Genomic DNA, 72,089 nt, shown 5'->3' with positions numbered 1-72,089 from the left:
ACTCCATCAAGGTTAAGAAGGTAATCTAGAGCGGGGTGTGACATATTCAATCTAATGAATTATCATGTGATGCTTGCTCGTAAAGAAAATTAATCATTAGACCATCACTAATCAAAGTGGAGACTCAATCACTTGCATTTTTAGAACAAATTCATAGTGATATATGTGGACCTATTAACCCATTAAGTGGATCATTTAGATATTTTATGGTATTAATACGCATCCAGCAAATGATTACACGTGTACTTATTACCAAGTCGAAATCTTGCATTTGCAAGATTATTTACTTAAATAATTAAGTTAAAAGCACAATTTCCTTATTATACAATTAAGACCATTCGTCTTGATAACACTGGTGAATTTATATCTCAAGCTTTTGAAATTATTGTATGTCAACTGGGATAAGTGTTGAACATCTTCTAGCTCATGTTTATACACAAAATGGTTTAGCATAATCATTTTAAAAACGTATGCATTTAATTGTTGGACCATTACTTACGAGAGCTAAGCTTCTTACATCTGTATGAGGACATACTATTTTGTATGCAACGTCATTTATACGCATTATGTCAGTATCATATCATAAGTACTTGCCATTACAATTAGCTTATGGCTATGAGCCAAATATTTCCCATCTGAAAATTTTTGGATGTGCGGTATATGTTCCAATTGCTCCACCACAATGTACTAAGATGAGTCATCAAAGGAGGTTAGGAATATATATTGGATATGATTCCCCATCAATTATTAAATATCTTGAACCCCTGACAAGTAATGTATTTACTGAACGATTTGTTGATTGTCATTTTAATGAGACAAATTTTCCAACATTAGGGGAGTACAAGTGTAAATGGGTTGGGTTAGATAGGGTTTAGGGTATTTTTTAGACCAACCCAAAAATTCAGCTTGGTTGAATTGACAACCCAAATGACCCAAATAAAGTTTCCAACCCAACCCTTAAAATTCGGGTTGGGTTGAGTTGGGTTGTCGGGTTATAACTTATTTTTTATTTTTAATGAAAGATATGTAAATTTATTATACAACATATGACTAATAACTAAAATCTCATAAAATTCAAATGTTAAATATCAAATATCAATTATATTTATTGCAAACTTTAAATAAAGATAAATATCATAACAATTTTAAAAGACAAATATTAAAAATTCACAAATTAACCAATACAAAGTAATCAAACTTTAAACAAAGAGGAATACATTCTTTTAGCCAACCCACAACCCAACCTAACCCAATAAAAATAGAAAAATTCAATCCAACCCAACCCTTACATTTTAGGTTGGGTAGTTCGGGTTGTCAGGTTTTTTGAACACCCCTAAGGGGGAGGAATTAAGAAATTGAAAAAAGAAATTACATGGAATGCATCGTTATTGTCTCATTTAGATCCTCGTACAGATCAATATGAGCTTGAAGTTTAGAAGATAATTCATTTGTAAAATATAGCAAATCAGTTACCAAATGCATTTATAGATACAAAGAAAGTAACTAAATCACATATACCGGCTGCAAATGTCCTATCGAAAATTGTTATCTCAACGCAGCAAGTTGTCACTAATGAGTCTGGAACGCACTAGAAACGTGATAGACCAGTGAGTTCTAAAGATAAAAAAATCTTGAAAAAGAAGAATAATTAATAGTCAAGAAGACTTGGCTAAGGATGTAAATACTCACAATGAAATTCATGACATGACTAATGAAGAAGGTGGAATACATAAAGATAATAATAAGATTTCAATAAATTATGTCATGACAGGACAAAGATGAAACCAAACTCACATAGTTATTGACAACATTTTTGCATATAATGTTGCTCTTGATATTATATCTGAAAATGAGGATTTTGAACCAAAATCTGTCGAAGAATGTTAACATAGAAAAGATTGGCTTCAGTGGGAAGAAGCAATCAAGCAATCGAGGCAGAATTAAACTCACTTTCAGAACGTCAAGTTTTTTAACCAATAGTCTGAACACCAGAAGGTGTCAAACCTGTGGGACACAAATGGGTATTTATGAGGAAATGAAATGAAAATAATAAGATTGCAAGATATAAAGCAGGACTAGTTGCATAAGGTTTTTCACAAATATCTGGTATTGATTATGAAGAGACGTATTCTCTGTTGGTGGTACACTAAGATATTTAATTAGTCTGGATGTGTATGAGAGTTTGGATATGCATCCTATAGATATAGTCACGACATATTTATATGGATCTATTGATAATGATATTTATATGAAAATCTTAGAAGGATTTAAGGTACTTGAAACATATAAATCAAATTCCCAATAATTGTATTCAATAAAGTCACAGAGATCGCTATATGGATTGAAACAATCAAAACGAATGTGGTACAATCGCCTGAGAGGGTATTTATTGAAATAAGGATAGACAAACAATCCAATATGTATATGTGTTTTTATAAAGAAATCACAATCAAGATTTACTATTATACCTGTATATGTTGATGACTTAAATATAATTTGGACTCTTGAAGAACTTTCAAAGACAATAGAATATCTCAAGAAAGAATTTGAGATGAAAGTTCTCAAAAAAATAAAATTGTGCCTTGGCTTGTAAATTGAGCATTTAGCAAATGAGATATTTGTTTCCTTATACTACTAACTTATCTAGGTTATCACTTAATGCATGATCCACTTGTATATCACATATACATATTTAAGTTCACATAAGATAACCAAGGAGCTTTGTTTATTAGATATGAGTAAATGCCATAATTAAATAACACTTATTTTATTTATTAAACAATGTGTATTTTTACAAAAAAAAAAAACGAGACTCCAGAAGAATTAGAACACTAATTCCAACAATCTCCCACTTGTTCTAATGACTCGGGAGACTAATGTACTATACAATAAAAAAATGTACAGCTAGGGGCAAGTAGATAGATAGCTCCCTTAAGGGCTAATTCCGGGGCTTGAACAATATGGCGCCACACACCTTCTCTTAGCTCGAGAGGTGTTCACACATAGTTGGATTATGTTGTATTGTTCATTAGAGGAATCAGTGGTACTTAAGGAGTGAGATGTAACTACAGGGAAAAAACGGTAATTTGGCCCAACCATACTTACGAGCATCTGCGAAGGGTTATCGTACTCATGATTGGTTATATCTGATGGACACAGAAATAAATCTATGGTAAGAAGAGTTCAGCTGTTGGTCTTTAGTGGAATGTCTGACAGTTAACGGGTGGTGGATCTCGTGGCTAAAGAGTTTAGTGAGCTATTCACAAACCGTTGGAGCTCCGAGCCACAGGTCCATTAAGTCCCCTGGGTAGCTTGGATAAAGTCGAGAACTAGTGTTTGGTTAATTTGAAATGTTCAAATTGACAAGAGGAAGTTTGATTATATATGATATAATTGGCTAAATGTATGAGATACATTATTTTGGAGGAAATTAGATAGAAATATGGTTTATATCAAGTAGAGGAGAAAATACTATAGTAAATATGTGATATCAAACTATAAGATAAAAATATAATATGATTATATTTATTTATTAATTAATTGGTTAATTATATGATAATTAATCCAAAATTCACGTTCAGACATGGGTTAGTGGGATAGAGTCGATTATTAACTTATATAGGAGAAGTTTTGAAAAGATTTTTTGTGGACAAAACACATCTATTGAACATTCTAATGGAAGTTCGTTCACGAAATGGAAAAGAAGATATATTTCGACCTCAAGATGATAATGAAGAACTTCTTGGTCCTGAAGTACCATATCTTAGTGTAATTGGTGCACTTATGTATCTAGCTAATAATACAAGACCAAATATTGCATTTTCAGTAAATTTATTAGCAAAATACAGTTCTTCTCCAACAAAAAGACATTGAGACAAAATTAAGCATATATACTGTTATCTCCTATGAACGATCGCCATGAGTTTGTTTTATTCAAATAAATCAAATTTTGATCTAGTTAGTTATGAATATTCTAGATATTTATCTGATCCACACAAAGCTATATCTCAAACAGGTTATTTGTTCACATGTGGAGGAACTTCTATATCATGGTGATCGGTGAAACAGACCATAACAATCACTTTCTCAAATCATGCTGAAATTATTGAAGTTCACGAGGCTAGTATAGAATATGTATGGCTAAGATCAATGACTCAACACATTCGTGGAACATGTGATTTGTCTTCTAGTAAAAATCTTTCAACGATATTATACGAAGACAACACAACATGCATATCCGAAATCAAATGAGAATATATTAAAGAAGATAAAATAAAACATATTTCACCAAAGTTTTTCTGCGCTCGCGATCTTTAAGAAAATGACAACATCACTGTACAACAAATTTGTTTGAAAGATAACCTGGCAGCTTATTTACAAAAACATTACCTACCTCAACCTTTAAAAAACTGTGTATAATATTGGAATGTGGTGACTTGGAAATCTCAAGTGATGTTTCCATGAGGGTGAGTAAATATGCTTTTTAAGAGTATCAGATTATATGAAATATGTACTATTTTTCCTTCACTGAGATTTTTTTCCCCAGTGGATTTTTTCTTAATAAGATTTTCACGAGACATATTTCATATAAAATGGACATATAAAGGGTAGTATTATAAATATGTTAAATTAGATGTAATGTAGATGCTCATTATTAGTGTCCATTGATCATGTGTTACTTATCCATTACCCCTTGTGTTGTCCATGTATCTCAAGATTACACGTTATTATTGTCCATGTAATTCACCTCCTACTTGCCAAATTGCCAATAAATAATGGCATTTGGTGGATTTTGAAAGATACACGCATATTATGGTGATCAATCCAAAAAGATTGGAGAAAATAGAGAACTTCATTCTTTGTTATTTTATTTACTTTCTGTTATTTATTTATTTTATTATATATTCTCCGTATTCTTGTTCTCGTTGTATTTGTACTTCTCAAGATCACAATAGATATAATATATGTATAAATCATATAACCAAATGCGTAATTACTAGTTAATATTATGTTAAAAGTAAACTATTATTAATTAATTTATGAACACGATGTAGGTTAAAACATTTGCATAATTATTATTTTACAATATCATATAACTTACAATGTATTATATTATACATATTTTAATTTAACAAAAATGAATTAAATGTATAACAAGAAATGTTATATTTATTGATTTTTTTAAAAAATATAATTACGTATTTTAAATTTTAAAATTTAAAATTGAAATGAAAACAAAATATATAGATGTTGTTCTAAAATTTTCACTATTTAAACATAGAATTCGAAAATAGTTCATATACGCCCTTAAATTCTTCAATCACATTCCTTCTTAGTTATCTTTTCTATTTAGCACAATAACTATTAGGTTGAGAATTGAACTTCCAACCTCTTGGGACGAGGATCATATCAATACCAAGTCAAGCTCACTTTGGTTATTTATTTTTAAAAAAAGTATCCTAATATACTCTCAAAAGGGGACACATCAAAGTAATACTTCTATTACTATAATAAAATCTAGGGGTGAGCACTAGTCGGTCGGATTCGGTTTTTCATTCAAACTGCCACTAAATCGACTATGATCGGTTTAGTAAATATTCAAACCGACCTCGACCATCGAGGAGTAAAAGTCAGTCAGTTTTGGTCGTTTATTCTTTAAACTTTTATTTTTTTTAAAAAAAAAAATTGATTTGGAATTTTTCCAAATTGACATCGACCAACCAACTTTGGTTCAGTCGATTGGCTCGATTTTTCAATCTATCATACCCAGCAGTCACCCCTAATAAAATATTTTAAAATAATAAATATCCAATTCAAACTGTAAGTACTATAACAGTAATTACATTTAGTATAGTTTAGACTAGTAGAAGGATCAATGTTTTGATTAAATCTCTCACAAGATCTCTTTGTCTAGAATTTTGGATTTCTTAAAAAAAAATATATATATATATTTAATAAGTTATAACAAAAATAGTGAGAAAAATTTAACAAAATAGGTGGCATAATCATGGACTCATTACACAATTTTTAAATACCGTAGACTAGGTCTACGCCTACATAAGTGAAATCGTGGACTCGATCCATGGTTTTGGGATAAATCTGGACTAAGTCAATGATTTCCATCCACATGGCACCACGTCCCACTCGCTTCCGCCTTGCTTGCCAAGTAGGATAAAATTCATGGACCCTAGATAGGGGTAATCATTGAAACTGCTAAAATCGAACTAAAACTAAACTAAAATTGAATTAATGTAATTCGGTTCGATTTGATATATTTTCAAATCGAATTAGTGCAGTTCAATTTGGTTTCAAATCTGAAAACAAATTTGAAACCAAACCGAACTACTTTCAGTTTCAAAAAATATACTCTTTAAAATTTACAGTTTGGTTTGGTTTGAGCCTCAAATCGAACTAAACCGAACTGTGAATACCCTTACAACCAGATCTGATTTTCTCTCTTAAGGGCATTGCCAATCGTTGTCGCCATCTTCCGTCGTCCACTACTACCGTTTGCCACCATCGTCTGTTGTTGCCCCCAATACTAACCACTGTTAAAGGTGTTTTCTTTAAGCACATTATAGTATAATATTTTAGATCTAGATTTTTTTTTCATATGGGTGAATACATCTAGTTTTCAGGAATCAAGGCATACCACTAACACTTAAAACCATTCATTTATAAACCCTTTTTCCCCTCTGAACTTCTAATTCTTCTTGTATGTGTGCCATTAGCTCAGTGTAAATATCCAACATTTCTCAAGTTAATTAGGAAACATCTGTATTAGATCCAAAAACAAGGTCTGCATTAGAAGCATTCTAGAGTCCCTGCATTCGACCCTAGATTTACCAGGAAACTTGAGTTAGATTTATACTTGGGTCTGACTTAAGAGAACTTGTACGCATCTACAAGGTGTACACACATGCACTACAAACACATCCCCTGATTCTCTTACCTAGAGAGAAATCGTTCTTTCATCCATCTCCATTCATCACCATTCTTCTCCATCATTTTAAGCACGTTTGAAATCAAAATCATGAGGTGAACACTAGTGAAATGTATCAAAATATAATAAAAGACGAGTGGGAAAGTAAAGTATCAATATACAATGTAAAGTAAAGTAACAATATACAATACAATAAACTAAGGCATACAATATACCCAATAAAATCTATCACTTTCCTAGATTAGACGACTCATATATCGTAGACCCAGACCCTCCAAGTGACCCTAAAAAACTTTAGCGTGAGAGCCTTTATAAATGGACCAGCAATATTGTGCTTCGAGGCAATCTTTGTGACGATCACATCTTCTCGTTGCACAATCTCTCTAATAAGTTGATACTTGCGCTCTATATGCTTTCCACGTTTGTAGCTATGAGGCTCCTTGGAGTTTGCCACAACACCACTGTTATCATAATAAAGCGTGATGGGCAAGGACATGTTTGAAACAACTTCCAAATCTGAGAAATTTTCTAAGCCAAACGCCTTCTTTAGCAGCTTCATAGGCAACTACATACTCAGCCTCCATGGTAGAACAACCTTGCGTAATGTTGTGGCATACTATAACTCCTTCATTTAGAGTGAACACTGATCTTGATGTGGATTTCCTTGAATCACTATCAATCTGAAAATCAGAGTCAGTGTATCCTATAAGGATCAAATCCTTATCACCATACACAAGCATATAGTTTCTCATTCTCCTATGATACATAAGAATAGCTTTAACTGTTGTCTGGTGACCAAATCCTAGATGGATTGATATCGGTTGACTACTCTCACTGCATGACAGATGTCGGGTCTAGTGTCACACCCCCTTCCGAGCCTACCTCTCGAACTAAGAAAAAGGCGTGAGGACGACAGATACCACCCTTTTGTGATACCTACTACCCATCTGAACCTTGTTTTTTTTTACTTACAAAACTTTAAGTCAAGTAAATAAGCAACAACTGTTTGGCTAAACTTAGTTTATTACAAACAGTATAATGCTTATACAACTTCCAAACTTAACTACAAATATTTACAATAACAACTTAAATCCGGAAGTGTGGTTGTGGTGTGATAGACCTTGACCTTAGAAGCACCCTGGAACTTCTCTCTTTTCGCTAACTGGGAAAGAAAACATGAAAGAAAAGAATGAGCTTCAAAAAGCCCAGTGAGTGACTAAATTTTAAAACATTTATATAAAATTTGATAATAGAACTGAAATCATTAACTGGAAACATAAACTTAGCAACCAACATTCACATAAACATTAACGTACCCAATCATATATGTACTTAGCTGGACTATTTCTCAGTTGACAGTGGCCCTCTTGCTCAACTCCCAATACTTATACTTAGCCTCTTATCTGAGAGTGAACACTCTTGTCCGTTCTCTACCTTACTTAACTGCATTACTACTTAGCTGAGAGAATGAGCCCTTTTGTCCAACTTTCCATATTATTCTAGGTTAAGGTGTGTCGCCTTTTTCAATCACCTTACCCCATACTAACCTAGGTTAAGGTGTATCACTTTTATCCATCACCTTTCCTAGTCTCTCTCATGGTTTCCTAGGATAAGGTGTGTCGCCTTTGTCCATCACCTCTCTCCTAGTATTACCTGTCCTACGTGCACATAGTCTGGATCCTGTCATCCTAATTCATACCTATAACTTAACTTCAGTACCTTCACATCTTAGTCCTTTAGCACTGAGCTACTCATACATTCTAAGTAATATTATCACCTTTACTAAGATTTAGTTCCTTGAGGCAGTCAATCCTAACGCATACTTAGGATTATTGAAGTTCATAACTTAAACATACTTAGTAGAATTCTAGATCAACGCATAACATTACATTCAAGAGATGCGTTATTTCAGAAAACTATTGGAAACTAGTTATCATAAATAGCTTTTAGTAAACATAGATTACTAAATCTTTCGTAAAACATTTAAAGCATTTAAACTCACTCACAGTTTTCCCTTAGTTACTTTCTCAGGAATTTCCTCAATCAGCTCCTGGCCCTGTTTTCCTGAAATTCTCCTCTTTCCAAAGTAACCCAAATTAATCTATAACTCTTCCAATAACTCTAAGTTATTCTCTAAATAACCTTAAAATTTGGAATAACCAGCTTACCCCCCTTAAAATAACTAAAATACGTTTAACTCTTTGAAACAACCCCTTTTGAGGTTATTTTGGCAAGCTAATGGACATTCTGCTATAGGATGGGCGTGTTTATGCACGCAGATGGGCAAGGACGCATGCATATGGGCGAAATACCTCGCACAGGGCAACGTTGGGCGTCCGGGTGTACGCTTGGTAATCGCGTGCGAGGCTGGGCAGTGAGATGCACGCAGACGTGCGCTAGGATACGTTAGTGTGCACTGTCGTGCGTCCTTCCGGATGCGCGTCTTGCAAGGGCACGCACGATTGTTTGTGTTGGCGAGGACGCGCGACAGTTATCGGTGATAGGCATATGCAATCAATTGTGCCACCTGACTTTCAACGCAAATTCCTCATTCTTCATAACTCTATTACAACGACAGCCCGAGGACTCTCACTACACTCTTTTATGAGTACTTTCACACTAATTTCACTCAAATGGCACGAGTTGATTGTGAGAGCTGATTGCCTCAATATGGCCTATTTATAGGCGCCCAAAAATCTTCCCAACTTAACACCTCCAGCTTGGTTGCATGTCAATGTGCCCTCTTTTCGTGTTGCGAATGCCAACCCCTTACCATATTGGCCCTGAAATTTCCTCTTCTCCCTTAGCCAATGCATATGCTTCACCTTGCATATCCTCACATGCGTCCACCTCACCTTGCATGAAGACAAGACATCCCTTAGCAAGCCACATGTCCGGATGAGTTAGCAACTCAGCCTTGCTCTCCAAGTTCCCCTTGTCATCGTATCCTTCCAACTACATGGTTGCATGCTTACTTGATCGTATGTCTTGGCCATCGTATCACCCTCATTGCGCTAATCTAATCTCCACGCCTAACTAACCTTGTCCTATGCGCCTGTGAAGCCCATTTTAATCTCAAATGGACTAGTGAATGCATAGCCTAGTCGCATGGCCTCCTAATGCAACCAACTAACCACAAATAACTTTGGCACATGGCTTTACCCTTAACATCAACGCATATCAAGGTTACTCAATGCATATCAAAGCTACCCAATGCATGACTAAGGCTCTTCAACGTATAGCTAGGCTTGACCACCATACTTAACCTCGAACGGTCTTGGCAACTACTCCATGCGTCCAACATGTCTCTCATGCTCTACCTAGTCATTTCCCTCACACCATGCGTTCAACATGGGCCTTGCCAAGCACTACACTTAACCTCAAATGGTTTTGGCCACATGCTTCTTCCCACGCTTAGCCTAATGGTTGGCGCAAACTTTATAGGTGTATGCATAGCATCCTCATCGCATGGTCTTACAGGCCTTGGCATCACATGACCATCGGACGATCTTACCAACGTACATCACATGCCTCATTGCACGCCCAGCACCTTGCATTCATCGCCTTGCGTGCAACCGAGCTCTTTCTTGCTCACATATGACCCTTACTCGATGCACGATGGCCTTTACTCAATGCATGATGGTCTTTCCTCGATCATGCATAGCCTTTCCTTGATGCACGATGGCCACGTAGAAAATTTAACGGGAGAGAATCTTGAGCGGAAGTGGATTGACCAAATTCTATTTTCATTGAATACAAAGTTTACAGTAAACAATTAAACAAGATTTACATTTGTTTCTAAATTACAACATGCTTTAGAAAGAATTAAAAGGTTTCTCAATAAACTTCACCTTTGAAGAACGTTTCTTCACATTTTCCTTCGAACAAACCACGAACTCCTTGAAGACCTTCTTCAAGATTAACCTCGAACAAAATTGGACACTATCACGAAAGTTACCTTGGTATTCTTAGGGTGAAAACCCAGGAGTGGTGGGTTTTTAACTATTTTGGTTAAGAGGGAAAACTTAATGTAAAGGAGGAAGATTGAGAATTTTCACAAACCCAAGACAAAACACACAATACACTTTTGTATTTTTCTTTCTCAGCCGTCTAACCAACCTTAGAAGAAGAAGAAGAAAAATATATATTTTTCTTTTATTATCCTTGCCATAAATAACCACCACCCACTTACGTGGGTGGAGAGAAAAGAATGGACTCCCTTCCTTATTATTAAAATAATAATAATAATAAAAATATAAATATGATAACTAACTTATCATACTATATATATATATATTAAATTATATATTATATCAAATATAACATATAACATATAATTTTATTATTGTATCACATACAATATAAACTATGGTTTCTTTTCTCTATTATATGACATTTAATATAAATCATAATTAAATCCCTCTATTAATTTGAACAATTCAAATTAATCTAAAAACTGATTCTCAACTAAATCCTATTGAGCTACCAAGAGGACCTCATGGACCTGTAGCTTGAAACTCCAACATAATTAATTAAACTCTTTAATTACATTATTCACCATCTGTTAACTGTCGGGCACTCCATTAAAGACCAACAGCTGCACTCTTCGCACTACAGATATATTTCTATGTCCATTGGATATAACCAATCAACAGTACGATGACCCTTCAAAAATTGCTCGTAAGTACAGTTAGGCCAAATTATCGTTTTGCTTCTGTAGATACATCTAACTCCTTAAGTACCATTGATCCCTCTAATGAACAATAGATCATAATCCAACTATGACTAAACCCCTATCGGGCCAGAAAAGGGTGTGACGCCACATTGTTCAAGACCCAAAATCAGCCCTTAAGGGAGCAATTTATCTACTTACCCCTGCCTCGGGGAAGAAGTGAATTCAATCTTGTGTAGCCGTGTTCCCAACTCCTCAATTAGACGAATTCCTAAAATGATAGGCTTGTTGAGTCGGCGATCTAGTGACTCTCACTCATAAAATCAAAGGACCACCTTCATAGGCAAAAGTTCACAACTCACTCAGGATTCAGGTCTTGTTACCTATGGTCATCCTGGTGAAATGTAAGTCTCTACTGTAAACGATGTTATATAATGAGACTAAACATTTCATGGTCCGATCTTATACAAAATTCTTTGTATAGAATATCCTCGCTCATATGTCTATACATGAATGATCAAGATCAGAGCATTTATAGCATTTTACAACTATTGTAACACCTACATAGCGGGTCATACTCGTAGTGTCACAAGGATAAGGTACCTAGTTTTATCCATCTACTATAGACCATTTAGGTTATCACTTAATCATGATCCACCCGTATGTCTTTACATACATGTTTAAGTTAAAAAGATAATCTTGGATGTTAGTTTATTGGTTTGTGATTAATGCAACTAAAATATCATATATTTTATAGACAATGAATGAATTATCAAATATTTTATTAAATACATAATTAGTTTGATAAACAATGTTTACAAACTATAGGACCCTACGAGATTTAGGGCATTAACCCCAATGGGCCTTTCCTCGATGCATGATGGCCTTTACTCGATCACGTATACTCGATGCTTACCTAATGCTTACTCGATGCTTACTTAGTGTTTAGTCGATGCTTGGCCACCCTTTTCACGACCCATACTTAGCCAAAATTGCTTCCCACACTTAGCCAAACTTTCTTCTTGCTAGGTTAACTTACAAACACTTGAGAGTCAAGTTTCCAATGCTTAATGATAAGCGCCCACGATGCTTGTTGGATGCAAAGCTAAAGGTCCTTCAAGGATCCTTGCAAACCCTCATAAAGAAAGCTACATAGATCGAACTTATAATCTATGATGGTCACTCTTAGATCCTAAGACAACTCACTCCAAAATTAGCTTGATCAAGACTAATCCAATGAATTGATTTAAATATCAAATCTAAAAGCAAGATTTGAAAGAAAAAGACAATACCAAAGGGTTGAATAAGCACAATATTTTTACTATCAATAATCTGAGTTTTGAAGAACATTACAAGCTATTTTATAGGTCAAATGGTCGTAGATGCAAGAAACTCAAAAGTCATTCAAATACAATGAATTGCAAATTGTAGAAAATAACATATAGAAACTTGAAACTTAATTGTATACTAAATTATAAGTCCAAATGCAAAACTAGGAATGTAGAAAGTCTTCAAATTGTCTTAAATATCTTCTCTAGAAGGTGGCAAAGTAGATATGTATGTTTGACAAGGTTTGACATCACATTTCCCCATGCAGTGCACACTTGATAGCATTTTCTTCACAAAAAATCTGCACACTTTTTTTTTTTACCACCATGTCATCTTCCAAATTATAGGAATTTTCCCATGCCATCTTCATGCCATTCTCTTCTTGACTCATTTAACTAACATTATATAAATCTTTGGTCTCAAAATTATTTGTTGGTTCTTGTGAATTTGTTAGTTTTTGAAGATGTAGTGTGAATGCCTCTTGAATTTTCTTTGCCTTGCTTCTTGTAATTGGTCTTTTAGGTACATGCAATGGTTCAATGGTTGAATTCATATCACCCCCCCCCCCCTTTCGAAAAAGGAATTTGTCCTCAAATCAAGGTCTTCATTCCCTACATCAAAAGGAGTCAAATCAGCCACATTGAAAGTAGAACTTACGTTGTACTCACCTCGAAGATCCAATTTGTAGGCATTATCATTGATCCGCTCTATCACTTGAAATGGACCATCTCCTCTTGGTTGAAGTTTAGACATCCTTTGATCTGGAAACCTTTCCTTTTGTAGATGTACCCAAACTCAATCACCGGGTTTAAAAATCATTTTCTTTCTCCTTTGGTTCTTGCTATTGACAAGCTTTTGATTCTTCTTTTCAATCATTTCTTTGACTTCTTTATGCAAATTTTTGATGTATTCTGCTCTTGAAACAGCTGCATCACTAGTAAACATATCAGGTGGCAAAGGTGACAAATCTAATGGAGTTGATGGATTAAAGCCATACACAAACTCAAAAGGTGAATAATGAATGGTGTTATATATTGCTCTATTGTAAGCAAACTCTACAAAAGGTAGAGTATCCTCCCAAGACTTGAGATTTTTAGACATTAATGACTTAAGCAAAGTTCCCAATGTTCTATTAACCACCTCAGCTTACCCATCGGTTTGTGGGTGACAAGTTGTTGAAAACAAAAGCTTAGTTCCCAATTTACCCTACAAAACTTTCCAAAAATGACTTAAAAATTTTGCATCTCTATCACTAACAATGGTCTTAGGAATTCTATGCAATCTAACCACTTCCCTAAAGAAAAGATTAGCTATGTTAGTAGCATCATCTGTTTTATTACATGGTATGAAATGTGCCATTTTACTAAACCTAACAACTACCACAAAAATGCTATCATGATGTCTCCTAGTCTTTGGTAGTCCTAAAACAAAACCCATGCTAATGTCAACCCAAGGTTCATTAGAAACATCTAAAGGTGTGTAAAGACCATGTGGTTGTGTCTTAGACTTAGCCTCCTTACATTTGAAACATTGTTTGCACACTTTATTCACATCATTTCTCATTTTCAACCAATAAAAATGTTCAGCCAACATGTTATATGTTTTAAATTCCCCAAAATACCCCATTAATCCTCCTCCACGAGCTTCCTTCACAAGCAACTCTCGAATGGAATACTTAGGAATATAAAGTTTTCCTTTCCTAAAAAGCATTTCATCAAACATAATATAATAATGCACGTTTTCCTTTCTAAACATTGAATATACACATCATGAAGTTCAGGTGTCTCTACTTTGTACAAATCAATCATGTGTTTAAAACCAAGAATTTTTGCACTAAGGGAAGAAAACAATGCATACCTTCTTGATAATGCATCAACCACCACATTATCCTTACATTTCTTGTAATGAATGACATATGGAAATGTCTCAATAAACTCTACCCATTTAGCATGCCTCTTGTTCAACTTTATTTGGATTTTGAGGTGCTTCAAGCTTTCATGATCCGTGTGGATGACAAACTATTTTGGCCACAAGTAATGTTGCCAAACTTGCAAAGCCCTTACAAGTGCATGTAATTCCTTATCATATGTGGGGTAACTAAGTTGTGCTCCATTTAGCTTCTCACTAAAGAACAAGATTGGCCTCTTTTCTTGCATAAAAATAGCTCTAATCCCTATTCCACTTGCATCACATTCAACTTCAAAAGATTGGTCAAAGTTAAGTAAAGCAAGACAAGGTGCATTAGTCAATTTATCTTTCAATTCATTGAATGCATTTTCTTGCTTTTCTTTCCATTCAAATTTCACATTCTTTTTAATAAGTACATTCAATGGTGAGGCTATGCTACTGAAATCCTTAATAAACCTTCTATAAAAACTAGCCAAACCATGAAAAGATCATACCTCGGTTGCATTGGTGGGTGTTGGCCACTCTCGAATAGCCTTGACCTTTCCTTCATCAACTTTCACCCCATCCTTTCCAACAACGAATCCTAAGAAATTGACTTGGTCTAGACAAAAGCTACACTTTTTGAAATTGGTATACAACTTTTCTTCTCTGAGTTTAAGCAAAATTGTCTTACATGAAACATACGTTCATTCAAATTTTTAGAGTAAACAAGAATATCATCAAAGTATACCATAACAAAATTTCCAATGTATTCTCTCAAAACATGATTCATTAGCCTCATAAAAGTACTTGGTGCATTGGTAAGATCAAATGGCATAACAAGCCACTCATAAAGACCAAATTTTGTTTTAAAAGTCGTTTTCCACTCATCTCCCACATGCATTCGAATTTGATGGTAACCACTTTTAAGATCAATTTTTTAAAACAATTTTGCACCATGTAATTCATCTAGCATGTCATCCAATCTAGGAATAGGATGTCGATACTTTACCGTTATTTTGTTGATGGCTCGACAATCAACACACATCCTCCATGTTCCATCTTTCTTGGGCACTAAAATGACTGGAACCGAACAAGGACTCATGCTTTCTCGAACATAACCTTTATCCATGTAACGTCCTAAAGATATTTAGTTTGAAAAAAAATGAAAAAGGGGGGAAATATTGGTTATTTTTAGAAGAAGTATAGGGTTTTAAGTGGTCTAGGGGTGCGTGCCGAAGGATAAAAAAAAAAAGAGAAAGGGTTTTTTTTTTTTTTTTTTCCTTTTCTCCTCTTTTTCTCATTCTTCTTCTTCTTCCTCTAGCAGCCCCCCTCCTTTTATTTTTTTATCTTCCCTTCAGTCACCGTGTGCCAGCCCTCACTGTTCGCCTCCTCTTCTATCTTCCGACGCCTGACCCATCGCAGGCCATCAGGTCATTCCACACAAGGCTCTGCCACGTAGCACGGGTCTTTGTTCGCGCCGTCTTCCCGTTCCGCGCGGGGTCCAGCCACGGTCACTTTAGCCGCGCATCCCTACCGCAATCTGTTCCGCGCCAGCCATCGCTGGTCGTCCCTCCGTGCACCATCGACTGTGGGTTTCAGCTGCATTGGAGTTTTCTTTTGTTTCCAGCGTTATTCGTCTTCAGCATTGTTAGCAGTGGATTCGCGACAGTCCGGCCGAGCGTTCTGTTGGGGGTGAGTTATTTTCTTTGTCTTGTTGGCAGCTCACTGCTTTTTTGGGGTTCTTGGGCCTAATTTGTTATTGGTTTTAGGAAAACGTGTGTCAGTGAAGGGACTTCTCAAGCGGAGTAAGATCATGTTTTGGACAGTGAGTTATCCTGAGGTAAGGGGTTTATTGCTGGTCCTAGGATGTTGTTAGGCCTACTGTGAAATATTTTATTTCATATATGAAACTGTGATTTGTGTTGAGTTCGATAAGTTGGTTTTGAATTATGCCTGCTTGGTTTTGAATTATGCCTGCTGTGATGAATTTGGGTGTAAGAATTAAAGGCTACAGGCTGAAGCGTGGAAATAATGTGTTAAGGTCTGACTTTGGGTACTGATGTATGAGCTGTGTAATGTGTTATGTATAATTTGTTAAGGCCTGATGTTGAGTTGGTGTATGAGTTATGAGTGGACTGAAACAGTTGATGGAAATATGGGGAACGGTGTTAAAGTTTAACGTTGAGTCATGGCCTTGATTGCATTTTTATGTTTGATGTGTACTGATGTTTGTAAGCTTATGCCCATATGAGCTTTTAGTGACGGTTAATATACCATTGGGCCATGCACATCGCATGTGTGAGCCTTCGGGCTACACCCTACGTTACTTATGGTGTCCTTTTTGGGATCACCACTTGTAATTATGTTATGACCTTTGAGTCACTACCTATGAAAGTGTGCCTTCGGGTTCGCCCCTTATGCCTATGCCTATGCCTATATTTATGATGTCGTTGTGCATTTTTGGTCCAATGGATACACTAATAGGTCACTGAGTGGGCCCAGTAGTGGACCACTTACTAAGTATATTTTTATACTCACCCTTTTCTCTCCCTATTTTTCAGATAAGAGTAACGACAGACTGGCGAATGACAAGAGATATCCGTGACCTGGCCATTAGAACGTTTGACAACTTCTGTATATAGTATTATGTTTAAAACTCTGGTTTAGAAGTTAGGCGTCTTTCAATATTATGCAAAAATATATTAACTTTATTATTTGATTATTTAATTTTATTTTTTTTTACATTTGTTTTGGTAGAAATTAGGGGTACCCCGACTGGTAAATTATTTTATTTTATCTTGCTTTAGTTATTTATTTTTATTTACTTATGTTTTCCCATCCTTTCTCGTTTGAGCATTATTAAATAAATTTTTTGGCTCTTTAATTTGATGATTTAAAAGACATTGTACTATGCATGCATGAAGTAGCGTCCTAGAATACTATAGGAAACTAGGGTCGTTACAATCCATGAGTTCTTCCACTTGCCTTTGAATTTCCTTGGCCTCGATTGGATTGGTTCTGTATGCCGCCATATTTGGAAGCGTTGCCCCGGGTATGAAGTCAAATTCCTCTTAACGAAGTTAGACCCGTAGGTGCATCTTCATGTGGAAACATATCATTAAATTCCTGCAAAAGAGATTTAAAAGCACTAGGCAAACCATCATTAGAGTTAGGTTCAGTTACTAAACACATTCTTTTGCACATAAGTACAAAGTTTAGTGCTTCATTCATTTCTCTCTTCCCCCTTTTCATAACCAAACTCACACTCTTTCCCCCTCCTCAAAATCACTCTTTTTTCTCTCTTGGTTTTCACTCACCTTTTGCCCCTCACTTTTCTCTTCTTTTTTTTTTTCCGCTCTTCTCCTTTAACTTACTTTCTTCTCTCCTCTCTTGATCCTCAAATTCTTTTCTTTTCTTTTCTAATTTCACTTGATCGCATTGCACTTCTTATGGAGATAATGGAAGTAAAGTAAACTTCTTCCCAATCAAGGTAAATGTGTACTTGTTCAACAAACCATCATATGTGACTTCTCTATCATATTGCCAAGGTTGGCCCAATAACATATCACTCACATGCATAGGTACTACATCACAAAGAACCTCATCCTTATATCTTTCCAAAGTAAAAGAAATAAGAACTTGGGAGTTTACCTTCAATTCTCCTTTGTTTGTTAACCATTGAAGTTTATATGGTTTTGGATGTGGATGAGTAGTGAGCTAGAGTCTTTTTACAAGAAAACTACTTACTGCATTTGTGCAACTTCCACTATCAATCACCAAGCTACATGGGGTTCATTCAATCAAGCAACTTGTGTGAAATAAGTTCTCCCTTTGATCTTCAACTTTCTCCTCCTTGATTTGCACATTAAGTACTCTTCTTGCAACTAAGAATATGGAGTTACCTTCTTCAATGTACTCATCATCAAAGGCTTCAGATTCTTCCTTCAGGCTACCACCTTGTTCATCACATTCATCTTCTGAATCAATAATTCCATTTCTTATGACCATGACTTTTTTATTGACACAATCTTTGCTCATGTGCCCAAATCCTTTGCACTTCCAACATTGAATGGAACTAGACTTCTCTCTTTCCTCCTTTGAAGCTTCATTCTTTTTAGTATAGGTGCTCCCGACTTCCACTCTTTTAGGAGCCACAAACTTCCCTTTTACTTCACCCCTATTCACAAAACCATCCTTGTTCCAAACATTAGAATTTGAAAATGTATTAGCTTTAGAATTATACCTCTTGGAATGTTCTTTTTCTTCTCTCAATTGTTCTTCAATTTTGATTGCATAATGATACATATCTTCCAAGTATAGTTGTAGATATCTATCAACGATATGAGCAATTTATCGATTTAAACATCCAAGGAATCTAGACATGGTGTCTTCTTCTTCTTCTTGAATATTTGCTCTTTCTATCAAAGTTTCCATCTCTTGATAATATTCAGCTACACTTTTTGTTCCCTGCCTCAAAACTTGCAATTTAGTTCTCAAATCTCTTTCATAATGTTTTGGAACATACCTCTCTCTCATGACTTCTTTAAGTTCTTCCCATATTTCAATGGGATCTTCCTCTTTCCTCATTCTCTCGGATTTGAGATGTTGATACCAATTTCCCACATGGTTAGTGAACTCGGCAATGACAAGTCTCATCTTCTTATTCTCACTGAATGTGTTGCAATCAAACATATGTTCTATCTTCCTTTCCCATTCCAAGTATGCCTCCACATCCGACGTTTCACAAAATAGTGGAATTTTGAGCTTGACTCCACTATCTCTATCTTCATGGATTCTTTCTTCTCGTCTAGGGCGTATATTATTTCTTCCTCTTCCTCTCATATTTCCTCTTCCTCTAATTTGTCTTTCTTGTTCAACTAAGTCAATTACTCCTCCGTCTTCTTGTAAGACTCTTTGTTGTTGTACCCTTCTTTCTTGCCTATCTTCCCTCATCATTTCCATCATGTCTTGAATGACTTAAAGAATGACCATATTAGTATCTTGTACTTGTGGTATTCATTCATCCTATGACATTTTAAAGTTAGTAATAAAAGGACCTCACCACACTTCTCACCAATTTCACTCAAGAACACTCGTGTTTATCACTCAAGGGTAGGCTTTTGGTACTAGGTCAAGGATGTAAGGGTTGGCTTATATCTTTTGTGCAATCTCACTAAAAGTTTAATAAAAACCAATTCAAAATGATCAACTCTCACAAACTAAGACTAGAGTAACTAAGCTTAGGCTAAAAAATTAAACAAAACTGAATTTTTTTTTTCAAGAGAATGACAAGAAACTTTCATGTGCTTTGGATCTTTGATTTCTTTTCTTTTTCTTTTTTTTTTACTACTATTTTTTTTGCTCACTTTTTTTTCTTTCCTTACTGATTTTTTTTTCTTTATGATCCAAGAGCTGATTTGAAGAAGTTTTCAAGACAAGTTGTAGTATGTCTTGTTACAAGATGTACAATTGCTATGGAGAAAAAAAATTGAAATAAAGTAAAGATAACACCTCTAAAGTCGGCCAAGAACGATGAACAAATGCTCTGATACCAAATGATAAGCGCCCGCGATGCTTGTTGGATGCAAAGCTAGAGGTCCTTCTAGGATCCTTGTAAACACTCACAAAGAAATCTACTTAGATCGAACTTAGAATCTATGATGGTCACTCTTAGATCCTAAGACAACTCACTCCAAAATTAGCTTGATCAAGACTAATCCAATGAATTGATTTAAATATCAAATCTAAAAGCAAGATTTGAAAGAAAAAGACAACACCAAAAAGTTGAATAAGCACAAGCTTTTTACTATCAATAATCTGAGTTTTGAAGAACATTACAAGCTATTTTATAGGTCAAATGGTCGTAGATGCAAGAAACTCAAAAGTCATTCAAATACAATTAATTGCAAATTGTAGAAAATAACATATAGAAACTTGAAACTTAATTGTATACTAAATTATAAGTCCAAATGCAAAACTAGGAATGTAGAAAGTCTTCAAATTGTCTTAAATATCTCCTCTAGAAGGTGGCAAAGTAGATATGTACGTTTGACAAGGTTTGACATCACATTTTCCCATGCAGTGCACACTTGACAGCATTTTCTTCACAAAAAATCTGCACACTTTTTTTTTTTACCACCATGTCATCTTCCAAATTATAGGACTTTTCCCATGCCATCTTCATGCCATTCTCTTCTTGACTCATTTAACTAACATTATATAAATCTTTGGTCTTAAAATTATTTGTCGGTTCTTGTGAATTTGCTAGTTTTTGAAGATGTAGTGTGAATGCCTCTTGAATCTTCTTTGCCTTGTTTCTTGTAATTGGTCCTTTAGGTACATGCAATGGTTCAATGGTTGAATTCATATCACTTAAGCATTTTTCTTCTTCATTTCCTTATTCTTTACCAATTTCCCTACAATTCCACATTAACTTAAACATTAAACCCCACACTTTACTAATCTCAACAATAAACATATTTAAGTAGGGAAAGTAGGGTTCGGGTTTCACATCTAGTACACTACATGGCATACATAAGGCTACCTATTGCAGATGCATAGGGAATCCGTCTCATCTTCTCAACCTCTTGTGGTATCTTAATGTAGGATTGTATCAACAGTAGCAGAAACATAAAGATCATCTAAGCATTCAAATTCACTAATTTTGGCAAAATATAAAGCATGCTTTTGCAGAAAAAGTGAGTTTCAAGACATACCTCTTGTAGAACTTCTTCAAAGCTCCTTCACCAGCTGCAATCTTCTCCAAATCTTCTTGTAGAACACCTCAAGATCTTCCCCACTATTCTCTTAGTGCTTTAGATTGAGTTGTGGGACTCAACCCAAGCTTGAATCAAGGGATGAAGAAGAAAAGCTCACTACTGCAACCTTGTTGAAGAACCTTTCTTCAAACCAATTTCTCTCTCAAAAACTCTACAGATTGCATGCCCGATTTTCACTCCAATCTCTTCATTATATTGCAGATCAACATGCAAAGAGAAGAGTTGCATGAGTTGCAGCTTATGCTTGGAGAAGACAAGACAATGTTAATGCTTCATGTGTGAGCTACTTAGGTGATGGATAATGGAAAAATCTATTTTTCCATTTTGTGTTTTTGTTTTCTAATTTTTTCAATTTTATCTAAACATCAAAATTTGATTTTATAAATCTGTTTTGATTTTAAAAATGAAAAATTAATTAATTTCATAAATTAATTATTAAATAAAATTTAATTAATTTAATATCAAATATTAAATTAATTTTAACACATATCCAATATCTGTTTTACCCCCGAGATTACGTCTTATTCCTCAAGTCTCTACCGATCCTCTAATGAACAACTAGTTTGTGATCCAATCACCAAACCAAACTCTCTCAGCCCAGTGAGAGGGTGGGGCTCCTTGTTCAAGACCTGGATTCAGTACTTGAGAGAACAACCTTTCTCCTATCCCTAAATCGAGTAGGCGTGAACTCTGTCTTGCACCCTATGTCCTCAGCTATCTATCCGGTCTTACCCCTAAAATGGGAGTCTTATTGAGTTGGTGTTGTTGACCCAACCCTCAACTATGCAAATCTAAGGGCAATCCCGAATAAATAGGAGTTCATAGTTAGCTCAGGTTTAAGATCGAGTTACCTAGGTCATCTAGGTGAAATAGTCAGTCTTAAACAGTAAACAACGTTATAAAGTAAGTGACTTATTTTTTGGTCCTGATCTTATGCAAACTCATTGCATAGGACGTCTCCACTCCTCATGTCATAACATGTACAAATTAGTATCACATCGTATGTAGCACTTTACAACTTTTTGTAACAACTATAGAGTAGGTCGCATCCAATGGTGTTACCAGAATAAGGTACCCAACCTCATTCATGTACCATAGATCATTTTGACTATTTACTCGAACCCGATCCACTCTTATATCTCCATATAAAGTTCAAGTACTCATACAATAGTCATGGGTCTTAGTTTATTGGATTTAGACTTTCGTACAATTTATGAAATCAATAACAAGTATATTGATTATAGAAAATGTTTATCATTTTACAAACTACGAGTTTTTAGGACATAAAATCCAACACTTAAGATATTGTTCCTTAGACAAGACAATTTCATACTTGAAAGGTAACAAACCCTTCTTAGAATTTTGCATCGAATATCTGACAAACACTTTATCAATATATGAGGCTAGTGATTTTTTCTTTCAATCCCTTATAATTTGGATCCCTAGAATAAATTATGCTTCACCCAAAACTTTCATTTAGAATTGAGTAGTTAGCCATTCTTTAATGGTAGTCAGGTAACCTACATCATTCCCAACTAGTAGGATATCATCCATATACAACACAAGAAAAGTTACTGAACTATTGATGATCTTCTTGTAAACATAAGGCTCATCATATTTTGATCACTGCCATAAGATTTGACTGCAGAATCAAACCTTATATTCCAAGATCGAGATGCTTGTTTCAATCCATAAATGGATCAATTAAGTTTGAAAACCTTTTGACCTTGTTCAATGAATCCCTTTGGTTAGGTCATGTAGATGGTTTCTCAAGATTACCATTCAAAAAGGCAGTCTAGACATCTATTTTTCATATCTCATAGTCATATTATGTGACAATAGATAAGAGAATCTGGATATACTTAATTATAGCAACGGGTGAGAAAGTTTCTTCATAGCCCATTCCGTCAACTTGAGTATAACTGTTTGCTAATAGTCTAGCCTTAAAGGTTTGCACCTTTCCATCTACACCCAGTTTTCTCTTGTAGATCCATTTGCAACCTATGAGTTTAATTTTATCAGGTTGATCTACAAATTCCCAGGCAAAATTGGAGTGCATAGACTCCATTTTTTTTCCTATGGTTTTGATCCATTCATCTTTGTCAACATCAACCATTGCTTTCTTGTAAAATGATGGATCCTTAACCTTATCATCTAATATGACAGTTTGAGTTTTTGTTAAACCCAAATAGCGAATAGGTTGGGTTACAATCCTCCCACTACTTCGAGGCTCTCTCAACACTTGAGAAGGATATGTTTAATTAGATGAAGCAACATCAACAACTCTTGTTGAAGTACTCTCCTATTCAATAACTCTTGTTAAAGTTTTAGTAGTTTCTCTGGAAGTTTCATTTAATATGATTTGACTCATTGGCTTATGTTCTCTAATGTGGTTTTCTTATAAGAAAGTAACATTTGTCGATACAAATACTTTGTTTTCTTTTGGATCGAAGAACAAACTGAAGGAAAATCGACGGAAGTCCCTGTGCGGAAGCAAGGATTATTCCCCATTTTAATTTTTCACATTACTTTAAATTACATAATAAAAAAACAAATTATGCATTATCAAACAAAAACTTACAACATACTATTAAAAAGAGAATTAAGAGAACTTTTTTTTTCTGTGTAATTTGGAGTAAAACCAGAGAGAGATCTCCTTTTTTTTAGATCCTCAAAAAATGAAAGAAGACGACTTCCACTTCTCCAACTCCCCACACTGCACATATTTTGCTGAAAGAATTAGAGGGAGGGAGTTAATTAAATTTTAAAAAAATAAATTTAATTTAATTTAATTTAAATTATATATATATATATATATATATATATATATATATATATATATATATATATATATATAATAACCACCTTATTTTATATATATACATACACACACTAGATGCATGACATTTAATACACATATTTATTCTATTCGAGATATGGGGGAGCTTTCGATCAAATATAATACATTACCTATAGTTTTATATTGTATCAAATATAATATAACCTATAATTTTATTTTCTCTCAACAATGCATGACATTTAATACACATATTTATATTAAATTCAATTATATGAATTTCATCCATATAATTAATATTTGAGTCACATTCAAATATTTTAATTCCTCTCAATTATTTATGATATTTAACATAAATCATATTTATATTAAATTTAATTATATGAATCTCATTCATATAATTAGTATTTGAATCATATTCAAATTCCTCTCAAAATACTTTATATTATAATGTATCCAATACATTATATTAATTATATCACATATAATTAATTTAAATAATTATATCATATATAATTAATTTCCCTTAATTAATTGGAACAATTCAAATTAACCAAAAATTAATTCTCAATTAAATCCCCGTTGAGCTACAGAGAGGACCTTATGGACCTATAGATTGAAGCTCCAATGGTATTTGGATAAATAATTAAACTCTTTAATTAAATTACCTAACAACTATTAACTATCAATTACTCCACTAAAGACTGACATCTACATTCTTCGTACTACAAATATGTTTCTATATCTATTGGATATAACCAGTCAACAGTGCGATGACCCTTCACAAATTGCTCGTAAGTACTGTTGGGCCAAAATTATCACTTTGCCCCTTTAGTTACATCTAACTCCTTAAGTACCACTAATTCCTCTAATGAACAATAAGTCATAGTCCAACTATGACCAAGTCCCTCTTAAGCCAAGAGAGGGTGTGGTCACATTGTTCAAGCCCTAAAATCAGCCCTCAAGGGAGCAATTTATCTACTTACCCCGACATTAGGGAATGAGTGAATTTTGTCTTGTGTAGCTGTATTCCCAGCTCTCCAATAAGAAGAATCTCTAAAATGGTAGGCATATTGAGTTGACAATCTGGCCACTCTCACCCATACAAATCAAAGGACCTCCTTTATGAGTAAGAGTTCACAACTCATTCAGGATTCAGGTCATGTCACCTATGGTCATCCTGGTGAAATGTAAGTCTATATTATTAACGGTGTTATATAATGAGACTAACCATTTTGTGGTCCAGTATTATACAAACTCTTTGTATAGGATACCCCCATTCACATATTTTCACATGAATGATCATGATCAAATCATTTGTAACAGTTTACAACACTTGTAACATCTATAAAGCGAGTCATATCCATAGTATCACCAGGATAAGGTATCCAGCCTTATCCATCTACTACAGACCGTTTAGATTATTATTTAAACAAGATCCACCTGTATGTCTCTACATACTTGTTTAAATTACATAAAATAACTTAGAATCTTAGTTTATTTGATTGAGTGTATGCTCGTAAAATAACAATTATTTTATTCAGAACAATTTGTTTATACAATGTTTACAAACTATGAGAACACAAGAGAGATTTAGGACACCAATCCCAACACAAATCGCCTCTCGTTTCTTTAAAATAACCTACAAATAGGCATAATCTTGAACGTGGTTCCAATTTCTTTGAATTTGTCACAAGCATATGTGCTGGACATCTCCAAATCTTGAGATGTCGTAAACTACTTTTACGACCTCTCCATAATTTAAAAGGTGTTCCAGTAACATTCTTTGATGGAATCTGGTTTAAAAGGTAAGTTGCAGCCTCCACGACATAACTCCAAAGAAGTATAGCTCATCATAGAGCGAACCATGTCCAACAGGGTTCTATTTCTCTTTTCTGATACACTGTTTTGTTGAGGTGTACCAGGTGCTGAGAGTTAAGATGTGATTCTATGTTCTATCATATAGTTCTGGAATTCAATATCCTTGTGCTCTCATCTCGATCTGATCAAGTTTTTTAATCTTTTTACCTAACAAATTTTCAACTTCAACCCTATACTCCTTGAACTTTTCAAATGTATCAAACTTATGTTGCGTTAGGTAAACATGCCCATATCTTGAATAATCATCTGTAAAAGTAACAAAATATTCAAACTCTCCTCTGGCTTTTACACTCATCGGACTATATAGGTCTGAGTGAATAAGCTCTAAGGGCTTTTTTTTTTTTTTTTTTTTTTTGCTCTATAACCTTTTTCAGTAAAAGGTCGTTTTGTTATTTTTCCTTCTAGACAAGATTCACATACAGGTAAAGATTTTTCTTCTAACTCGTTTAGAAGTCCATTCTTAACCAACCTCTCAAATCTATTGAGATTAATGTGACCTAGTTTAGATGCCAAGATGAGCATTATTTTAAAGAAATTTTTTTATTTTCTTAGTTTTAGTGGTTACAGTGTTGAACATTTTAATATTGAGGAGCATTTTAGATACTAATGGCCTTAGTATATATAAGTTACTTTTGTTTAAGCATAACAAATATCAATACCATTTTTCAAGACAAACACTTTTTCTCAAATAAAAGATAATTAAAAGAGTATTCTAACAAACATGAAACTGAAATCAATTTCCTTTTAAAATTAGAAACATAGTAAATATTGTCTAACAACATAAACTTTGATTAAAAAAAAACAACTTCAAACACCTAACTGCAACCATCGAGACAACCTTTCCTGTTCCAACCTGTAGAGTCATCTCTCCCGTTTTCAGCTGTTTCTAGGAACTAGTTTTCTGTAAAAAAGTATAAATATGGTTAGTGGCTCCTAAATCAAGTATCCAGGTATGGTTATCATTTTCCACCAAACACGTTTCCGGAACCAGTAAATCATATTTACCTTTTTTTCTTCTTCTTTTTCTCAGTCAAATATTTTGGGTAATTCCTTTTCCAATGCCCATCTTTGTTGCAATGATGACATGTTGTAACTTTGACCTTTTTGTCCTTGGGGATAGCAGCAGCAGTGGTGGCTTTATTCCCCTTTCCATCCTTCTTCTTTTTCCACTTCTTCACACCAGATGAAGAGGGGGGCATGGATTTAGTTCTAAAGGTCAGACCTTTGATGAACTCTTTCTTGTTGGAGAAGGCAACATTTGCCTCCCCATTATTTCTTTTGGAGTGAGATGCTCTCAATCAAATATTATCCCATAATGACTCTTTATTTACATAATATTTAATTACCATTCATTTGACCAATAAATCATTAACTGCCTTAATGTTTTATCGTAAGTATAAGCCTTCATTTTCAACCCTATAACTCTGCTCCAACCAGTCTACCTCAGGGAAGAACATAATTGGTGCAATTGGTTATAGCGGTCTTACCCATTTTTGGAGTTTGTAATGCTCTTCCCCCATGTAAATACCTTCCAAAGGGAAGGTGCACCCAGGGCACCACGAGGTCGAGCATGAAGGAAATATTCCAAACTAACGAAGAAGACCACAGGATATGTTGTCACACGTCCTTCTCCCACTTACTATAAACACTTTCTCTATTCTCCTTGATATTTAACTATGCAAATATATTCCTAAGGGAAGGTGTGCCTAGGGCACCACGGGGCCGAGCATGAATCTCACCCTGTGAACTCTTTAGGAGAACATGAGTAAAAAAACGACATATCATATATATCTTTTTCCTTCTACTAAGTGTTCTACCTTTTAGGTTTATTAACCTAGAAAAAAAAGCTAAATTATTTTAACTAAGTTATTGTTAAATTTGCTCAATATAATGCTTATATTGAATAGTTTAATAATACGTGTTTTTGTTCATTAAACTCTTTTAATGAAAAAAATCACTTATTGCATGCTTATAAAATATTTGCCCAATTCACTTTCCAGATCCGTTCTCAGGTAAAGGTGTTCCTTTTCCGTCAACTTAAAAACCTCAGCCTAGACAAAACATTCCTTAGACAAAGGTCCTTTATGGACAATTATTTTATAAATTTAATCTTTTAACCAAGTTCATTTTAATCCTATTAAAACGAATTAAAAGATTAACCTATTTTTAATCTCATTAGAAATGCATTTAACATAAGTCTAGGTGAATCAATTTCAAACCATTTAAAAAACATTGAACTTATGTTTACATGCAACTCTTGATTATCGACTTTAATCTGATTCATTGAACTTATAACTTTTATAAAATAATGAATTTGTCAAAATCCTTTTTCATTTGCATTATGACGGCTTTGATTAAATATAACGTTTATATTAATTTAAGTAATGTCATGCTTAATGGAAAGTTCATTTTTTATCTAATTATAACGCTTATAATTATCATACATGATAAATAAACATATATATTCATTTCTCTACTCATACATTATTACATTTATGATGCATGAATATGTTTACTCAAAACATGCATTCAAATAATATAACAATTATATTATAATGCATGAGCATGCTTATATTAATCATGTGACCATATAACATTTATATGATGCATGATCATGTTTATTCTAAGGTGGGATTTTAAAACTATATGGCATACATTATGTAAGATATGAAACACACAATTAAATAATACATCACATGTATATAAAACTATATAAAAGCTATGATAGATCAAATATTGGCACACTAATTTTAACAAAATTAAAATTACAAAGGAAATGTGTCATCCTTGCGTTGGAAGAGACTCTTGCAATCAGCTATCTGCCAGGTACCTTCCATGATGCACAAATCGAGACGGACAAGGGATTTTCGCTGAACTCCACGCATGGTAGACAAAGTGCTCGACGTATGGTGCCTTATTCAATGCATGGGTTTCGAGTACCGCATGCATTGGATAATGAAGTTCAACGCATGGGCATCGTCCCTCCGCATGCGACTGTGAGCATTACATCCACCACGCCTAAGTCCCTTCACCGCATGGGTATCGGCTCGTCATGGGTATGCTACCTACTGCATGGGTTTGCGTTCTGCCTTGTGAGTGTCAACGCACAGTATGTGTTGGCACGCTTACCTTTAAGCTCCTTTGTTTTGCAAGGTCATCACCTCATCGCATGGAATGCGTCTCGCCACAAGCCATCACCATATGCCATGTTGCTATCAATGATCTCAAACTTCTCCAATGAAGAAGGACACCACCAACAAAGTTACTTTGTTATTCTATAGGATTCCAAAGAACTTGGAATAGTGGTCTCCAAGAACTTTTGAAGAGGAAATGGTAGAGAATTTTTAGAGAAAAATTAGAGAGAAGGTGGAGGCTTGGAGCCTAGGTTTTTTTTTTTTTTTTTTTTTTTTAATAAAAAACTCTTGCCTTAAATAGGCTATAAGATATATTTATATGGAGAAGTGTTAACCTCTTCTCAAAATATTTCCCTTTATACCCTTAGTGTCAATTAATTAAATAATTTTTATTTAATTAATTGACACATTAATTAAATGAACATGGATTTTAAATACATTTAATTAATTATCATAAATATCATACATTTATATGACCTCAATCTCCATTATTTCTTATTCAATTAATTAATTAAATAAATCATATTTAATATGGAGTTAACTAACATGTAAATATGTAATATCATTTCAATTCATATAAAAACAGAAGAAATTCACGATTCGACCAAATTATTTTCCCAAACACAATAGCAAATATATCATTTCATCATCACATACTTCATTACAAGACAACATATAAAATTCCCAAATTCTTGAAATCAAACAAAGAAACCAGTCCAAAGATCGAGTACTCAGTTTATTCAATGGAAGAAAATCCCTCGATTATTATTAAAGAATCGGAAGGAATCGGAACGCTACCGGAATGAAGTTGGTGACATTGAAGAGTCCAAGGAAGGTATTTCCGACGAGCTGCAGCGGCGAGACGAGGGCGCCGAACGACGGCAGGGCGGTGTTACAGTCGACGAGCGGCGTGGTGACGACGAGACTGCAATTGGTGAGTAAAAAAGAGAGCAACAATTGAGGAGCATCGAGGAGAATGGAGAAAGTGCCAGTCGCATCGGTTTTGACGGACGATACTACGATTCCGGCTCCGCATTGCATTTGCACCGCAGCATCTTCATCATGTCATATATATACACAAACAAACATTTCATATTGATTCCAAAATCTTCCAGCTTCTAATCATTTTAATAATTTAGAATATGTTTGGAAGTCCTTTTAAAATTATTAGAATTACATTTTTTATATAACTGTTTTTAAATATTAAAAAATGAATCAAAATATTTATAAATGTAGTAAAATTTTACTATTTATCAATGATAGATTACGATAGACTATTATTTGTATCTATTTGTGTCAGATATAGATAGAATAGTAGTCTATCTTTGTATCTATTTGAGTCCGATATAGATAGGATAGTAGTCTATCCTAGTCTACCATCTATATCTATGACTATTTTCTAACCCGACGACCCAAATAATCCAGACTACCCAACCCAAAATATAAAGTTCATTTTGTTTTTGGGTTGGATTGGGTTAAAATTTTTCTATTTTTATTGGGTTGGGTTGGGTTGAGTCGTGGGTTGACCCAACCCAACCCGAGTTTTATATATATAAATAAAATATACTATACATATTTCTCTTTGTTTAAAATTTCATTACTTTTTATTGATTAATTTGTGAATCTTAAATATTTTTTTTTTAAATTGTTATGATATTTTTCTTTATTTGAAATTTGCAATAAATATCTTAGATATTTGGTATTTAACATTTGAATTTTATGAGATTTTAGTTATTATTCATGTGTTGTATATAAATTTACATATTTTTTATTTTTTAAAAAAAAGTTATAACTCGACAATCCAACCAAACCCAACCCAAATTTTAAGAGCTGGGTTAAAGACTTTATTTGGGTTCTTTGAGTTATTTGGATTGCCAACTCAACCAACCCGAAAATTCTAATTGGTTAAAAAAATACCGTTAACTCAACCTAACCCAATCCATGTACACCCCTAATAATTTTTCTTTTTCATATCGAAAATTGATTTAATGTTTAATTTTAAACTTTGATATAAATTTTTATATCATCCAAATTGATTTTAAAGGATTATAAATGTTCTCACAATTTTATGTCTACCCTTTGTTGACATAATTCCTTAAAAAAGAAAAAGAAAAAAATCAAATGTTTCATATTCTCCGAGATCAAATTGAGCATCAACCAACTGACACAACCAAACAAAATAATTGACTATATTTGACTATATTGTAAGGGTCTGCTTGATAGCTTTTTGAAATTTATAATTAGTATAACTTACAATACTTAAAAAAATGAAAAATATTTAGGTAAATCTCATCGAAAATTGAAATTTGTAATTAATATAACTTACGATGCTTAAAAAATAAAAAAATATTTAGATTCATCTCATAAAAAGTATCTAGTCATTATTTGTCACATGGCAAGGTCACTTTACGTATTTTAAAAAAATATTTTACGTACTTTTTGTTCGTGTATGATAAGATTCACCCAAGTATTACTTTAAAAAAAACATCGTTGAAAAATATTTAGGTGTAGATAAATATTCTTTTTATTATGTAACAGAAGAGGATTGCATGGTTAAGCTAATCATTTTTATTGTTTTAAAATTTTGGATTAATGGTGTTCTTTCTATGAAGATATAGAAATATTTCTAATTCTTTATCTAAATTTCTAATATTGAGTAGAAATTATGAGTTCCTTTTTCTCTTATTCACATTTTCTTTTGCTCCAACTCTATTTCCATTGTTATGCATCAACTGAATTTAACACACATCGAACATTAAAAAAAATAAATTGAAACTAGTTATTTGGATAATACAACTAAATTGGAAAAAAAAAAAAAAGTATATGCAGACATTATAGACTAGTTATACCATTATTTTAGTGATTTGTTTATTATTGTTGTTCTTTTCAAACCAATCATAGAGAACTTTATTTATTTTGTAAGTAATTGTAGAAGAAATCTAATTAAATACTTCATCTAATTAAGATGGATTAGAAGTCTATAAGCCTCTCTATATATCATTAAATTAGGTGTGTTTGGTCTGTAGGTTTAATATTTCTCAAGCCTTTTTTTATTATTGAAAAATTACTTTTTGAAATTATAGCCAAATCAATACTATTTATCTTTAAAAAGAAAAAAAAAACATTTTTAGTGGTTCACAATCTAAGAAAGGCAAAAAAAAACATACAAATAATATCAATAATGGCATAGAACTACTTTGAATATGATAGGATAAATAAATTATAGTATAAAAGATAAGAAAAACAATGTGTAACATGAAAGTAAATTGCACGAGAATTTTAAACTCACTTGGAAATGTTGGGGTCATTAATCCATAGATCATACTCCCATCGATAGAGCAAAAGAGCGTTCCTTGGATGTGTGTGATTCCAAGAAGACTTCGAATCAAATCAAACTGACATACACTCATTGATGCCATCCTCAAGACTAACAGAGAAATGAAAAGAGATTTTAAAAACATTATTGTTGTTGTATAGTAATGGAAGCAAAATTTAAAAGAGATTTGGATAGAGGAAGAGCTCTTCTTAAATATAAATTTAAATTTAGTTTGGGATATCAAGTTCATAACAAACTTTGCTACAAAACCTCCACATGAAATTGGTGTGTGGAAGAAATGAGCCTTTTTATGAGCGAGACTTTTGGTTCATTCATAATGGTTTTCAATTGTTAGATATTTTTCTTTCATTATTATTGTTTCAATCGAAGATAATAGTGTTAAAATCAATTGAATTCTTTATTAATTTTGTTATTAAATTGGATTGTCATCGTGTAGACAAACAAAAGCTATCGCTATTGAATCTTCTTTACAAAATTAAGATAACAAAAACAAAACAATGGTGCAAGACTCGAATATTTAACCTATTGATCAAGAATATGTTGTTAAAGTAGTTGAGTTAGGGTTAGATTGACACTTGAAGAAATAATCACTTTGATGAACGAGTCATTTTTCCACGTTCACCTACTATCAAGGATAGATATACTTCAAAGTTTCTTTTTTTTAAAAAAAAAAAAAAACAAAACTAAATGAAATCTAACTCATTATTAATGATATCAAGAGCATTTGAAAGAAAGATGAGAATTTTTTTTTTTCTAAAATCCCAGAACGACAACTTGATAGTTTTTTTTTTAATGTAACAAATAGAGATATGTGGACTTGAATTTCTGACTAAAAATACATATAGTTATTATTGATAAACTATATATACTCATATATTGGTGGCATGTGATTAACTAATTAACTAATGATAACCTAAACAATCACAACTAACTAGTCACACCCTCGTCGACACAAAATTAAAATCTTGGAAACTTCAACAACCTATTAGATACACCTTTACTTATATATTCATTGGAAAAGAAGTATTGTATATTTATTAAACATATAACTACAAAACTCCACATTTGTACTTTTTGAAAAAAAAAAAAAGAAGATATATATATATATATATGTGTGTGTGTATATATATACATATATGTGTATATATATACATAATATATGTATGTATGAGAAGAAGTAAAGGGGAAAAAAAAAAGGAGAATTTCATAAATATAGCGCAAAGATATACAAAAGAGGAGAGGGAGAGAGAGGTAAATTAGGCCCTTAGAATAAAAAATGTGAAAATTGGCAGAGAAAAGAAGAAAAGGTTTGAGGGATGGGATGATCCCCTCTTCTTTTTTCTCTCTTCAAACTGCCAAATATTATTCTTTGGGGGGAAGTGATTGAGAGATTCTCTTATTCTAAAACGGTATGAGAAGAGAGAAAAAGAGGACTAGACCGAGGAGGTGGTGGTGGAGAGAAGGGCCGTGGCGGCGGAGGAACCGTCATCTTTGGGGTCGCCGAAGATGCGTTGACGAAAGTCAGAGACCATAAGGGGAAGGCCCTTCCGAAGAGACACAGTAGGCTCCCAGCCAAGAAGATCCTTAGCTTTAGAAATGTCGGGCTTTCTTTTGTGTGGATCGTCTTCTGTGTTCGGCCTGAACTCTATCTTTGCATTTGGATCTATTGTCTCTTGCACTACCTGCACATAACTCAACTATTACTATATTGGCTAAAAAAGAAAGTGATCATAGACATATGAGTTAGAACCATTAGAAAAACATTTGTGGATGCACAACTATCCAAATACTCAATCACAAATTTTCATGTGAAAAACCATTTTATTTCTAAAAACTTGTATGTTTTTAATATTTTTTTTCTTTTATGATTGAAGAGAACTTATAAATATAAGTGTAGTCTAGATTGGATTTAAGTATTATTAGGATAATTATCTCGTTGATATGAGGCGATTTGGATAGTTTTAAAAATAAAGTCATGAAAATTTATATTGAAGTGAACAATATCATACCATTATAGAAATAAATATTTTGTTATTTTTATTATAATTTGAGTCTATAACTTACCACATTTAAGAACTTTCTTTAGTGATTAGATATTTTAATTCATATGGTTAAATGGTTTGAGTTTCTAGTCATATCCCTTGTTCACACACAAAATGAAGAATAATGCTAGCCTACACATTCATTTTTACATAGCTAGTCCTGTAGCAATGAGTCTTCTAGCTATGTGTCAATTTTGAGCATAGTTTGACGTGTTAGAGTATTAATAACTTTTTTTAATGGTTAGAAATTTGAATTCCGGTAGTCAAAAAGTTTTGGTTCTTAGTCATATATGTGTGTGTGTGTGGTCTGAACTCACAAAAAATAAACAATAATACTTGCCTAAACTTTTGCACACTTCGCTCTTTAGGATATCTTAAAATCCTCTTTTTTTTTTTCTTTTTTTTTTTATGTGTTTGTATTTTCATTGGCCTATTTCTATTGCATTTTATAGATTCATAGATACGAGAACATCAAAATGTTCCATCACTAAAGAATGCAATAAATGAAAGAGTATAGGTAAATAATTTAAGTTACATCTATCTTTGTATAACCATTCAATAGTTTAATTATAGTTTATTGTGTAGTGAATTTTTCTTTTTTATTTTTTTAAATATTTTGAATTTCTTTAGTGTGATTAGTGGGGACTGCATAAGAAAAAGTAATGGGGATTGCATAAGAATAAGTAATGCATCTAACTGTGATTAGTGTGATTTAGTGTGATTAGTGGATACTGCAAAAAGATAAATAATGCATCTAAGTGTATGTTTGAGAGTAATTCTGAGATGATTAAAATCACTTTTGTCATCTTAGAATTACTATTAAATAGCTTTTTAATCATTAAAAACCAATCTTGATGATATGAAAATTACATTTAAAAGTATAAAAATAAATATTAAATTAATTTTAAAAGATCAAGAGTGTGTTTGAAATGATCTTAAATATCACAAAAATGATTTTAACAACTTAAAAACCAATCTATACTCTCGAATATTCACTAAAAATTATTGCTTTTTCAAAGCAACCTAAAGTGTTTTGATCTTTATAAGTCAACTCTATAGTATTCTTAAATTTAGTTTTGTTTTTCCATGAATTCAGCTCTCAATGTACAAAATATTTATTTTATTGAAGAAACCTATAAGACAAGTGATGAACACAATTATCGGAAGATAACAGTAATTTATTATTTCCCAAACAAATCATTAACATTTTATAATATTTATATATTGTTCTAGTGTTAAAAAAAGGATTTATAGTATCTTTAATCCTTATACACTCTATCTAGGTGTTCAAATTTTACATAAAATTTCATTTTTATGCGTTAGGATTAAATTTTATAGTATATTTAACAAATATCTGATCTCTTATCACCTCAATATGGATTCTAAAAAGGATCAAACTTAAATATTTTAAAACATAAATACCAAACAAAAGTCTCAATCCTAAAATTAGAATAATTTAGCAATATAAATGTGAAATTGGGAGTAGAGAGGTGACCTGGGCAAGTTCGAGCATAGTGAATTCGCCGGGGTTGCCGAGATTAAAAGGGCCCACGTGCTCACCTTCCATGAGTTTCATTAACCCCTCCACCTGTCAGTTTATTAAGCAGATCCAATAAAAACTTTAATTAAAAAAAATATTAATAAATAAATTAAAATTTTGACTTCTTAGATTTTTAATTTTTAAAAATTAAATTTATTTCCTCTCATTTACCATGACTTGTCTCAATTTCGAGTAAAAAAAATTGAATTTTGAACTAAATTTCAAAAATAAAAAATAAATTTGTTAAAAACTATCATTTTTTAGTTTTCAAATTTTGACTTGATTTTTAAAAGATGGATAAAAAGTAGATATCAAAACAAAAAAAAAAAATAGAGATGGAAGAGATGTTTATATACTTAATTTTCGAAAACTAAAAACGAGATGATTACCAAATGAGATCTTAATTCTTATGATTTATAATTAAAATTTAATTTCTATAATTTGATAAACACTTCATAAATAATTTCTATAGTAGGGATTACTTATGAAAATTTTATCAAACTATAACAACTATTTACAAGGTCTTATCGAACTATAGACATCAGATTTATACTTTTAAAATTGTAAGAATTAAATTTTATTTTATTTTTTTTCAAAGTATAGCGATTTTTTTTTTAATTTAACCAAAAAAATGTATATATTATATTAAATTTCTTCCATGGATTATTCAAATTCCAATTCCCAATTATGATAATGTTGACTTACATCCACACATTTGGATGAAATAGTCATTTTGCGATAATAAAGAAATGAATTAAATATATATAATTAAAAAGGCATTACCAGATCAGAAACGTATTGAAAACTCCGGGTTTGCTTGCCATCCCCATAAACTGTCAACGGCTCCTTTCTCAATGCCTGTGGGGAGTTTTGACGGAGTAATTTATTAGATTTAAAAAATAAAAAATAAAAACTTTAATCTATCCTAACGTCTGGACAATCTATTAATTATTATGCAAATTTATAACGAGCAAGGTACTTAATGCCATCACTAATCATGATTTATGAACGTTATTTTAGGGGTAGATTTTATCATCTCACTTGATCCTATGAGATTGAATGATAAAACTCAAGGTACCATCATGATCGAAAGTAACCAGATCAATTGGTGTGATGATTGATTTTTTCTTAAATCATAAAATCAGACCCTTAAGACTTTTTTATTATTATTATTATGAAAATTACTTTTTGATTAAAATGAGATGATGTTATAAAAGAAAAATAAACAAATCTAATATAAATGAGCTCAACTAGCTAGCCTTTTCCGTTTAGGTATAAAAATGTCAACTAGCCCAAACATGTACACTAAATCAGAAGATCCCTTACTATTATCATTACTATTGTTATTAAAGAAATTTATACATCCTCTTCTCTAGTTTTTATGGTTATGTCTTTTCTTTAACACACAAATTATAGGTTGAGTACGAAATTTGGTGATTTCTCTATCTCAAATAATATCATTCCTTCAAATTTTTAGTTTAACAATTCTAATCAAGAATGAGAATTCAAATCTTGATTTTTAAAATATAAATTTACTTCACCAAAAGATTAGAAATTTGAATTTTATATATATATAAAAATTATAGTCCCATATCCTAATCTTCTCTTAAGCTCTACCTTATCTTTATGATATTTTTCATGGTCTCAACTCTTCTTGAACAAATTGATAATAGGCTGAATTTAAAGATTGAAGATATCTTTATCTCCGTTAATTTCGCTCTTTTTTCAACTACTTAAGAGTAAGAATTCAAATCACTTAACTTTTAGAGCAACATGCCTCACTTCACTAAAAGATTAGAGGTTCGAATCGCAAACTTACATTCTCCTATCTCAACTCTAGTCTCTACTATATAAAGTTACAACAATTTTTATGATCTCGGCTCTATTTTCACTCATTTTGTAATTCAACAACTTAAAATTTTCTCTTATCTCAACCCTACTATATAAAGTTATAACAATATTTATGGTCTCGACTCTATTTCTACTCATTTTGTAGTTGAACAACTTAAAACTGAGAATTAAAAACTTGCTTTTACGATTGCTTATCAGAATTTTATGGCTTGGGATTAGAAGCACATGGCTATTTTTTTGCATAGAATTAAAAATTCTAACAGAATATACAATTGGGACCACATGCCATGAACTCTTTTGTGCCTGCCGAATTCAAGTACATTAACAAAAAGCGCACCTGTGCTACAAAATTGCTCACAACTCGACCGTCATCGATGCACATCCGTGGTCCATAAGTGTTGAAGATCCGAGCAATCCTCACCTGTAAGAAAATGGCAGATTCCAATTCACAACTGCAAATTCTGATTCCGAACTAACATTTGGCTAAACAGAATTTTCAGTGAAAATTGAATTTGCTACCTCAATGCCAAGGCCTCTGTGATAATCCATTGTCAAAGTCTCCGCCGTGCGCTTTCCTTCATCGTAGCAGCTTCGTACACCTGCGAAGAGAGAGCCGATCGGCGGCCAGAAGCACACAATCAGTAACGAAAATGGAGGAAATGGAAAAACAGCGCATTGGCAGCCATGGCAGGGGGTTACCGATGGGATTGACGTTTCCCCAGTAGGTTTCAGCCTGCGGGTGTTGGAGCGGATCGCCGTAGACTTCGCTGGTGCTGGTGAGCAAAAAGCGAGCGCCGACTCTCTTCGCAAGCCCTAGCATGTTCAATGTGCCGACGACATTTGTCTTGTGATCTCAATCAGGTTAAAGAAATCAAATCTCATAATCAGAAGAAAAGTTTCCAGAAATACAAAGAATAAAGAAAAACAAAAAGAAAACAGAGATTCAGAGAAGAAAATTCCAGCTTAATATTGATAAACGAGAATTGAAGTTGAACTGCTTCATTAGAATCATGCTGTGCGCTATTTCTGTAGCCCTAAGATTAAGATATTACGATTTCAAAGAAATTTTGTTTCGAAAAGTGAAATTACAAAAAAGAGAGAGAGAGAGAGAGAGAGAGAGAGAGGAAATCGAGGAAGAAGAACAAGAAGGATATGATTGTCTTGACCGGATTGAATTTATAATGAACAGGAGAAGCAGGGCAAGCCAAGTGGTAGATCTGATCAACTTCCAATAGAAGCGACTCAACGACATCGTGTCGAATCAGTTCAAATCTCGGGTTTCCAAAATGATGAACCAGATTATCCTTCCGTCCAGTAAAGAAATTATCAACGACGATCACGCTATCGCCTCTCTCAATCAAACGGTCCACAAGATGGCTTCCAACGAATCCAGCGCCACCAGTAACAACAATCCTCAGGTTCCTCTTCTTCAATCCCGGAGGGACTTTACCCGCGAAATTCACCCGCCCTAGCGATCCTTCTCGTCGAGTTTCATACAAAACTCTCCGCATCGGGATCGTCGAATCCAATTGAATGAACGGATTCAACGCCGATTGATAGCGATGATCATCACGGAGCTCCAGCGGAAAAGCGAAACGGCCGAAACTGAAGAACAGAGTTGCAATGGCGATACCAACAAAAACAAAGAGAAGACGCTGCTCGCGAAGCATGTAACGGATCGGACTCCTGGATTTGCAGGAAGAACCTGCCGGAGTTCTTGGTGAATCAATCACCGGATTTTGAGTTTGTGGAGTCGGATTCGGTTGATTTCTTCGAAGCAGCTCAGAATTCATCTTCTGAAAAAAAAAAATATTCAATCTCAATTTCCCGAGAAAAAAAATTGCAGAGATTTGAATAAAGAGAGTTTGTGGAATGGGATTGAAAGTTTCAAGAGAACTCAGAGAGAGAAAGAGAGAGCAATGCGGAGAGTGAAAGATTAGAGCATTTGTGTAGGAAAGAAGGGTACTGTGACTTTCATGCATGAAATTTCGCCTTATAAACCCTTTTTATAAGGGAATCAATTGGATAGGTCTTTTGGGGGCATTTAAGTAAATACACTTATTTAGAAGCCCCATTTGATTTGATTATTTATTAAATAAAAATTAAAATAACATTTTGATATACTTGAATATGGGAAATTGTAAAAAATAGTACGGTTAAATTTTCACTTTACAAAACTAACACTTTTTTTGAAAAATCGTAAAAATAGTTTATGTACTCTCAAATATTCAATTTTAGTTTATATATTCTCCATAAACTTAAATTTTGATCTTTTGAAGTTAATTTCTATTGAATTTTGAAATTAAACAAATCTCGAATTACAATAACCAAAATGATATTTTAACTTAAAATTTTTCATGAATGAAAATAAACTATGTGAATATTTTTTCAAAATTTAGAGTGAAAAAGCTAATAGATAATAATTCTTTTTGGAAATATCAATAGTAAACTAGCAATAGAGACTAAATTTCAAAATTTATTGAAGATACATGGGCTAAAACTGAACCAGTCCCAAAATAGAAGGATTAAAATGATATTTTTAACCTTTTTATTTATGTATGTATTTTTGTAAAATAACATTAGTTTGTCTCTCAAATTTTGTTATCAATCCAAACATATTTAATAAATAAAAATACGCATTATCAATTTTTAGAGTCCAAACACAACTTATTTTTTAGGGGAAAAGATATAAATTATCACTCACATTTATTGAAATTGACAAAAAAAAAATCCCATTCATGCATTATATTTTAAGTATAATAGATGTGGAAAAATTCAAATCACAAACATTTTGGTTGTTAATAGAAACTGTATGCGAGTTAAGTATATTTGTATTAGCTTATTTATTATTATGAATATTCCTCAATATTCATGATTGAATCGTTATTCAAATTTCTTATTGATTTGGTTTTAAGGCGAACACATGCATTTTCTCTCATTAATTGTTTTAAATTGCATATCGACAGATGTCTCGTTTTCATCTATGAGGAGATGGAACCTATTTTTTATTTTTATTTATTTATTTACTGTAAATAAAAGATGGAGGTGAAGAAGAAACTTCTATATCAATGATGAAATGAGTTTCATATGAGACACGATATAGGAATCAACCAAAATAATCTCATCTCATCCAATCCTCTAAAACGTTGGCAAACAAAAATATATATATTTGAAAACCACTTAATAATAATAATAATAATAAAATAAAATAAAATAAAATTGCAAGTTTGGTCCAAGTTTGTGTATATTTATAGAATAAGTCTTTATATTTTTTTTTTTTATTTGTAATTTTTTTAAACTTTAAAATTTTCTAATAGGTTTTTCACCTTTTAATTTCGTATCCAATAGGTATATGAAATATTTGAGTTTTTTTTAAAAATTATAAATCTATTAGATATAAAATTGAATTTTAACTTTTAAGTCTAGTTGAACCTTAAACTTTCAATTTTATGTTAAGTGGGTATATGCATTTTAAAAGAAATCTTGAATGGTCAATGACCTAATTGACACGAAATTGAAAATTCAGAGACCTATTTGATGCATAATTGAAAGTTTAGACATATTTTATATTAAAGGTTCGATTTCTCATCCTCGCAATTGTTGTATTAAAAAGAACAAAGACATTATTTAAGGGGTATTTGGGCCCCATCTTCAAGTGGGTGGAGTGTGCTATTATAGCTCACTCTATGTTTGAGGCTACATCATCAACAAGAGATCAAGTCCATTGTAGAAATTATAAATGAACTAGGGCCGAGTAATTAAAATTGCTCATGCCCAACCAAATTCAAGCAGTGGTAAAAATTTGGGAGAAATAAAAGATTTGGCTCAAGCCCATATAAGGCCCATGAGAAATCTCTATAAATAGAGGTCTTGCCCCTTTATCTGGGGGAGGTTGGAAGAACGAAAGATCAAAGCTCTCTAAAGATTTGAAGTTTCAAATAAAGACTTGAAGAATATAACTAGAGGTGTACATGGGTTGGTTGGGTTGGGCCGTGGTGTCTTTTTTGACCAACCCGAAAATTCTGGTTGGTTAAGATGGCAACCCGAATGACTCAAATATGGTCTCTAACCCAACTCAACCCTACCCATGGGTTGGGTTGCTGGTTATTATTTTTTTTTATTCAACCCTATACCAACTCAACCCAAGAAAAGTATAAAAAATTCAATCTAACCCAACCAAAAAACAAAACTAACCCAACCCAATCTTTATAGTTTAGGTTGGGTAATCCAGGTTGTCGGGTCATTTAAATATAACTCCTTTTGTGCTCTGAAGATCTAAAGAATATAACTTCTCTCAAGCTCCAAAGACTAAAGCCACGAAGCTCTCAAATTCTGACGACCGGAGCTCTCAAGCTCTCAATCTTAAAGACTAGAAGATTGAAGCACCAAAGGCCAATCCAAGCCGATCAACAAACTAAAGACGACCCAAACTTATGAACAAGCAGATCCAAGCTGATCAAAAAGCCAGAGGAAGACTCAAGCAGATCAACCAGCCTAAAGGTCGAACTTTTAAAAAGATCATTAATCCCAAAGGCTGATCATCCAAGAAGATCAACAAGCTTAAGAATTAAAATCCAAAGGCTGCTCGAAACTAATCAGCAAGTTTAAAGGTCGATCCTCCAAGAAAATTAACAGACTTAAAGATTAAAGTTTACTTTTCGAGAGAAAAAATCAAACGATCAAATATTAAAGATTATACTCACTATAGTATACTAAAACTAATACAAATGCAAAATTGAAAACTCTACGAATTAAATTCCTCCAGAAACCTCGTCAAACAGCTCCCATTATAATAGTTGGCGTTCCTAACTATTATAACCTACAACTAATTGTAATATTACTATTTCAAATTCTTCGTTTTTACAATATCTACTATTTCTTAGTCATTCTCTCTTTCCTTATTTGTCATAGTGGTTACCATTTTCTGCTCATACTAAAATAATATACATTCCAGACAGATATTATTATAACCCAAACACTGTTTCATATTCAAAAATATGTTAGATACAAAATTACAATATCAAAGACCGATTAAACACTTTTTAGAATTCCGAGATGAAAATTACAATATTAAAGAACGATTAAACACTTTTTAGAATTCCGAGATCAAATATAAATAAACTAAAAGAATTAGGAGACTAATCTATAATTTAACTTGGAGACAAAATAAAAGAAGGAATAAACGAAGTCCATAATAAGAGAAATAATTTTTGGAAAGAACAAACTTGTTCAAAACAAGGAAAGAATACTTGGAATATAGAAACGAAAAACATAGTTGATTTTATTTTTGTCCATATTTGGTTGGTTGGGTATTTTGACAATTTTGGAAATGGGTAATAATAAAAATGAAATATTAGAGAGAGAAAAATAAAACGTGATAATTATATTTTTATTCAAACCTGGGTCCCACGTTCTTGGGATTTGAGCCAATCGTATGAAAAAACGAAAGCAACTATTTGTAAAGTTTAGACATAACGTGGTCGCAATTGTAAGGTCTAAACCATCTAAATAATGTAAAAATAATTAAATTCTAAATTGCAATTTTATATATCTAGCTTGTGAGTTTTTAAAGAGTCAAAAGTTAGCATAGGTTATTATTATAATGTATTTATTAGGTTAAAATACATCGAATCTTTATCTTTTAAGTTTAATTTCATTTTAGTAACTGTTTTTTCAAATTTTCAAACATAGTCTTTATATCTTCAAAAGAACCGTCTACACTATTAGTTTGTTGATAATTTTTTTAAAGGGAAAAGATAATCTATTGAAAGAAAAATAAAAATGAATACAATCCAATTATTGTATAATTACCAAAATGGTTTTTTTTTTTTTTTTTTTTTTCAATTCATGCCCACCCAAGATCCGCTTTGGAGGCATGAGTCACCTTTTCTTGTGATAATAAAAAAATTTCAGACACTTTTGAGTGCGTTATGCTCACTCGAATTTCGAACCTGTGAGCTTTGAGTATGTTTCATATCAATAGTTGCGTGATTTTGAATCTATAAAGTTCAATTTTGCATAATTAATTAGATTGATAAATATATAAACAAAATTACACATACCTAATGAAGGCATAATTTTCCTACCTCACAATACAAATCAAACAAGTGGGGGGTAATGTGGTAAATATAATGATTTTGGAAGTTAAAAATTAATATGTCAATTTTGTCATTGTAAAGTTGCTGTAAAATATGAATTTATTTATCTTTTTTTTTTTTTTTTTTTTTTTTTTTGCCAAGGGTCGGTAACGAATTAGAAGGGTTCCAAGACATCCCATCAACTCACATCCACCAAGTCTAGTAATAAAATAAAATAAATAAATAAATCCTTTTCGAAAAAAAATAAAGTCCAAACATGCCCTTCAGCACGTAAAAAGTCATCCAAAACAAATTATGGGATATTCCAAACGTCAAGTAGATGGAATGCCCTATTATAATCCATTCATATTTGGAGCTCCAATTATGATCAACAATTATAACGTACAACTAACTACAGGGACTAACAAGAAAAATAACAAATTATAAAATTTTATTTGAAAATATGACATTGATTTCATATTTTGAAAAATAAAAAAAAATGATTGAATTAATAATTAATTAATAATTTATAAATGTCATTAATACCCTCAACTCCAATACATTCTCATTTTAATTAAAAACATGCAGATCTTTTTTATCGTAACAAAAAAATATTATTTCAGGTTAAATCATAACAAACCACTAAAGAATAAATTAAAATGAAATAGAAAAATCATTACTTTCATAAATGCAGTCGATTGACCCTCCATTTGAGTACAAACTTAGTTTGGAGAAAGAGGAAACTTCAATAGCACATACCCAGTACTTGAAAAAAAGTACACCAACAGAGATTCTCCAGCCAGACGAATTTTTTGAATTAGGATCAAATCTTTGTTTTGAAATCGCCTAGAAAAACAGGATAAAGTTTAAAAATTAGGGAAAATTCAGAATAAGATGATGTATTAAAATGGCACTAAAAAATATAGTTAAATCCAATATAAAAAAAATAAAGAAAAATTTGGAACAAAATGAAGGTACAAGATTTGTTTAAAAGAAGGTGGGATCCCAGATGGGTGTTCTTATTGAAGGACCATAAAACTAAATAAAAGAGAATGCAAGGATTATATAGAAAAGACAAAAACTAAACCTGGTTTACACATACATGCAGTGAAATAAATAGAAAATATTGTTAAAAATATCGGATAAAAAGATGAATTACAGTGTAATTTTTTAAATACAAAAATTCTATTAGACTTCTAAAGCCGGAGAAACCCAAAATATGAAAGAAAAAAAAAATTAATCACAGTATAATTCTTCAAATATAAAAATCTCATTCGATTTCTAAAACTAGAGAAACTCATAATTATAAAGTAAGGTTGGTTGGCAAAGGAAAAAAAAGTTTACTACTGTGTAATTCTTCAAATACACAAATCTTATTCGATAATTATAAAATAAGACTGGTTGGCAAAAGAAAAAAAAAAGTTAATTACAATATAATTCTTCTCTATAAGATTTGTTTTCTTTTTTTCCAAAATCTTTAGCATTGAAGTAGCTAGTCTACGACTATACTGGCACCAAAAGAAATCGGGGAAATTATGAGATAAATGATAGGGAAAAGAAACCCACTTACCCTCACCGATGAAACATGGCATAAATCTTTACTCAAAGCAATGATACCCACCACAACCAAGTCTAAAAGCCGTCATGTTTGCCACATGGAACCCCAACATGTAGTTGATACTGCTTTGTCCCGACCATCAAGACCTCCCCATTCCTTTGACCAACGAGTCCTCAAGACTCAAACCAACCTGTCCGCCCTTTCTATTCTTCATTCAAGCGTTTCATTTCCCCCCCTCATCTTTTAACTTCTCGCTTGGTTTGAAAATATCTTCCTACAACCTTTTTCTCTCCCCAGTTCCCCGTAGAGGGCAATTGAACTACTAGAGAAGCCTACCTAATACCTGTAGGCTTTAACAAACCCTACTATCTTTAATTGTTTGTTTAGAAACGTCTAATTGCTTCTTCTCCACTTGCAGAGTCACCTATTCAACCACCAAAAATTTATACCTCTCTCAGTATATCTCATCTATGGTTGGTATAGTCGACCAACACAATAACTGGGGATGGTATATAATTTAGAAATTGACTGTTATATATAGATTAGATAATTGGAAGGGAAAAAAAAATTGCATATGTTATTTTAATTTCAAAACAACATGGGATGATAATTTAAGAGAAAATTAGTATCTATGTTTGAAAAAAATCTACAACACAAAATTAGTTACACTAGATATTCAGTTGAGGGCCTCTTGAGTATCATGAAAGATCAACTATCACGTGCAGAGGGAGGGTTTGCCATAATTTTGAAAAAAGTCTATTCTTGTCATATATCCATATGAAACCTAGAATATTGCTATATATCCCAATTTCCCTTGCAATACTATTTCAAATCCATTTTTTTTTTTTTGTCGTCTTTACTATTTTTTACTCATACTCTATTTCTTTTCCATCAGCCACCTACCTAGGATTTAATATCCTATGAATGTCCATGAAACCAGGTCGTCCCGTCAAAGCATAAGCTGATCCAAAAACACACTATTAAAAGGAGGAAAAAAAAAAAAAAACTAAAATCAAATTACGGAAGTAATGGTAGCACTAAGTTTGGGTGACAAAGTCAAAGAATACGGCAGTGCCCCACCAATAGACAAATAAACATATTTGTCTGGTGTAGATACAAGGAAACTGCTTTAATCATTCACTGGAAAAATATTAGTCGAGAAAAGTAATTAGAACATCAAAGGATGACAATAATGATTCTACCATTCACAGAAAATTTGAATATCTATCAGAAAATATTCTCTAAAATTTCAACTTCGTAATAAGCAGAAATGGTACACTTGCAACAACTCCTTTAGAAAAATTGCCTAATTTACAGAGAATTCATAACTGACATAATTAATCATATATACGGAAAAAAAAAAAAAAAACACCTTGAAGAGCTAAGAGGTTGTTTCTATTCGTGAGACTCAGAAAGTATGGGAAATTCTAAGTCTACATAATTTCTCGATGCATACAAGTAACCTGGAAGAACACTAACCGTGGCGGGAACCAAGGTCTAGAATCTTCGGATATCTTTGGGTGGCTTGAAGTTGAGAGGATGAGTTTCAGGGGTAGCATTTTCATCCTCTTTCCACATTTTAATTGTTTTGTCAGCTTCACAAGTTACAAGCCTCGAACCAGTTATGTCATAAGAAAGCGCATATATACCAGCTTCACTGTCCAACGAGCCTGAAATAGTGGATTTGTCGACTTAAAAGTTTTCGATAAAATGCAAAACGAGGGAAAACAAAGTAAAACATGAAGAGATTAATACCAGGCTGTACAATTGTTTGCGATTGCTGAAAGTTATGACCACTCTTCCAATCCCAGAACCATAAGCTACCATTGTCACCTGCATGATAGAAAAAATTGTTGTTTTAGTATTAGAAATGTAGATTTAATTAAGTATGAATGTAATGGACATGAAATAAATACATTCGAGTAGAATATTTATTTGAATATTCACTATTTACTTTTGCGTACTAAATCGTCTTCAGAACTGAATTGAAATATAAAAGGTAAAGAACTCACAAGATAAACATGTTAATCTTCTTCAAAGATCTTGAGAGATACAGTTGATACAAGAAAATTCAGGAGGGATGTGAAAGGAATCTAAACATAACCAAAATGTATTGTGGTATAAAAGGTAAAGAACTTAAAAAGATAAACAAGCAATTTGACAACTTCCTTAGCTAATTACTAATATGCCCCTAATATTATGTTAATATTCTTATAGCATTCCTACCCATTTCGGAGTGGCTTTGACATTTGATTTTTTTCCAATAAAAAGAACTGGAAATTGTGGAACAGAGAGGCGTATAATAAGCTATTCACCAAAAGCAATTTCCAGCCATTCCTAGGGGAAATAAGAACCAAAGAACTCCAGGGAAGGAAAAAAACATATATATTCATATGTTTCAAGAAAAACAAAAGGCAGAGGCCAGAGGGAAGAGTGAACTTAATTTATCCAACAACATTTCCATCCAAGTTTAGTCAGGACAGTAAAATAGTACCTCCAGTCACCATAACACCCTCCTCATTGACAGCCATTGCATTGATTATAGTCTTCTGCTGAGAACTGAGCACAAAAGAGATACAACATTGGAATATCAGGTATTTTAATTATCTGATGGATAACAAACATACGTGCCTTCTTTCTTTTGAAAGAAACTAAATATTTGCAAAGCATGAAAATAGGCGTTACTTGTCAGAAATAGAGCTAGACTACTAAGTCAGCGGGAACAAGATAAACTTTAAAAATAAAAGCTTGCACAAGAAGGCTGTTCCTGGAATTATCATGCCTCCTAAAAAAATCCAGAAGATAGTCCAAATTCTTTATTAACTATCAATGACCTAACAACAGTAGGGTGTTTTTTACAATTAGTAGTTCAGTGAGAACAGATTTAAGAAACTGTTTTATAAAAAAAGATTCTTTTTCCCTTCTTTTCCTTTAATATATCTCAACTCAAGTCACACGTAGACCTAATCTTTGGAATTAATAGAGTTATTCTAGCCACTTTTTTCAACTCTTTAGGATGCATCCTAAAGATCCTAAAGAGTTGAAAAAAGTGGCTAGAATAACTCTATTAATTCCAAAATATGTTTTCAACTTATATGGCATAGCATGCTTGATAGGGAACTCACAGCATATTGTGCATAAACTCCCCTCTAGGGAGGTTAAATTTCTTGATGTTATCAGCTGAGGCAGATGCAAAACTGTGCCTGGAAAGGGGGCAAGGGATAACAAGTGTAAAAAGTGCAAAGCAGTGACATTGGAAGCAAATATGGAAAAAGTTGCTTCTTTAAGTTTGCAATATCATACTCTTTAGGATGCAATGCCATTGCCCGAACAGATTTCTTATGGTATGTCAGAGTTGTCATTGTCTTTCCTGCCAAGCAAATAAATCAAGTACGAAAATGAAGGCACAACTTAATGGTATAGTAGTAAAATGTATAAAATTACCATATCTGAGGTCCCAAAACTTGATAGTTGTGTCATGGGAGCCAGTCACTACTTGTGGGTCCTGCAAATACTCAAAGACTAAATTAGTAAGAAACAGGTTCTTATAATCCCAGTACCGTTTTTCTTCTCTTCTAAAAAAAGTTGTAACCATCCCATAACCAAAAAAAATAGAACATCTAGCCCTGATCAAGCAGAAATGAAGGAGGCATCAAGCAAGAAGAAGAACAACAACTAATGTTATGCAGGAACAGGGGGTAATGATCTGTGTAAACCCCTAAACTTGTTTTACTGGCTAATTATGTTTAAGTTCTCTTAATTATGTATTTAAGCACTTGTAAGTATGTATTATAATGTTTGTATTAGTTGAAATGTATGAAAGGTTTATTGTGTTTGTATGTAAAGGTTAAATGAGGAAAATATTGTAAGTGTTAGGAAGTTGTGTTTTCGGGTGGTAAAGAGCAGCAAACACTTGGTAAAATTTTGAGAGTTGAGGCCAAAGGAAGGCAAAATTTTTCTAACTACTTGGAGGGCAGAAAAATACTAAGTGTGGGAGGATGAGCTCTCTCGGGTGAGATAGAGAAAAGTTAACACTTAGAAGGAAACAGAGAGCTCTATGCGACGAAGTCATGTCAGGCTATGCAGCCAAACATGTCGAGTTATACGGCCAGAAGTCCAAGAAGAGGACATTATGGTTAAGTATGGTCCATGAAGTATGGTGAAGGCAATAGAAGAAGTTAAACTGGCTCTCGAGTGAGTCAGAGTTGGATGAGCTTGGAAAAAAAGTATGCGACCAAATTCATATGAGATTGGTGAGGACCAATGTAGGCGTTGTGCAAGTGGCCCAATTGCCTAAGCAAACACTCCAAGAAGATGCTTAAGGCAGTGTGTTAGGAGGGTCGCGAAGTGTGTGTTGGTCGGGGACTGATGTCGTGGACTGATGTGATGATGGTTAGGAGTATGCGATGATTAGGAAAGGGCTTAAATGATTGCAAGCCCCATGCGATGAAATTAAGCTGAAGAGTTCAGCTTAATCATTTGGTAAGTAGGGTAAGTGGCAGCCTTAGAAACGCTAATTAAGGATTAACATGCCCGGTAGCGTTTAATTAAGGCAAGTTTACATGCAAGCCCAAGTACAAATATGTGTTGCAAAGAAAGAAACTGTTTTGCCAAAATTTTCAGACGCCTAAGAGGGAGTGTTGCTGCCACTTGAAGCTCAGTTGTACTAAAGGAATTTTGGGCAAGCTCAATAAGAGTAAAGAATTTCCAACCTATTCAGAAGAATTTGATGCTCGAATTCTAAGGTAAGGAAGTTAAAGTGTTTATGAGCAAATTCTTAGGAACTTTAGTGAAAGAAATATGGAAATGATGCTATGAAAGAATAAACAGGCAACTGCATCCGAAGGACAAGTAAGCAGCTGACCAGACGAAAAATGCGACGAAGCGCATAGGCAATTAGCAAAGATTTATGCGATCGTAGACAGCGGGCATTCATCGCATAGGCACAAAGACATGTTTTCGTGACTTTACGAGCACCCGATTGCAAGGGTTGCCTATCTGGAGCCAAGTAAAAGGTAAATTGGCTAAGTATGAGCAATGCGATGAGCTTAGTCATGATGCGATGACATTACTAGTATGCGGTGAAGTTAAGTTTATATGTTATGCTCAAAAGAGAGTTAATAATACTAACCAAGGGACCTCTTTTTATTACAGGGCAGACACAAATAGAAGAGGCCTACAGACCCTTGGATAAGTAGCTTAAGACAATGAGTGACAAGTTTTATAATTGATTTCTAAATGACAAGTTTTGCGTATGATTTTCAACGCATAGCCAGACAAACATGTTTTAATACCATGATTTCTACAATACATGCTTTATTTATATGTTGATCGCACGATCCATGTTTTTAAAGAATGAGATTTCATATGTGAATTTAAGTTTCTGTAAGTTTGTGTCCTTGTATTGAGTTAGGATGATTTTCTATAAGGCAATTGCTGAGCATGAACAGTTGCAAGGCACTATGCAGCAACGTGAAAACCATGAAGTTTAATCATGTTCATCACGAGTATTTTGTTTTATATACATTGAATGTTTAAATTGTTTTGTGCCTTGTACAAGCCCTACTCCAAATGTTGGTACTAAAGGTATGACAAGGTACCTAGATTCTCATTATGTTATGGATCCTTCATATCGAAGGTATGGTAAGGTAGATAGGATCCGAATCAGCTCTACGTGCACGTATGACCCACATTATTGACATTGATGAGATCGAGCAAAAGGGCTCTCTCAATGAAGGTTATCAAGGATTGAGCTAAAGGACTCCCCCTCAATGTTCAGACAGAGGAGTAAAGGTGCTTTATAAGAAATAACAATGAGTTTTAATTCAGGGTTTTTATATGCTATGATTTCAATTTTTCAATTTTTATTTTTAAACCCTGAAAAATGAGCATGTAAATGTTATATGTAAGGCATGTTATATTACTTTTGTATGAAAGCACGTTTCTTTCCGTAGTCACTCACTGAGCATTTAAAGCTCATACTTTCAAATGTTTTCCTCCATAGATAGTGGTCGACGTCCCGAAGCCTCGTAGATCTGCCAGTTGGTCACTACTCAAAATCTTGCAAGCATTTTGAAGTTTAGGTGGACATTTGTTATGTTTAAACCCTAGTTTTTGTCTGTACATGTCATGGGAGAAAGGGTAGAACTTGTGACAAACTATTGTTATATTAAACTTAAGTCTCCAAAATCTGTTGAAATCTGTTGGTTTGGTAACTAACTAGCAGTATGTATATATATATGTGCAGTGGTTTGATGACGAGATTATGGAAGATATAGAAGTTATAAACTGCTAATCAAGTTTAACAAGTGCTAAGGAGATAGGTACACAAGAACAGGTTGGACAGTTGTTGTCATAAGAGAGTTGACGACTGCTGTCTTCACATTCCTTCTACGATTTAGAGGATAATCTGGGAGAGGGTGTGACAATCTATCTAAGAGAACTACACAGTACAAAGTCTATTGAAAGAAATTAACATGACCAAAATATCGAAAGGAAAAATAAGAGATAGAAAAGGATACCGTAGGACGAGTAAAAACTGAGCAAACTGTGTTATCATGCCCAGAGAGTGCATGAATTTGCATCTTACTTCGAATGTCCCATACCTAGAAGACAAATCTCATATCAACCATACTAAATTTCAAACACCAAGAAAGAAACTCACTTGTATAATACCATAAAATTATAGATCAAAGAATTTGGTAAAATAGTTTACCCGACAGACAGAATCACGTCCCCCAGTAAGCAAAACATCAATTGTTGGATGAAGAGCCAAACAGTAAACACCACTCAGATGACCATGGTAATGACGAATTACCTGTAAAGAAATTAATTCTGTTTCCTTACCATTTCACATCAAGGATTGAGCTCTCTAGAGATAAATGAAAAGAACTATCTAAACCTTATTCTGTTCCAGGTCCCAACATTTAACTTGTTTGTCATCACCAGCTGAAAACATGTAGGTATGCCTGTTGCTGACAGCAAGACCTATTGACAAAATTGCACTTTAAAAAATACATTCAAAACAGCAGTAAGCCGCAATAATATTAATTAAGCATTTATGCTAAGATAAAAATGAATAAGAACCGACCTCGTACTTGCTCAATGTGGCCTGTCAATGTGAGTTTTAACTTTCCACTTGCAACATCCCAAATCTAATAGATCAAAATTCAAAAAGAAAAATATATATATAACTGAATTTCCAATGTCGAGTTTCAGTTTACGCAGCAATATTTCTAATAATTAAGTTAAACTTATTCTTAGTTAATCTCATTTTCTGACCTACAGTAAAATATTACATCCTCCTTGGTCACTGAATTCAAGACTAGGGCCAATACCAAATCCTACAGCATTTTGTTGCCTGAACTTCAATTAAAATAACTTCAATACCATGCCTGAATGTACTTGAGATCAAATGCAAAACAATAATCAGCGTTCAGAACCCCATAGGAATCAGAGCTTCCCCACAAAACTCCTCTAATTTCATCCATTTTGAAATGCCTAAGAAGAGTCAGTTTTTGCCTTTGGTCCGTAGTTTATAGGGGGCCCAATACATATGACGAATTATAGAAGAAATGTTAAGGGTGGGCCCTCCCACTTCAGTTTCCAGTCTCTGTTTGATAGAGGAGTCCTTAGACTATTAGACCATTTGTTCCTACACCGCAGTTCTATTTAAAACAAGATGGGATTTTCTGCTCACTACGCTTGAATTTAGACCATCAAATTGACGACTGCTTGGTTGGTGAAATCTCTAAACCAGTGATTTAAAAAGCCCTCCTGGGCACGTGCTTAGGCTCAAGGTACAGATCTAGCACCTCACCTTGAAAAGGCAAGGCTCAAAAAAATAAGGTGTGCCTCAGGCGCACACCTTTTGTGAAGCCCCAAGGCTCAACGACCCGGGCCTTGGGGCTTTTTTTTTCTTTCTTAAAAATAGTCATAATTAGGGATTTTCCTTCTTTATTAACTAAAAATCAAATTTACTAAGCCTAAATGCAAAATTTCTTGTGTATAGAGATCCTTTTTTTCATATTACTATTTCAACTATGCTTTCTCTTCTTAATGTAGTACTTTTTTGCACCTTGCTCTTAAGCCCCTGAAGACTATTGTGCTTTGTTGCACCTTGAGCTTTAGAAAACACTGCTCTAAACAGATGGGAGATCAAAAGAAAAGCAAAGGTTCTGTGTGGTTTAGCAGTGATAGCTTTGGTGTGGGGCTGATGGTTGTAAAGAAATCAGAGACTTTTAGAAGATAATATCTCTAGCTTTGATTTTTTTTTTTTTTTTTTTTTTTTTTGAAGCAATGCACAGTAAACTGCCTCTAACAAATCCCTCCGATAACAAAAGAAAAGTTTTCGTAATTAGTCTTTTTAGGAGGGGGATTCCTCTTCCCCCAACCTTAGGATCTTTGCTTTCCCTTTAGTTATATACTTTCAGGTTTCTTTTTAAAACGAAGGAAGAACTATCAAAGAAAAATTTGAACTGTGAGGATAAAAGGTCAAAGGAGAACCACCTCAGACATAGTACATGACAGGACTAAGCAACATCCCACATTTTATTTTCCCCAGTTTGATGGTTTTGTGTAAGAATGATAATAAGAATGTCAATCACTTATCTCTCCATTAGGAGTGGAACAAAATACCAAAAAACTAAACTGATCCACTGGTGTGGTTTTTTAGTATAAAATTGAACATCTTGGATTGTATTTGGAGAAAAAAATAATTATTAAGGTAACTAGCAATATGGAAACACTTTTACTCCAAGCTTTTGCTGGTAGTGTTGTTAAAATAAATTGAAAGGCCTTTCATAGGGAGGTAAGAGCTCTTATAAATAATCAAGATATTAGTATTTGTAATGTTGCCTTCTCTTTCATCAGAATTTTATTACTACTCTCTATTATCTTGACTTAGAGGTGGGTGCCTTTGTAGTCTCCATGGTTCTAGCTAGAGTGGATACATAATCAATACTCTTTACTGAATATTTTGATTACAATGGAACGTCTTTGATTCATACAATTATGTGTACCAGCACCATACACCAATCTTATTTGGATTTATTTCATGTCATACTATCCTAGTAAGAAGAAACATGTTTCTACTCAAAAGGAAAAAAAAACTATCACACATAAATGTCACTTCAATTTTCATCTGCAGAAAAACTCAGATAAAAATTGTTATCAAAGGGCAAAAACTATGGAATCTATAAACGGCACCGTGACAAACAAAAATGGAATTCATGAATATTAAATAATTTTAAAAATAAATACCTTGATTGTACGATCTGCTGAACCCGTACAAAACCATGTGTTACTGGGATCAAATGCAACCGACCTTACCCACCCCAAGTGACCACTTATGACCTGTACACCAAAACAAGTGTTTGTTTACGAGCAGGAAGTAGCAAATATCACATGCAAGATACACACAATAATTCATATGACATGTTAAATCATAAATGGCGAATAATAAAGTCAACAGAAAGAAGCATATAAATTGGCGCCACAATATGCAGTCCTCAATTCAGATACTATTCTGTTACTCCATGCCATGTCATTTTCAATAACTGCTTCAGAAAAGCATTCTTAAGATTCTTAATTCTATTTTCATCTATTTTTGTAAAAAAAAAGGTATGTCAATTCAACAAAAGAGCCAAGAAAGAACAGTGCAGAAACAAGTGATCCAACATTTCCCCCTCCGTAAGGCAAAGGCAGCAAATGGAGGGAGATGGGGACCAAAGGATATTTATTGAATAAATTGCGGAATACTGGACGCATATATACAAGTTGAATTGAATTGGACCATAAGATTAAAACTTCAAACCTCATCCCACTTTTTTCATTTAAATAAATTACATCTGAAACACTGTTGATATCCATGACAATAAACACATAGAACAATAGGAAAAATAAATAAACAAACAATAGTAAAACTAACCCTATAATTTCTCCATGGAGCATGCCAAACCGGACGTGGCCACTTGCTTGGAATTCTTTCCATAATTGCAGATGTTGACATCCTATAAGACCAAAAGCCAAACTATTTTGGGTAAACCCCACAGATACTAGAACTGTAAAAAGAATGAGCGGACTTAAAAGGCAACAATTAAACAAAAAAGAGAGAACTGGCTTAAAAGCCAATAATGAGGAGAATGCACCAGGATTTTGAGGGATCGATCTAGGTAAGTAAAAGAATCTTTTATGGTATGATATGTCATATGTCTCAAAAAAGAAAAAAAAGAAGAAATTAAGGGCGTGTACTACAAAATCAAGAACTAAAAAGCATTCTACATATCATGCTTGATGATTTGACAACTAATTACATAAGTCCTCTAAAGAATTGTGAAAATTGAAAAAACACACCAAATCAATTAAATTGCAAATATTCAGCCAACTATAGGCCCCTAACCCCGGAAACATGAGGAAGGGAGGAAGCGAAGATTAAGACTCCAGCTATAACTCATCTATAGTTAAATTTCATACATTAGAAAGATTGCATATAATTCTGTTAAACCCCCCATTATTCACACGTGTAAAAGAAAGGGTAGAAAGGGAATTACAACAAAAATCATAAAAGAGGGAGGGGGTAATCAGGGGGATGGAAATTGAGGGAAATGATGGAGAGGGGAGAGGGGAGAGGGGAGAGGGGACCACTAAGCGGTTGAGAAATTGGTTATAAAACAGAATGGAGGAAGAATCTGAGGGGTGTGAAATATTTTGGTGAAGCTAGAGCAGCTCTTGGAGGAGAGATTCCCGGCCCCCTCAAATTGGCTGGTTCTTTGTTTTCCATTTTTGCTATTTCTCATATTATCTTCTCGCTCTTGAGCATTGTGGATTTCCATTGTTATCTTTCCCTTGAAGTATAAAATAAAAGGTCTTAGAGCATTGCTCTGTTTCTTGGGATTTGTCTTGTTGGGTATTTCTTGGTTACAGATTCGGATACCTAACAAATTGGTATCAGAGCCATCCAACTTGGGCTAACAAGGCAGATGGTACAAAAGCAAATCAAGGAAAGGATGGAAGCTAGTGAAAAAGAGATTCAGGAATTGAAGAACTTAATCGTAGGCCTTTGTAAGAGTACGGAAAAACCATCAGAAGATGTAGAGAAAACAACTCGATGAGGAAGGATGAAGAATCCGGGATAGTTGATGGATCCCGAAGGGAAAGTTGGAAGAGGCAGACTCCACATCAAGCCACGGAGCGGGAGGGATCGATAAGAACAAGTACAAGAGATTGGAGATGCCGATTTTTGCTAGAGAAAACCTGGAATCCTGGGTCTACAAGGCATAGCATTATTAGAAGATCCATTAACTTAGTGATGCGGAGAAGATGAAAGTGGCTGTGGTGAGTTTCGTACCGGACAAAGTCGACTGGTTCAGATGGAGCCACAACCAGAAGGCGATCACGTCCTGGGATGAATTGAAGAAAAGAATGTTCGAGCGTTATCGTCCCACTAGCGAAGTTAGCCTCGGAGCAAGGTTGCTATGGATCAAACAGGAGGGAAGTTATGAGGAGTGTGAAGAAATTTGTCACTTAATTGGCACCGGTATCGGAGATGGCCAAAAGCGTACTCACAGATGCGTTCTTAAACAGATTGGAACCAACGTTGCAAGCAGAGGTAATCAGCCAACATCCGTTGGGCTTAGATGAGTGTATAAGGGAGGCCCAACTCGTGAATGATCGTAACCTAGCCTTCAAACTAGCCCTAAACGAATTGGGCCTAGTTAGACTCGAAAAGGGGGAAGCCCAAAGCGGAATTAAAAATAACAGTGCAATGGTGAAAGGAAACCCTAAAGGAGCTGAAAGGGGCCCTACTCGCCAAGTTTCAATTTCGATTAGAGGGAATCCGACAAAGAAGGAGCCACCGGTAAAACGACTCTCCAACCGAGAATCTAGAGCGTCTGGAGAAGGGACTCTACTTTTGTTGCAATAATAAGTACTTGCAAAGCTATCGCTGCATGGTAAGAGAAAATCGAGAACTAATGTTATTTATAGCTACTGAAGAAGAGGAGAACGAAGAGGGGGAGGTCGAAGAGATCAAAGAGAACCTAGAGATGAATTCGATGGAGTTTAACAGAAGAGGCAGAAATATCCCTATGTTCCATGATGGGACTCTCAAAACATGGCACCATGAAGTTAAAAGGGGAAATCGAAGGGAAAGAGGTGATCGTGCTGATAGAATGCGGAGTGACTCATAATTCCATTCATCAAGGATTAATCGAGAGACTGAAGCTACCAGACACTAGTATGGCAAAGTATGGTGTTGTTATTGGCAACAAAGAATAAATGAAAGGAACTGGAATTTGCAAGGAAGTGACAGTTAAGTTACAGGAGCTGGTAGTTAATGTTGACTTGGGGAAAATGGACATCGTGTTGGGAACGCAATGGCTGTTCACAATAGGGTTCATGGGAGTACATTGGTCCAAATTAACAATGTTCTTCAAGGAAGGTGATCGGATAGTTATGCTGAAGGGTGACCTATCATTGACCCGAGCAAAAATTTCATTGAAAGCTTTAGCCAAAGTATCGAAAGAAGAGGACGAGGGGTTCTTGATCGAATTTCAAAATTTGGAGATCATAGATAATCGGGATGTGATTCCAAATGTGGAAAGTAAGAAGAACGAAGTACTTCCGATAATGATCCAATCTCTAATCAACGAGAATGAGGATATTTTTGAGGTTCCAACAGAATTACCTCCCAAACGGGAGATTGATCACCAGAATATCACTCAAGAAAGACAACCACTGGTCCATGTGAGGCCGTATAAATATGGGCATCATCAGAAAGAGGAGATCGAGAAGCTTGTGGGGAAAATGTTGTTGGCAGGAATAATCAGACCAAGCTGTAGTCCATATTCGAGCCCTGTATTGCTGATCAAAAAGAAAGATGGGGGTTGGAGATTCTGTGTGGATTATAGAAGACTGAATCAAATAACAGTGGCAGATAAATTTCCAATCCCGGTCATCGAAGAGGTATCGGATGAACTTCATGGGTCCACAGTTTATTCAAAATTGGACCTACAATCAGGCTTCCATCAAATTCAAATGGGGGAAAAGGATTTAGAAAAGACGTCGTTTAGGACACATGAAGGACATTACAAAATCCTTGTGATGTTGTTCGACCTAACCAATGTGCCTACAATCTTTCAATCACTGATGAATCAGATATTCAAACCGTTTCTAAGGAAATTTATATTAGTATTTTTCGACGATATCCTTATCAACAGCCCGGATGTCTCTACTCATGAAATGCATCTGGCAGTGGTGTTCAACATTTTAAGAGATCACAAATTGTTTGCTAATCAGAATAAATGCTCTTTTTTCCAAACTAGGATCGAATATCTAGGACATTGGGTATCTCAAGAAGGGGTAGAAGCCAATGGAGAGAAAATCAGAGCAATGGTGGAATGGCCATTGGCCACAGCCAAAGAACGTAACAGAACTCAAGGGCTTTTTGGGGCTTACTAAGTATTATCGAAGGTTTGTGAAGAGATATGGATAGATCACGACTCCATTGACTCAACTACTATAGAAAAACGCCTTTGATTGGAACGAGAAAGCCCAACAAGCATTTGAGGAACTGAAACGGGCCATGGTAACTATCCTTGTATTAGCCCTACTAGACTTCTCATTGCCATTTGTAATTGAAACGAATGCATCCGAATTTGGGTTAGGGGGAAGTACTCACGCAAAACTCTAAACCAATTGCATACTTTAGTCAAAAATTGTCTCCTCGGGCCAAGGAAAAATCAATATACAAAAGGGAGTTGGTGGCAGTTGTGTTAGCAGTACAAAAGTGGCGCCATTACCTACTGGGGACTAAATTCATGGAACAGCGGGAGGTACAACCTCAATTCTAGAAATGGTTGACAAAATTAATGGGAAACGATTTCGAAATACTTTACCAGTCGAGGCTTCAAAACAAAGCAGCTGATGCATTATCAAGATTATCTTTCACAGCCGAGTTATTCATGCTAACTATACTGTCACTATTGGATATAGAGCTGGATCATCTCCATTTTGAAGGATAACCCAGAAGGAAAACCCACATACCAATGGGACCATGGTAGGCTGTTATGTAAGGAAAGGTTAGTGATTTCAAAGACATCATCACTAATACCGTCACTTCTCCATACTTTCCACAATTCAGTGCTAGGGGGTCATTCGGGGTTCCTACGTACTCATAAAAGAATGTCAAATGAGATATTTTGGCAAGGGATGAAAGTTGATGTGAAGAGGTATGTGGAACAATGTGAGATATGTCAGCACAACAAAACAGATTCTTTAAAACCACAGGGGCTGCTTCAACCCTTACCAATTCCGGACCAGATATGGGATGATCTGACAATGGACTTTGTAGGACTTCCAAAATCATAGGGATATGATTCAAGAATGGTTGTCGTTGATAGGCGGGGCAAATATGCTCACTTTATAAGATTGCACCATTCATTTTCAGCAAAGCAAGTAGCATATCTTTTTATTAAAGAAGTCATACAACATCATGAAATCCGGTTACAGAGATAAAATCTTTTTAAGTCACTTCTGGAAAGAATTGTTTTCAATTATGGGCACGGTGCTGAAACGAAGTACCTCTTTTTATCCACAAACGGACAGACAAACGGAAAGAGTAAATCGTTGTCTAGAAACGTATCTGAGGTGCTTTTACAATGAACAACCAACTAAATGGAGCAAATGGATTCTGTGGGCCAAGTTTTGGTACAATACAACTTTTCACACTTCGATTAAGACCACTCAATATCAAGTCGTGTTTGGAAGGAATCCCCACAGGGAGAAGAAGACCACGAATGACTTGGTAGAACAACAATTGATGGCGAGAGATGCTGCCCTGAATGCTTTAAAAGAACACCTTGTGATGGCTCAAAACTGAATGAAGCAAGCTGACGTTCAAAGGAGAGAAATACAATTTGAGGAGGGAGATGAAGTTTATCTTAAACTACGACCGTATAGATAGAGATCCTTGGCCCGCAAAAGGAGTGAGAAGTTGGCACCTAAATACTACGGACCATACAAGGTCAAAGAACGAATTGGGGAAATGGCCTACAAGTTAGAGCTTCCACCTAAAGCAAATATCCACAATGTGTTTCATATCTCGCAATTAAAGAAGTTGGGACAGTCTACTCAAGTCCAGCACAATCCACCAATGTTGACCGAAGAATTTGAACTCCAAGTTATGCCATGTTTTAAGGATACGTTGGAATGGGGAGTTAGTTGCAAATGAATGGTTAGTAAAGTGGAAGGTACTACTGGAGAGTGAAGCAACATGGGAGTTGGTATATTTGATGAATGAACAATATCCCTACTTCCACCTTGAGGACAAGGTGCGTTTCGAGGCAAGCGATATTGTTAAACCCCTGATTATTCACATATAAAAGAAAGGGTAGAAAGGGAATTACAACAAAAATCATAAAAGAGGAAGGGAATAATCAAGGGGATGGAAATGGAGGGAAATGATGGAGAGAGGACCACTAAGCAGTTGAGAAATTGGTTATAAAACATAATGGAGGAAGAGTCCGAGGGGTGTGGAATATATTGGTGAAGCTAGAGCAGCTCTTGGAGAAGAGATTCCCGGCCCTCTCGAATTGGCTGGTTCTTTGTTGTCCATTTTTGTTATTTCTCATATTATCTTTTTGTTCTCGAGCATTGTGGATTTCAATTGTTATCTTTCCCTTGAAGTATATAAATAAACATCTTAGAGCATTGCTCTGTTTCTTGGGATTTGTCTTGTTGGGTATTTCTTGTTTACAGATTCGAATACCTAACAAATTCCTTCATCACTAACGTATTGCTATGGTCTAAAAGAAATGTACAGAAATTTTAAGACCTTTCAGATGAACCAGATGCCGAAACAATTGCTGAGCTTCTTCCCTGAAGGCCACCATCGGTTCTGAAAATAAAAGATGATATAGAAAGATTAGCAACAGTCCAACCAAACAGGAAAAAAAAATTAACTCATGCAAAAGGAACAAAAACATCAATTTATTTTTTCACAAAAATAAATATACTCAATGCACAGACGCAGAGAAAGTAAGTGATAGAGAGAGTGCTTACTGTGCATTTGGTTGCACAGTTGGACCAATAACCAGTGCATTTTGTGCCCCAGACTTCGCCTCTCTAGAATCACCCGGACCTGCATTACAGAGAGATCCACTCAACTCAAAAACCAAATAATTTGAAACAATCATTAAAAAGATCAACAGATGTTTGTGTTTCCTAATCTTTGTACAAAATTGAAGATAGTTAGATAGTTAGAAGTAGAGTTGTAGTTAGTAACTAAGCTGCCAACCTGCTAACTTCACTGGTAGTTAGAATCTCAGTGTGTATCAGCCCTATGTACTTAAGGTTTAGAATAACAAAATCGAAGCTTAATCCATACTGAATTCCACTTCCCGTCGAACCTATTATAGAGAAAACCTAACCCTGACCTATCCAGTATTTTGGCCATCAATGTTCAGGACAGACAGAATTACAGATGAATTGGCCTATTTAAGGATACAGTATAAGATTACAAGTAAAATGACAGGTGATGTATACCAGGAAGTGCGAGGGCATTGGAAGGCGCTGAAGTCCCAAGAGCACTGTCAGGAGCGGAACTTGCTTGGCCAGTAGGCTTAGTACTGGTGTTCTTCATTCCTCCGTACTCAACACTTATCTATGTATTTAAATACAAATAATAAAAGATAATCTCCATTGAAGCTAGAAAGAACAGCAGAGTATTCAATGGCTTAAAGCATGAAAGAAAGAATTTCACTAACCTTGTGACTGATACGAATCTTTTTGCTGCATTCAGAAAATAAAAGAAGACAAATGCACGGGTCAATCCGCTAGAAACTATAAGCTTTAAAGTAACATACATAAACATCTAAAGAAAAAAAAAATCAAACAAACAAAAACAAACGAAATGAACTTTTACAGTAAACTTCCAAAACTACGCATCGGAAAATCGAACTAAAACAATAAGCAACTGCACCTTTCGGGATCGAGAGGAGCGACCTGCCCGTGGACCGGAGAGAAAAGGTCTAGGGCTCTTTTGAGAGATTTGAAGCTAAGCTTCTTCAACGACTGTGGTTCTACTGGCTCCATCTCTAAGGCGGGGCCTGGCATCTTCTGCGCCGTCTCCGGCCAGAAAATAGTCAGTTTGCTTTAACAAAGCTCCGATTCCGATGTGCACTCCGGCGGAGCTGAAGCAGCAGAAGACGCTGCTCTGCTGATGAAATGGCGCCTAAACTAGTGTTGCGAACCCTGAGCCTACAATTGATACTGCTAGAACTCGTCTCGAGAATTATTGGGCCGAGAACTAAGCCCATTGACAACTTTCCCGGGCCGAACCCAAATTATATTGGCCAGCCCGTAAGCTCCTCTTTACATTTTTGGGCCCGATTAAGATTCTTCGGTGGCCCAAATTTCGGCCCATCTGTAAATTTTTATGGATATTTTTAGTATTTAAAATAGGTTATATATACCCAAAAAAAAAAAAAAAAAACTCTTAGGGACCGTTTGGATCGTATATATTATTTATTGGGTATGAATATTAAATATTTGAAATTTAAACGTCCATGCTTTAAATATGTAGGATAACTAATGTTTGTTTTTGGATATACAGGATAATTAGGGCCCGTTTGATAACATTCTCATTTTTTTCTCTATTTTGAGAACAATAAACGGGAATATGTTTGATAACTGTTCATATTTCCTGTTTCTTGAAAAAAAATAATACCATGAACTTATTTAATAACTATTTATTGTTTCTTGTTTTCAGTATTTTCTCCCCTTACATTTTTTTTTTCAATATTTTATAGTTTAAATATAACTCAATTATATAAAATAAAAATAAGCATGCATTAAAATATAAAAATAATTATCAAATATTTATATTATCAAATACACATAAGTCCCGATGTAAGATTAATAACAATAATATAATTGTTTCTCAATGAAAAATTTGTCCACTTCATAAACCGAGTTATAATGGATTAATAACAATAATACGATTATTTCTATCATTTATATATTGCTAAAATCTGATTTACAATATTATTTCTCGCTCGAGCCATTTGTTTTAAATTTTAAGTGATATAGATTCAAATCTAACTCAATTATATTATTATGTAAATGTCGTGGTTGTAAAAATATTAAAATGAATCTAAATGAATATTTTAGTAAATAACGTTTATATTTGGTAAAATTCTAATTCGTTTGGTATGTAAGACAAGAAAAAATATAAAGAAATAAAGAAAAGTAAAATAAAATAAAACATAAGAAGTCTAACATCCTAAGACCAGGAAAGGTAAAGGAAAATTTTATTCTGGTTCACCAACTAGCCAAGTCTAAAGATACATATTAAAAACAACTTTTAAGTAAAATAAAAACGAAACGGAAAAAACTATTTTTTTTTTCTAATTTCTCAACTTTGACCCCACTTTTAGAAACGTTTCTCAAATTGTAGGAACAAAAAAAAACAGAAATAGTTATCAAACAGGTTAGTTTCTTAAAAAATGAGAAACAAAAAAGAAAAAACGGGAACGTTATCAATTGAGCCCTTGATGCCTATAAGATAAATAAATATGTATCATTTTTGTATAGAGATATCAAAACTAAATAATTATTCAATCAAATGAACATGTAGTTATAATTAAATTTAACTATTTAATATGTTGTTATATTGATTAATTATTTGTATTTAAATTGGTTTATTTAATTACTAAAAATAATTAATTAAATATAAATTAACTAAAATATTAACAATTAATAATAAAATTTTATATTAATTAGTTAAGATAACATAAAATATGAATGGTAAATATATCGGTTGAAATTTCTTATGTCTAAATAATATATATATGTATATATAATAATTAATTAAAATTAATGGTAATAATTAATTGATATTGATTTATTAATTAATCATGCTCTATCCATCCCCCATTGTTGAGCGAGATGAGATTAATTTGGCCCAATTTGATATTATTATTTGGGTCAAAGTCCAACTAAGCCTAAAAATAGGTTGAATTCAACCCAAATGTTAAATGAGGCCTAAATCCGACTAATTAGGCTCAAATGCCAAACCCATAGACCAACCAAGCCCAAGTCCAACTAATTGGGCTCAAAGGCGCCCATGGATCAACCAAGCCCAAGCTCATCTGTGAACTTTATAAATAGAGAAGCTCTCTTATCTGGAGGGGTCAGCAATTCTATACTCCATAGAGCTCATAGAGAATTCTTTACCATCAGAAGACTCTTAGACTCCCGAAGCTGACCACACCTGAAGACTGAAGTCCTTCAAAGATACAAGCATTCTGAAGACTGAAGTCCTTTGAAGATGCAAACATTTTGAAGACTGAAGTCTTTTGAAGATACAGGCAATTCTACATTCAAAGAGCCCAGAGAGAATTCATATACAAGCAAAAGACTCCCAAGAGTCTTGAAGTTACACTCCTAGAAGACAGAAGACCCTCGAAGACACAAACACCATTCCAAGACTTCTACTTCAAGAACGTTTGGTGCTTTTCTTTTTCAAGTCAAGCACATCCACCCAACCGAGAGAGAATCAGAGGATCAAGCACTAGAGATCGAACCACATCGCATCAAACCAACCTCAACATCAACACCAACTCAAGTTCAACTCCACGAAACAAGTTTCTCTCAAAGCCTCGTACGAATACTAATCCTCCAAGAAGATCAACAAGCCTGAAGGCCGATCATCCAATAAGATTGACCAGCCCAAAGGTCGATCATCCAAGATCAACAAGCCCAAAGGTCGATCATCCAAAAAAATCAACAAGCCCAAAGGTCGACCGTCCAAGAAGATCATCAAGCCCAAAGGTCGATCCTCCAAGAAGATTAACAAGCCCAAAGGCCGATCGTTTAAGAAAATTATCAAGCCCAAAGGCCGATCATCCAATAAGATCAACAAGCCCAAAGGCCGATCGTTTAAGAAGATCAACAAGCCAAAGGTCGATCATTCAAGAAGTTCAACAAGCCCAAAAGTCGATAATCAAAGAAGATCATCAAGCCAGAGGCCGATCATCCAAGAAGATCAACAAGCTTAAAGACTATAATTTATTTTGAAAGCATCAAAATATTATGAATCAGAGATTGTACTCACTTTCCACAAAATTAATACAAATACAAAATTCAAGTTCCACGAAATAATTTTCTCTTGAAATCTCGTGTAAACAATTGGCATGCCCGGTGGGACCTCTCTACCTCTCATCTCTCTCTCGTCATCTCTGTCAACAAATCTACAAATGACACCAAAGAAAGTTGCATCCAAAGCTACCGTCGCAAGCAATACTTATATAAGCTCTGTCATCACGGAGGAAATCTGGGACCAACTGATGAAATTTCCTAAAGGCGGGATTGTCATCAAAGAAAATTCCTTGTTTGAAAACTATGCTTCTGCTACTGATCTATCAGAAAAAGAATCACATTTTGATGTAGTGTCTGTCATGATGACCGACGTAACGACTGAGTCGACCATGGCAGAGATGAAGGTAAAGATAAATCTCTCAATGAAGGTTGTAGAGGAGGGAGATCATGAATTTACTATTTTAAGAAATCAGATACAAACTCGAGATACTACTGAGTCAAGTCAATCTCCAGCTACAAAAGCCAATGACAAAGGAAAATCTGTCTTGTAGGAAAGTCAGCCACCACAATCCACCTCTGTTGCCTCCCTGCCGATTCAATAGCTCCAGGATATGATCACAAACTCCATAAGAGCTCAGTACGGAGGATTGTTGCAAACTTCCTTTATGTACTCTAAGCCATACACCAAGAGAATCGAAAACCTGAGAATGTCAACTGGGTATCAACCTCCAAAGTTCCAGCAGTTCGATAGAAAGGGCAATCCAAAACAACACGTTGCACACTTCATTGAAACCTGCGAAAATACAGGAACTAGAGGAGATCAACTAGTCAAGCAGTTCGTCCATATCTTGAAAGATAATGCTTTCGATTGATATATTGATTTGGAGCCATAAGTGATTGATAGTTGGGAACAACTAGAAATGGAGTTCCTGAACAACTAGAAAGGCACATTATTAGCATGATGGAGCTGACAAACACCAAATAGTGGAAGCGAGAGACAATCATCGATCACATCAATCGATGGATAGCTTTAAGTCTTGATTACAAAGATAGACTCACTGAATTATCTGCAGTGAATTTGTGCACTCAAGGCATGCATTGGGAGTTTCTCTACATCCTACAAGGGATAAAACCTCATACGTTTGAGGAGCTGGTAACACGCGCTCATGATATGGAGTTAAGCATCGCCAACAGGGGAACTAAAGATTTCCTAGTCCCTGAAAAGAGAAAATACAAGAATGAAGCCAAGGGCACTGAAAAGATCGTGGATAATGCCACAAAATCATCTATGGTTGTTCATGTGACCCCACTGAAGTTTTCCTCCAAAAGAAAACAAACAAAATTTGAAAGAAGGCACAATAAGGGCGAGAAGCGTCGTCTAACTCTTAAAGAAAGAAAAGAAAAGGTTTATCCATTCCCTGACTCTGATATGGCAAACATGTTGGAGCAACTACTAGAGAAACAACTTATTCAACTGTCGGAATGCAAACGGCCAGAACAATAAGGAAAAATAGATTATCCTAACTACTACAAGTATCATCGGGTCATTAGTCACCCAGTTGAAAGGTGCTTCGTGTTGAAGGAACGAATTATGAACTTGGCTCGTGGAAAGAAGATTGAGCTAGATTTGGATGAAATAGTGATAACTTGTAGAAATACAAGTTATTTATGCTGTTTTATTTAGATATTGCTACTAAAAGAGAGGAAAGTTGCGTCGATAGTATACAAATTGGCTAAGAAATAAGAAAATTATGAAATGTCATAAACACACCCACTAACACAATTGCGATGGTGAATAGAATGTTTCAGTCTATGTTTTGCAAGAAATAAGTCATCACATGCGTTAATGGCTCGAAGATAAAATGTACAACACATCTACGTCACATGCGCCCATCAATTAAGAACGAAGAGATGATCAACGCAATGACGGCGTATGTGACAATTGATCAAGAGCTTTAGTGATCAATGCATTTCAACCACGTGCGTAATAAAAAACAATACCGCATGCGGCGATAGATCGAAGATGTGAAGAGCTATGCATTTGCGGACGATTCTGACAAGTGTACAACTTTTAGTTGTGCATTTCTAACGGATTGATTGCGTAACAAAAAGGAATTTTCCATTCCGCCATTTTAGGAACTACCATAATTAGACAGTAGGGACCACAAATTCAATGAGCCAAGGTCTCGCCTATAAATAGCTTTCTTAAATTCGTTGAAAGACATACATGATATACATATACATTCATATACTGATACTGAGAGAGAGGTTGGTCTGAAGTGGCTTTACAGAGTAAATCCGGGAGAATGACGAGACAAGGCCGAGAGGTGAGTCTATGAGCAGAGAATTCTTCCGATTCCCGAAGCTGCAGCTCTGTGCAAAAGATCAATTCTACCGAGAAAGCAAGCTTGAGAGGGAAGCTTTCCTCTCTACCACATTCATACGCCGGCGAGCACAAGTCTCCGATCGGGATCTGTGTCAAGACGTTGACACTCTTTTCGTATTTATTTATATTTTCTAATTCATCTTTCTATATTCATCTTCTTTAATTCCTCATTCACAAACATGTATCAAACGCTTAATTTTAGAATTAAATGTCGTCATCATCATCGTTATCATCTCTCTGTCTCTTTCTATACATTTATCATCCATTTTCTCCATGATGTGTTCTTAATCTCTGGTGTAAATAGCAATAATTAAATAAGTGAGTCAAATATGTGTCAAGGAATCAATTAAGTTTAGCTAAAGCATGCTCGACGACATCTTCATCTGTGAGAGCATAAGTGAAGATATTATTCCACCTGTCGAGAGAAGGTTGGAAGAATGTGTTAACTAAAGCAAGAAGTATTTCCAGATATGGAAACAACCTTGCGTTCATTACATTCATCTCTGTTTCAGCATAGACATATGGGAATGTGGCCGATCACCAAGAGGTGTAAGCCAAGGGAAAGCGGAACCTTAGTTGCGTCCTTAACATGATTGTCAAACTTGCGATGTTTTTACTTTTCACTCTTCCTCTTTCTGCCTCATTCATAAGACTTGCCATCACATTCATCGATACTTTTGTACAACTTCACATTCAGTCCTCGACCCAAGTATCATGTATCTTGTACCATGTATCATGTATCATAGTAGTTTAGGAATTTACTTTATCAACACATTTTTTACTTTACAACGCATTTTTATTTTATCATCGCATTTTTACTTCAACGCAATTTACATTTCTGTACAAACCAAAATTCTTCATTCATTATTAAAACCGATCGCATGTATCATATAAGTATCGCATTAACGACAACAATCCCTGTGTTCGAATTCAGATCACTCTGAGAAACTTGCGTTGAAATTATACTTGGTTTCAACGCAAAGGAACTTGTGACACGCATTACTTCATCGCATACTATGAGCACATGACTATCAACGCATACACTTAGAACGTAGTATTGCATAAAATGTCTTTATCGCGGATCACTTTAGCGCATATAGCACATCATTCATTTCATTCACAAGTCATGCGTTAGAGTTAGATAAAGATAAATATTATAAAATGTAGTCATCAAGTTTATGGCAACGTGAGCTTGTATGATTCATATTCACATTGTCCATATGTTGAAAGATTAATTTATATCCTTACAAGTAGCTCGGGCAAATCACGCTACAGTAGTGGCAACTTCAAGTGTTCCAACACTGTATGTGTTCTATGCTCAAAGATAAAGCCTTATCCAGTTCAGAGCCTTCGAGCCTATAGTTGTTTGGTTCCAGCAAGAGATTCAAACAGCAAATTCTAAAAAGAAAGATGAGCTCGTTGAAGATGACAACGAAGGGTGGATGGTTGTGACTCGTCGAAAAAGAAGACAACCAAACTCCACTAAAAAATAGTCGCGTTCCTATCGAAGCTATAGAAGAAGGAACAAAACTCGTAAAAATAAAGGCAAAAAGATGACACAGAAGCATAAGCCTGCTAAGAAAGAAGACAAGGACATCCCTCTATTCCGACGGCCGACAACTTCGGCAGAATTTATCCCGATAAGCTTTCTCAATAATCATCCAAAGAAAATATCAGAAGTTATTACATTTCACACTATCAACATAGTGGAAGTCGACAACAATCATATGACCGTTGATGAAGTCAACGACTCATAAGAGATGAAGCAAAGAACTTTTATCTTCGATCGTATTAAGCCTTTAAGTGCTCAATTTTCAGTCTTTCAAAAATTGAGTATGGCCATGGTAGGAGAAGAAGACCAATGTCCAATGACTACTTCTGCTCGAACTTCAGTCTTCAAAAGAGTAAGTATATCCATATCAAAAAAAGATCAACCTTCAACATCTGCTTTTGATCGTCTTTAGACAACAAACGATCAACGTAAAGGAAGGATGAAAATCTTGAAGCCAACGTCATTCCATGAAGAAAACAACGACGAAAAGATTCACAGTCGTGTCCCTTCACGCACGAAGAAGAAATTTTCTGTTGACATAAGTACAGAAGGTTCCTTGATAGTGAAACCAAAACTCATCATATTGACGAATCCTACAAATGAAGAGGATGATCAAAACCATGATGAAATAAGAGCTTCTGAAGTTTAAATGAAGAAGCTCCTCATCGCAAGAGCCTAAACTATATGATGCTCCTTGTAACACCCCACACATTTTTTAGTAATAATGTAATTTTAGCAACTTTATTATTTGGAATTTAAGTAATTGTTATTAGTTGGAGGGCATTTTTGGAATTTTGGACTTTGAGGGTAATTGCAGGAATTTAATTATTGACGTTGGAAATTATTTATGTTGAAAATTGATAGTAGAAATTAATTCCATTTTGGAAAGAGAGGGATTTTAAAGAAATAATGTGGATTAAGAAAAGAATAAAATAAAATAAAATAAAATCTACTATTTTATTTATTTTTATTTTATTTTATTCAATTCTTTTATTTTATTTTATTTTATTTTTCTTTTTCTTTTTCTTTCCCTGTAATGACCCAGATTTGTACGCATATAGGAAATTAAATGTCAAATATTAAGCAAGACGAAATTTTATTTAAAGGGATGGAAATTTAGAAGGAAAAAAAAATGAATAATTGGAAATTAGAAATTTATTGGATTAGTTGGAAATTTATTCATTATCCAAAAATAATGAATAAGGGAGCAGAATCATGGAGGATTAATTGGAAGTTGGACGCTAGCTAATTCAAGAGACAACGGGTAGTAGATAACTTTTGTTTGGACACTACTCATTGGAAGAATTTGAGTGAATTAATTGCCCATATACTCTTAAAATTTGAAAGAGTTAAAAAGAGGAAGTGGAGTCCACAAGCAGTGAAGACAACCACGCATGAAAACTAGCGAGATTGGAGAGAACATTGGAGAGTGCGAGAGTAAAGAGAGCGAGATTCTTAGCGAGACAGTAGGAGAGAGCGAGAGCGAGAGCGAGAGTCGCAATAGCCAAACCAGCGAGAAAGCCGGAGAGAGCGAGATTCTGAGAACAAAGAGAGCGAGATTTGGATAGAAGCATGGATTATGCGTTGAATTTGGCTACGATCTTGTAGATTATACATAGAAAAACCCTAAAATTGAATACAAACAAAGAATGATGAGGTAAGGGCAAATGTTAGCCAAGATTAGGTGTCTTATTGAGAGAAATTCTTAAACCCTAAGTAATTTTAAAAAAGCCACTTGTAGGATGATTTGTCACACTGAGAAGAGCTGAAAACTACTATAGATAGAACCCTTTGCCGAAGATTTAACCGATTCTTAAACAAATCTCAGTAACAAAGAATCGTGTGAAAGAGTAAGTGTGAGTGAGGAAGTTCTGTGAGGCTAAAAGAGAAAAGCTCGGGTAAGGTGTTGCCTAAATTTCCTTATAATTTAAAAAGGGAAAGCTGTACTGATCAAATCATAAAGAATAATAAGGAATAACTATATCACAATAAGTAGTTTATCTCACCCTCTCTTTAAGTGTTCTATGGCAGTGTACCTTTATTATGTTGCATGGTTATGTTAATTGTTATATTGCATTACATGTTTATAACACGTTTCTCTACAAGGGACCGCATGCATTATGTTTGTTCATGATTACGTTAAAATCAAGCTTTAATTAGGTGTAAGTTATGCTTCCACTCTAATATTACGTTTATGTTAATGGTTGATGTTGGATGCGACTAT

General features: G+C 34.1%; 3 protein-coding genes across 7 annotated transcripts; all 3 read right to left on the bottom strand.

Moving 5' to 3' along the window:
* Window positions 1–30,193: 30,193 nt before the first annotated feature.
* Window positions 30,194–32,886, bottom strand: LOC120092536 (phylloplanin-like). The gene is made up of 2 exons (XM_039050652.1): window positions 32,715–32,886; window positions 30,194–30,480 (listed from the first exon to the last, which is right to left on the bottom strand). Exons 1-2 carry the CDS (start codon window positions 32,884–32,886, stop codon window positions 30,194–30,196), a joined length of 459 nt encoding a protein of 152 aa, XP_038906580.1.
* Window positions 32,887–33,940: 1,054 nt separating this feature from the next.
* On the bottom strand, window positions 33,941–40,167 carry LOC120068025 (UDP-glucuronic acid decarboxylase 4-like). Its single transcript, XM_039019695.2, has 7 exons — window positions 39,350–40,167; window positions 38,895–39,042; window positions 38,715–38,794; window positions 38,533–38,616; window positions 37,128–37,202; window positions 36,300–36,392; window positions 33,941–34,444 (listed from the first exon to the last, which is right to left on the bottom strand). Exons 1-7 carry the CDS (start codon window positions 39,986–39,988, stop codon window positions 34,196–34,198), a joined length of 1,368 nt encoding a protein of 455 aa, XP_038875623.1. The 5' UTR covers window positions 39,989–40,167; the 3' UTR covers window positions 33,941–34,195.
* A 4,606-nt stretch (window positions 40,168–44,773) lies between these two features.
* Window positions 44,774–63,115, bottom strand: PRL1 (pleiotropic regulatory locus 1). 5 transcript variants are annotated; one of them, XR_005478906.2, is made up of 20 exons: window positions 62,809–63,090; window positions 62,594–62,618; window positions 62,373–62,490; window positions 61,890–61,968; window positions 61,663–61,725; window positions 55,759–55,840; window positions 55,092–55,184; window positions 52,921–52,984; window positions 52,732–52,817; window positions 52,546–52,647; window positions 52,352–52,435; window positions 49,275–49,335; window positions 49,134–49,200; window positions 48,956–49,033; window positions 48,325–48,389; window positions 47,586–47,663; window positions 47,310–47,500; window positions 46,734–46,791; window positions 45,843–46,254; window positions 44,774–45,118 (listed from the first exon to the last, which is right to left on the bottom strand). XR_005478906.2 is itself a non-coding variant. In XM_090307989.1 (18 exons), exons 1-17 carry the CDS (start codon window positions 62,940–62,942, stop codon window positions 47,328–47,330), a joined length of 1,452 nt encoding a protein of 483 aa, XP_090164115.1. In that variant the 5' UTR covers window positions 62,943–63,090; the 3' UTR covers window positions 45,593–46,254; window positions 47,310–47,327. The 5 variants fall into 5 exon arrangements, 2 of the variants coding, with proteins under 2 accessions (XP_090164115.1, XP_038874340.1); XR_016525193.1 differs by having other exon boundaries at window positions 46,734–46,807; window positions 62,809–63,081; XR_005478908.2 differs by lacking the exon at window positions 46,734–46,791.
* Between the last annotated feature and the right edge of the window lie 8,974 nt (window positions 63,116–72,089).

The sequence above is a fragment of the Benincasa hispida genome, chromosome 12 (genome assembly GCF_027475165.1).
Source record: "Benincasa hispida cultivar pf3 chromosome 12, pf3_genome.v1.1, whole genome shotgun sequence".
NCBI classification, from domain to species: Eukaryota; Viridiplantae; Streptophyta; class Magnoliopsida; order Cucurbitales; family Cucurbitaceae; genus Benincasa; species Benincasa hispida.
Note: the sequence above shows the minus strand (reverse complement) of the source record. Positions and strands in the feature narration are given on the sequence as shown.

Excerpts from the sequence above, each read along its gene's own strand:
- PRL1 (XM_039018412.2), bottom strand. The coding sequence starts at position 62,942 with ATGCCAGGCCCCGCCTTAGAGATGGAGCCAGTAGAACCACAGTCGTTG. Across the intron at positions 55,841-61,662 it reads GCATCTGGTTCATCTGAAAG|GATGTCAACATCTGCAATTA; the intron begins GTCTTAAAATTT and ends TTGGTCTTATAG. Across the intron at positions 49,201-49,274 it reads GTTTTGGGACCTCAGATATG|GAAAGACAATGACAACTCTG; the intron begins GTAATTTTATAC and ends TTTGCTTGGCAG.
- LOC120068025 (XM_039019695.2), bottom strand. The coding sequence starts at position 39,988 with ATGAATTCTGAGCTGCTTCGAAGAAATCAACCGAATCCGACTCCACAA. Across the intron at positions 38,795-38,894 it reads GGGAAACGTCAATCCCATCG|GTGTACGAAGCTGCTACGAT; the intron begins GTAACCCCCTGC and ends CTCTCTTCGCAG. Across the intron at positions 37,203-38,532 it reads TGAGCAATTTTGTAGCACAG|GCATTGAGAAAGGAGCCGTT; the intron begins GTGCGCTTTTTG and ends AACTCCCCACAG.
- LOC120092536 (XM_039050652.1), bottom strand. The coding sequence starts at position 32,886 with ATGTTTTTAAAATCTCTTTTCATTTCTCTGTTAGTCTTGAGGATGGCA. Across the intron at positions 30,481-32,714 it reads AATGACCCCAACATTTCCAA|ATGCTGCGGTGCAAATGCAA; the intron begins GTGAGTTTAAAA and ends GACATGATGAAG.